The following is a 64,830-nucleotide window of genomic DNA, read 5'->3' on the forward strand; positions in this document are numbered from 1 at the left end:
TAATATATTAGTATAAGCTTTACCGGAAGGCATACGTTCATGTCTATACATGGATATCTTTTTAATATATTGGCATATGTATTCTAATTAACAACCAGAAGGTATAGGTCTACCAATTACAACATCATACAATTAAATACCATGTATCATTTCATACAGGCTAAGTTTCATTTGAGAAAACGGGAGATAAAGATACATTAAAAGGTACTCCAACACTTATGATAAAACGTTTTTTTCTGAGAAATATTATTATATAGCTCTTATTACAAATAGTTTTAAGCGCTGCATACACTCTTAAAAATGCGTGGTCGGATTTTGCGCGGTCAAAATTTTTTGACCCCGTTTCCTGGTTGTTCGATCGTTGAGCCTTCTTCAGTTTTAAAATTTAACCACATGAAACGTGGTCAAAATGACCCCGCAAAAATCGGTCGTTATAATGCAAATGACTCAATAATGTCAATTTTCAAAATATAACAAGATATCATGAAATAATGCCGTTGATTGATTCGGTGATTAAGGTAAAAAAATACTGATTCAGTAATTAAGGGAAGAAATATCAGTCAGAATGACAACTTTTTTTGGAATTACTTTTTTCCTACATATTGCGCAAGCACCGCTATGGTAACAAGCCCATGTTTTCCCGCCCGCGCCCGCTGGCGTGGTACTCAGCTAGCTGAGCTGCATGATCAACGCAGCGCAGCTGGCTGAGCTGCGCTCTAGCTCTGGCGCAGCGCGCGCAGGAATATCAATTTTGTCACGAAGTACCTGAGTCATGGAGACGTTACTTGTGGAATGGGGTTTCGAGAATCATATTCAGAAGTTTAAAGGTGAGTGAATCTCTCTGTTATTTTGTTTATGCCTATTTAGGAAAGTAGTCATCAGTATTTTTGTCCTCTTACAATTCTTTTAATATCGTTTATTAGCAGGATTGCGTGTATATTTATTGATTTTGCTGCGTCGATTCTACGCCAGATGTGCACATCTGAATGAGATATGAACTTATGTACAGTGGGGTGTACAGTGATATTACGGCTCGGCCTACAATTGACAAGCTTTTCCTGTTGTATCTTCTAATGATTAACCTCATTTTAATCCTCATATCCTAGAGAGTAATTGTGCCGAAAAATCTCGTATAAATTAAATCTGAACAAGAACAATGTAATTTTAACAAGAAAAGGTGACGGTGATAACGTGCCCTTGCCTTGTGCGCGCACACGTTCACTTTGCCTTCACTGCAGTTAGGCCTAACTTTTAAAGATTTTTTGCATGTAGCCTAACGTTAGGCCTAACGTTAGATCTTATCATCTAGGCCTAGATCTAATGACATAATAAGTGGCATTATCGAGGCATGTAAATAAAAATTCATAAAGTGGACGTTTTTCAGTTTCACCTGTTTTTCCTCATTTTTTTTATAACAGATACCTAACGTTAGTCTAACGTTAGGCCTAACTAGGCCTAGAATCTAGATGATAGATCTAAGTTACACATCACTAAAATTGATTTGAAAGAGACATGATGAATGATGAAGATTGTGTGTTCATTTTGTTTGTGATTTTTAAATCGCACTGCACTGCGCAGACAGGGGGCATCAAACCATACGGTTAGGCTAGCCCTGGGGCGATGCCATATACTATTACTAGTTTTTTGTCTCACCTGCATAGCAGAGTGAGACTATAGGCGCCGCTTTTCCGACGGCGGCGGCGTCAACACCAAATCTTAACCTGAGGTTAAGTTTTTGAAATGACAGCATAACTTAGAAAGTATATGGTCCTAGTTCATGAAACTTGGCCATAAGGTCAATCAAGTATTACTGAACATCCTGCCTGAGTTTCATGTCACATGACCATGGTCAATGGTCATTTATGGTCAATGAACTTAGACCATGTTGGGGGAATCAACATCAAAATCTTAACCTAAGGTTAAGTTTTTGAAATGTCATCATAACTTGGAAAATATATGGACCTAGTTCATAAAACTTATACATAAGGTTAATCAAGTATCACTGAACATCCTGCATGAGTTTCACGTCACATGACCAAGGCCAATGGTCATTTAGGGTCAATGAACTTTGGCCGAATTGGGGGTATCTGTAGTTTTACCATCATAACTTTAAAAGTTTATGGATCTGATTCATGAAACTTGGACATAATAGTAATCAAGTATTACTGAACATCCTGCATGAGTTTCACGTTACATGACTAAGGTCAAAGGTCATTTAGGGTCAATGAACTTTGGCTGAATTGGGGTATTTGTTGAATTACCGCCATAACTTTGATAGTGTGTTGGTCTAGTTCATAAAACTTGGACATAAGAGTATTCAAGTATCACTGAACATTTTGTGCGCATTTTAGGTCACATGACCAAGGTCAAAGGTCAATGAACTTTGGCAATAATGGGGGTATCTGTTTAATTACCATTATAACTTGGAAAGTTGTTGGATCTTACTCTTGAAACTTGGACATAAGAGTAATCAAGTATCACCGAACATCCTGTGTGAGTTTCAGGTCACATGATCAAGGTCAAAGGTCATGTAAGGACAATGAACTTTGGCCACGTTGGGGGTATTTGTTGAATTACCATCATATCTCTATAAGTGTATTGGTCTAGTTTATAAAACATGGAAATAAGAGTAACCAAGTATCACTGAACATCTTGTGCGAGTTATAGTGCTGCTATACGCTGCTATATTGAATTGCGTGATGCAGGTGAGACGGCCAGAGGCATTCATCTTGTCATGAATTAGATCTAGGCCTATACTATAGGCCTAAGTGTTTTTGTGTGCATGTGAATTGGGTCGCTGAGTGTTGCTGAGAGTGTGTGTGTGTGTGTGTGTATGGTTGGACCTACCCCTTATCGACCGCCTAAACTTTTAAGCATCATATCCGAGAAAATATTCATCAGTTTTATATAATTTTGGTCTCACTTGTGCAGAAAATAAGGTAGATTACAATCACATGTTCAGATCGAGGATTCGTATCCTATGCGTGTGAATATATCGGCGACGAACAAATGCGACAATTTTCATTGTGCGCTTTTGTACCCCACTTTTTTAACCGACCACCCGTCATACCCTGACTTTACCCAATGTTCTTGTTGGGCTGGCGAGATATTCCGACCCTTGCAATACAGTTCTAAGATGTCAAAACATCGCTTGGTTGTTACACTACTTCCCCGATGAGCTTACGGCAGATGAAGCGAAGGCTGACGACGGTTTTTTGCTCTAAAGTCTTCTATTATCGGATTTCTTGAACGGACCGTGGTAGAATCGACTGATTTTTAGAAATTTCTATTTCCTACCTTTTTGTCACTCTTTTCCCCCCTGTAATCGATTCTTGTCGTTCCTGTGGATACTGCGTTTATTCCCACATGCGTAACATTTGTAATGCACAATAGAGCTATTTCGCGCAAGGTGGTCGGTTTAAAAAAGGGTGGTCGATATGTGGTGGACCTACCATACACAGGGGGAAAATAAATTGTTTTTCCCCAAAGCCATTTCTCATTCTCTTCAAGCATGTCAAGATTTCATCATGCAGGGGAGGGGCGGTATTCTGGAAATTGTTTTATCTAATCCTGCTAAAATAAAATTGGTATTCTGAAATTGAAAATTGTTGTAGAATAAGTGCTCCAAATATCAGACATTCTGGGGTTTTGGGATTCATACAATGAAAAATTATTGTTTTATTTAATAATTAGTCTAGAGTGGGCCTAAGTGCTCCAAATATCGGACAGTTAAGAGTGTTTTGATTCATACAATAAATATTTACTGTTATATTTAATAAGTTAACTTTTCTTGTGAACAAAATACTGGAAATTAATTTTATGTAAAAATTATTTCATGAAAAAAATGGTAAATGGTAAATTTTAATGATATTAAAAAAGCTTAGTTTGCTCTAATTAATATCGGACGGGAGCTCTAAATATCGGACATCACAAGCTCACACACGCAGCAAAAAATACTCTAGCGACGATCAATTTCGACCGCCGTTCTCGCATTGATAACTAAAAAATGAGGTAGTAAATTATTTCAAACTAACTTTCAATGGTGGCAAAATATCCTGATTCTTCATATTTTGGTATTAAAAAAACGCATTTGAGACGATAAATATGAAAATTTAACGTCAAATCGGACCCTATTCCGATGCGTCGCGGCAGACATTTTTTGCTCGCAAATTGGACTCGATCAGGCTCAATTGTTTCTCTAAATCATTTTGCTTTCATTCTCGGTAGTCTTCTCTCCTTCCCTTTTTAATTTTATTCTTGTACCAAATACTTGCCTGTTTTGCAGCAAATATGCCAGAACTTCTTCAATTTCAGCTTTAGTTTTTTTTTGTGTCTGGCTTCCTTGGCTTCGCCATGACTTGTATTGCATATACTGTACACACAATCTACTTCCGGGATTGGTGTGTATGGTACATGCACATGTTCATGCATACATGTACGTGTCGAATAATAAAGGAATTTATGCAAAGTTTCCATTTCCCACCCAATTTTGATTCCTTTTGCTTTATAAATTTGTATAATTGATCATTTTGGGGGGGGATTCAAAACTTCCACACAGAATTTTGAAACTCATGAATGTGTTTATTTTTGCACATTTTGGACAAATCACAAAAATTTATTTTTCTTTCTCACTTATTGACCGATTTTATTTTTCTTCCATATGAGAGACAGATATGAAGTACATTGAACCTCTGCACTGAATTTTGAAATTTCGTTTTGGAAATTATTTTTTATGCAAAATTAATAATTGCATGAATTGCTTTGCCGGATGCCAGATAAGCACCACATGATTGATGTGCTAGTTCATATTCAAGAACAATTTTTAATATATTAATCTATTTCATTGCAACTCATCAATTTGATCGTTACTCATTAGCATGTAGTTCTCATTCTCATTGCTCATGCACACTTGCTGTCTTCATCTGTTTCACTATCTTTCAGTTTGATCCCCTTCCTTAGTCCATTTCCTCCATAAAGTCAACCTTGCCTAACTCAAATCTACAGGGACTGAAAAAAACCCACTTCAACTTATGCAATCTTGTTGTCACATCCTTGAACAAGTCAACTTAAAGAGTTTCATTAACTTGTCATCTCGTATTGTCCAAAATAAGTTGACTTGCTGAATGCAGAGTTGCAACAACTCGTCTTCTCGTTATTTTAACTTGTCTTTTCGTCTTACCTCATCCAGTTGGCTCTTAATTATAAGCTTCCGTAATAAAATGTAGTAAATGGACAAAATATTGTAAGTTCTGTGAAATTTGTGAGTCAAAACTTTAGTCTAGGTTGTGAAGTTTACTTCATGCATGTCTTTTATTTAAATGAATATGGCTCTATTTTGCAGAATGGATGATTACAAAGAAAAGTATCGTATACTGTTAATTTTCAAATGTTAATTTTATTCTTCTGTCCACTTTTCCCATTTCAGATAATGGCATAGATAATGAGGCATTTGATTTGCTCGACCAGGATGAGGGGATTATGGGAGAGCTGTTTCCTCTATTCGGTGACCGTGTGAAGTTCAAGTATCGCTATAAAATTTACAAGGCAAATTTGCAGGTATCTATTGAGCCGGAAGGACATTGACAATTTTTAGTAGCGAGTTCAAAGGAATAAAGTAGAACTTGAAGTTTGATGATGCCTGTGCATGGTTATGATGTAAACTTGTTTTCAGTTGCGAAATATACATGTAAGTGGGATCATTTTTGCTGATCATGGGATTACTTTGCTTTGTTTGCAACCAAGTGGTAACTGGAGGCAGCACCCAGCTTGTTCAGCATTTTAGACTAGTGCATCTTCTTATAGCAGGTGCACAATTTAATTGTAGGCCAGTACCATGCAATCAGGAGGGATGCTACCGTACATTTAAATACACGTGGTCTTTGAAAAGACATTTAAAATCTGTACATAGCACTCTTTTTGATGATCATTATTATGAAGAAAATAATGAATATTTCGGAGAAGAGAGCAATGAACCAGAATCAGATGATGAGTTAGAACAGCAATTTTTGCCGGAGAATGGAGATATAGATGTGAAACAGCTTTTGAAAGAAAAGTGTGTTCAAGTTGTTTGCAATTTGCGGTCATCTAGTAGTATTACAGCAAGCACTGTAAATTTAGTAACGCGACTCACCACAGACATATTCAAAGATGTTATGGAATACATTGGAAATAAAACCAAAATTGCAGTTTCTAGAGCAGGAATTGATCCACAAACTCAGCCCCTGGTGAAGAGTCTCCTTGATGATCTTAAGGAATTTGAAATGCCTTTCAAAGATGTCGATACTGACTATAAATTCATGAAATACATGGAAAATACAGAGAAATTTGTTCAACCAATTTCCATTCCACTTGGCATAGAATTTGTTCAAACGACAAATTCAGTGACTGGGGAAGTGCAACAGAAACCCATAAACAAAACATTTGAGTATATCCCTATCGGCGATGTGTTGAAACTGGTGCTGGAAAGGCCTGGTGTACTTGAAGCAATTTTTGAACATCACAATGCTCAATGCAGAAATCAGCTTTTAGTCGATTTCCAAGATGGAGACTACTGTAAAAGTCAGGAGTTCTTTACCAAACACACAATAAAAATTCTTCTCTACACAGACGATGTAGAGGTAACTAACCCTCTAGGAGGTAAAGCTGGCACACATAAGTTGGGATGCATCTATTATACTGTAAAGAGTTTACCCTCAAAATTCTTGTCGAGTTTGAAACAGTGTTTTGTATTGGCACTCTACAAAGTAGCTGATGCCAAGAATTATGGAATAGATGCCATACTACAGAGGGTTGTACAGGAGATAAAAGTTCTTGAAGAAGAAGGGCCCCATGTCATGAGCAGTGCTTATACAGGCAGACTTCGCATTGCAGTTGCTCAAGTGGTGGGTGACAATCTTGGTGTGAACAGCATATTGGGATTTACTGAATCCTTTTCAGCGAATTATCCATGTCGTCACTGCAAAGTGTCAAAAGATGTATTGAGGAACCAGTGTGTAGCAGACAAGGCTCTTGAGAGAAATCTTCAAAACTACAATGAAGATGTTGCACAAAATAACTTACGTGAGACTGGAATTCGGAAAACATCTATTTTGAATGAGTTACAAACATTTCATGTCACTTGGAATTATGCTCCAGACATAATGCATGACATGTTGGAAGGTGTATGCATGTGGGAACTGAAGCTAGTGATTAAGCATCTTGTTACTTCTGGAACATTTACTCTTGCAAAACTCAATGAGAGAATAACAAGTTTTGATTATGGATTCCAAGATGCATCAAATAAACCAAATTGTATAAATGATGCTGACATCCAGAAACCATTCAACGCTGCTGGTCAAAATGCCTCTCAGAGTTGGTGCCTCATGCGCCATTTTTGCCTGATGATGGGTGATCTAGTGGAGGTGGACAATGAATACTGGGAGGTAATTGTTCTCTTATTACAGTGCATGGACATGATATTTTCTCCAGGTATAACAAGGGAAGACACATACTTCTTAAAGCATCTAATAAGAGACCACCATGAATTGTATCTCCAAGTCTTTGAGGAGCACCTTAGACCAAAACACCACTTCATGGTTCATTACCCTAATGCTATCAGGTTTGTTGGACCATTGCGTCAGTTCTGGACATTCAGGTTTGAAGCCAAACATAATTTCTTGAAACAACTAGCTCATCTGAATTGCAACTTCAAAAACATTGCCAAATCTCTAGCAAAGAGGCATCAGTTTCAACTTTGCCAGAATATGATCACAGAGCGACAATTAGGCAGTTCATCTTTGGAAGTTGGCCCCGGATCAAGTGTCCTGCTTGTCAGTCTAGATAATGCAGAAGTCATATCTCAGGCATTGGGTGGATATCCTCTCTATGATGATCTTTTCCTTGCCAAGTGGATAAGACTGTTTGGAATCACATACAGGAAGGGAATGATCGTAGCTATAGGGAAGACGGATGTTGATCTGGAGCCCCTCTTTGGGAAGATCATACAGGTGGTTATTTTGGAAGAATCACGTGTGAAACTGGTAGTACAAAGGTGGGAAAATGAAGGATTTTCTCGGCACTTACATGCATATGTAGTAACTCCAGGTGATCCCACAGAAGTCATTGCCATGGGCATAGATGATCTGGTTGACTTCAATCCACTCCACGCTACTAAAGCATACATGCAAGATGATATGTGGTATATCTGCCCACGCTACAAAATTGCCTGAAGGATAAAAATTCCTCATGTTTTGAATTGACAATCAATATGGACAGAAGGTTTTATCATCCAGTGCTCTGACTAGAAGTGTGATGATCCCATTCTCTTCATTGTATGCCTACTCCATGTTCCACTAAGTGCCACAGTAAAGTGTGTCTGGAAGGCCATGCCTTGCACTTATTCAGCCCATGATTTACATCACGCAAAGGTAAAGCACAAATTTGTAATATTGCTATGCATGATAAATGAAAATATTTGTTAAAGTGCCAGTATAAAATTTGAGGAAAAATAATTTCTTTAAAAAAATTGCTTAAATACAAGTTATTAATGCAACACTCATGATTTTTTTTTTCAATGTCTTTTTGACAGACAATTTAAATCCTCAAATTTGTTGTTGTGACTTACCCCCAGAATAATGTATTTTAGACAATTCCAAAATAGACAAGGCTTGTATTGCGTGACACTGGGAACCCATAATTTTGTCTCTTTCTAGGTCATTCCCTTTTACATGTACACAAACTTTGTGTTTCATTTTCTTTATTTAGAAAAAAAAAATTCAAAATTTTTGTTATAATTGTACAATGTAAAGTATAAATGAAAATTAACTGTAGAGTTAACACTTGTCAACACTCAACGCTTTCTAACACTTACTAACACTGTTAATTTTGTTTCAAGTGTTAGCATTATAGATAGTGTCAGTGTTGGGTTTATTTTGAAGAATATGAATATTCCTCTAAATGAACACATCATCAATACTTTATGGCATTAATTATGCCAACACTTGAAACATAGTAAACGCATGTATAAGCAGAGTGTTAACAAGCGTTAACTGTTCAGTTATTTTGACTGATATTGTAGGGCCTACATTGTACTAACTGTACCTTACATGTATATTTGATATCAATTTTTCGTTTTTTAAATTATCTGAAGACTAGTAATTTAAAGCTAAATCCAAACTGATATGGGAAATTCTTGACTTCTCGATTTGACATCACAAACACAAATGCAATGTACATAGGATATGCATTTCTGTATATATAACAGCATGGTCATTGGTTAGGAGATTTTATTATATTAGGAATGGCATTGAATTTCGTATAAATTTGTATAAAAAATGAAGTTTCAGTCAGGTTCTATCCAATCTAGTACTCAAGCTTATCTTTTTTGTTATTTTGATATCAGGTGACGATGATGGATACTGACTCTGATATGGAACCTGATAAACCTTCAAGAAAACGTAAACATTGCACTGTAAGTTGTCAGAATATCCTCAGAATTGTTAATTTGCACAGTGATCAACTTCACGAGTGATATGCTTTTCAATTTTCAAATTTCAAAAATAAAATCTCAATTCATTTCCATATGTAAATATCACCTTACCTTTTCATGAAATGACCGATGTGCATAAAATTAAAGGTACATTAAATCATAAAATTCCCCCCCCCCCGGTCAATGGCTATTCATCCTTCAAAATACATGTGTACATTAGCCCAGGCTATATATATGTATGGGTAAAATTGATATAGCTATGTCTATATATATTCTAAACTGTTCAAGTTTAAATTCTTTCACAAGCAAAGTTTGTGTGCTGCAGAATAAAAAATAATCAATTTTAACTTTTGAAGTGTAATACAGTACAAATACAATGCAATACAAACAAAAATAAAAGTGTGTAGAAATTTACTGCTCTATGCTGACTCATAACAAAATTGAAGTGTTTTTTTATTATTGTGGAGGGAATCTGAGTACAAAATATCATCTGACCATGACTTAATTAAATGCATATAGTATAATTTTGCCACTTAATAATTAAAAGAAGATATAGACCTTAATTTGCCAGAATTCCTCTCAAAATACATTTGTGCAAGACTTTGCTACATGTGAGCTATAAACTTAGCTTGAGTCATACTTGCATAGGTCAAACCATTTTTTAATCGTTTAGGAAAAACACGTGCTACACCATGTAGTTACTTCGCATAAGTCGAATTTTGCCAAAGTCGAAGTGATTAGCTCGGTAGAGAACACAAAGTTAACTCGTTCTTTACGGCAAGCTGCACATCAAGTACTGAGGCATATATGAACAAATGGCTCTATTGTGAGTTCTGTGGTAAGTGAAATTTGTTGCAGGTCAACTTGTGATGTACTTCTAAAATAAAGGAAGATGCCTTTTTTTCAAACACAGGTTGAGACACACACAGCGGATGAGCTCAAGTCAGCGAATGGTCTTGGGGCATCTCCATCATCATCAAATGTACAGGAAGGGTCCTCTCAAAGGAAGAAACATAATTTGGTATGTCTATAATTGTGTGTTGTATAGGGAAACTACATGTATGCATTTCAAAATGTTAACCCAAGCAACATCCTACAAGCTTTGAAAGTTAATGTGTTTAATAATGAAATTTGTTTGTATTAGAGTCATCACTTTTAAACATGGATGACAATTTTAGCTGATTTGTACAACAGGAAATAGTTTAAACTAATAAAATAAAATCTTTTATGTTTTTCAATAAATGATAAACATATTAATGCATTTTCCATGTCCTGTATATCAGCATGATGATTTGTTTCAAGATTTTGTTATATCAGGAATATTCAAGACATTAATTTCATGTAAGTTTGTAATAAACATTGAAAGTTTCAGTCAGGTTCTATGCAAGCTAGTACTCAAGCTTATCTTTTTTGTTATTTTGATATCAGGTGACGATGATGGATACTGACTCTGATATGGAACCTGATAAACCTTCAAGAAAACGTAAACATTGCACTGTAAGTTGTCAGAATATCCTCAGAATTGTTATTTTGCTCAGTGACTAACTTCACGAGTGATGTGCTGTTCAATTTTGTCTCAAAATGATGAATTGATAATAATAGGGCTTCTTATAAACTGAACATTGTACATGTATATAAATTCTGATACTTATGGTGCTAAGTATTATTCCCCCGGCTATTCCCGGGTACCCATATGAGCACACATGGCAAACAAGGAATAACTTTCTGCCACCTGATTATAATTTGAGAATCTGATCCGCTAAGCCACGAAGCTCCTACTCAATATTTTAAACCTTTGCATTTCAGCAACAATTTAAATTTTGATGCCATAATATCAAGTTCATTTTTCTTGAAATTTTTACATCTTTAGTATGTAATATCAAATATGGAACAATTTTCAGGTAATAAGATTGAGGTCAAAGGTCATTTCAGGTCAATGAACTTGGATAAAACGTATGCTAATATTAAATTTTTGAAATTTCATCGTAATTTCAAAAGTATATATGTTCATTATGTAATATAGACATACATGGTCAGTGACTCTTTTCTCAAGACATGTGCTTTTAAGAAAATGGTGAGATACATGTATGTCCATGTCACAAAGTCAAGAATGCTTCCATAATGAGTTGTGTTAATTACTGAACAATGATTAATTGCAGGACGTAGCAGATATTCTGAGGAGAGATCAAGATGGAGAACGTATCATCAAAGAACTGACGAGTGGAAAGGTATCCCTCAAGACTAGATGCAAGATGGTCCGCATTCTGGTTTCAGATCTCATAGTAAATCACGGCACACAGTAAGTTGCATTTTTTTTTTGTAATTGTCACTACTGGCACCAATCAAATCAAAGAAGAATAATCCCAAAGAGGTATTACAGTTTTTTTTTCTAATTTCAACCAATTGTTGGAATTGTATTAAATTCTGTCTTTACCCAAAATTATTTTTGGATATGTGAAAGAGGAGGTGCAATTCAATATTCCATTCTACCAACATGGAGAAGGAAAAAAAGTGGGTCAATAAGTAAAGACATAAATCATATTTAATATTTTAGAATAAAACAATAATCAAGTCGGAAAGAAAAAGACTAAACTTTCTTTAGTTCTCAGGATCCAAATCTGTTCACAGATCAAAAACTATTTTTTACTCAAAGATGCACTTTAAATTATTCATCTTGTTTCCGAAATTATTAAATGGCTTTTTTTTAATCTTGAATGCAAAGTTGAATTCAATCAAATTTATACGGTAAAAGCACATTTACCCAAATACTTATTGAAACAATTGTATGGCTCATAGGTGTAAATATCAGAACTATAACTTTCTCTGCCAGCCATATCATGCATGGGTAATATCAGATCAACCTACAGTAATTTAAATGTAAGAGTGAACTAAGTTTGGATTTGGCTCATTTCATATTAAGCCCTTCTACAGATGTAAAAATTGGACTGGCATGGTCAATAGTGACTCAGTTTCCCACGTTACGAGATCAAGAGGGGGAAGGATACGTAAGTATTTTATTATTTATTTATGAGATCAGCATGGTTTGCTTTTGGGCAATCGGTAATGAAATTCCATGTTCTATGTATTTTTTTGTCATTTGATAAAGAAATAACTGATTTCTCCTTTCTGGCCTGGGATATATTGATTTATATATATATATATATATATATATATATATGTATATATATATATATAGAGAGAGAGAGAGAGAGGTTGGCTGCCAAGTTTCATTGAATGGAAGTCAGCTCACCCTGATTTCCAATCGAAGAAGTAGTTGCACAGATTAGATTTGGACAATTTTATTGAATTACCAACAAATATTCAAATGCCACATGCTAAATATTTAAACCAGTGTTTAATCCTTTTTTTTTTCTTTTTTTCTTTTTTTTCTGTTTGGAAGAAAATTGTATCATTGCCCAACAGGTGTAGTTGTAATTTTCAAAGTTTTCTCTATTCTATTTGTTTTATTGTTGTAGTTATATTTTGCTGACCTATAGCATATAAGTCTGACCTGCTGGAATGGGTAGCAGTTAGGCCTACATTCCTAATTAAATCTTTAATTACATTTCAGAAATGCCAGACTTGAGGCTGGCTCTGAATAGCATTTAACAAAACAAAAGAAAAGCTATATAAGGCTAGGGCCAAATCCGGCTACTGTGAAAATTAGAATTTATTTGGAAAATTGTAATGTAGTTGAATGCAATTAGGAACGCAATTGCTACCTATCCCAGCTGACCTGCATGCCAATTTGCCAACTTCGTGACCTGTAATTATGCTTATTACAAGTACCAACTATAACATGCAGCACTGTTAAGGTTATAGGGCTGGCAATTTATATACTTTGCTTGAAATTGGAGAACCACTTTTATTTCAAGTTTATGATTATAAAGGAAAAAAAAAAGTTGTATAATATCAATGTATTGGCTTCCAGTACATGATTCCCTTCCCCCCCTCCACTTTGTTTAGGAGGCCTTTTTTACTAAAAGTAGGGATAGGCATTCAGCTACAGGCTATATTGAGGAACGCCTTAGAAATGTGAGAAAAAGAATGCCCAAACAAGCCAGCACCATGAAGGATCAACCCACAGATCAAGGAAGCGGTGAACCTCCCGCTGAAGACAAGGGTAAGAATAAGATTGAAACATGTATTAAGTATTCAAAAACTATACATGCCCTAAATGATTCGTTTGCATGTCGTTTTCCCCACATTGCTCTCAAATAGATTTGCCAGAATTCAGCAAATCTATGAACCATCTATGATCTGTTCCTTCACCTCACTCTTATCTTATGTAAACAACATAAGCTTAACAACCACCACTGGTGAAGAGGGGATCGAGGTACTGTTCCACTGAGCTGCATTGCATCCAGTGCTACCACACTTGGGGATCTCCCCATTGCATGGACTGGAACTATTCCCCCCCCCCCCCCTCTCGATCTCTCTAGCATGTACTAGAAAACCATATTTTCTTTATTTTGAATGGACTTTTTCCCCTTCAAAATTCAAAGTGGATGTCCATTCCTTCCTTTATCATAATACATCAACTTATTAAAATCTTAGGTATTTAGTTTATTCTTAACGATTTGTCACAGGCAGAGATCTGTATCATGGTCTTACATAATACAACAGCTGACATTGTCATGTTAAACCTTGGGTTGACTCTGAGGCTTGCCACAGAGGATTAAATTCTAGCCTGATAGGAAATAAATGTTGGGAAAAGAGATCGCAATCCTATCAAACGAGAGGTTTGAATATCGGGTGCATAACCCACTTGGTCCATATGAAAGTTGGGATCGGTGAATCCACATGTATAAGCTTTGTACACCTAGGATTTATACACATTGACTTATTTTCACTACAACATAAGGCTGCATGAATATAGGCTTCACAACTTATCAATCAACAATTGGGGGGGGGAGTGAAGAAACGTATGGTTTAGTCTTTAGAGGTCACGGTCAACATAATCCACGATAGTATGATTATTTGTGAATCCTTGTCCCTCCCCATTATTTTTAAAATTAACAAGCTTGTAGAGTCTGATCTTTGTTTATTTTCTTTCATGTCAGATTCAACCATTTCAGAAGACGAAGCTGCTGAAATGTGTCGCTGGCTTCAGCACAACGTGCAGCCAGTGAAAACCGTACAAGACTATATGGCAGCAACATCCCAGAAACGTATCAGGGACATCCGTTTGGAAAAAACATCACTTGTGACAATCTTCAAGACGTGGCCCCGGTTGCTCGACAGCCCTGCAGGAGTATGTTTTGTTTGATTTTTCCATCTAATCTACAACAACATGTATAAGTGTTCTGATATTTACACTATGGGGAAATAAGCCCACCGCACACTATATGATCGACTGCGATCCGATTTTGTAAATTAATCCCAATAGCATTGAATGTAGGCATATAAACAAATGAAATCTACCCGATTCAGGTTCTGAACAATAATATGAATACTCAGCATAGGAATTTGGTGTGATGTCTACCTTATGTCTAGAATAAGAGCAAAATCAGTTTCAAATCGTAGACAATCGCATGACTGCTCTGACGTCACTACGATTTGGAACCGATTTGGCCTTTCCTCTGACTAGAATACTAGTGATAGGCCATAATTTTGATTTCACTATCTATATCGCTATTCAGAACCTCAATTCAACATATTTTCTGTGTTTAACTGTTTCTATCTAATGCTATTACACTTTCTTCCAAAATCAGATCGCAGACCGATCGGAGAGTGTGTGGTGGGCTTAGGTATGCTAAAGATAAGATGTTCAAAATGTCAGATCATGAGCCCTTTTCATATAGCTTATTATCAATAAAAAATGCAAAATTGGGTTTTTTGCTTGAGATTTACTGGGTAAATTTTTAATTATATATAAAAAAATTATGTTTTTCATAGATTTACCTGCAAATATGTAACGGGGTCTGTAGAATATAATTTTCAATGAAAAAAAAATATTATTTCAATATGAAATGCTGATGATTTGAAAGTACATGTGTATTATAAATGCTGCACACATGTTCCAATTTAACCATCACAGGAACCAGAAAAAAAAGTAAGTCATGTACAGTTTGGAGCGCATTCTCAACCGAGTCATGGGTCCCAGATGACGATATGAATGTTAACTCTGCACAATGAAATGTAATTTGAAAATGAAATTTCAGTGAAAATTGTAAAGAAAACATTTTCATGTACATGTATAGCCAATTGATTTAGTATAGAATGAAAACCATCACCTTCCCATGTGGGGAAATTTGGCATCTCTTCAGACATTTTGTTTTTACCTTCCCTTTTACCTATTATTTATACTATAGATAGGACTTTGTTTGGAAAAGGAGTGGCTGAAAGCCTGTCTATGAAATGGACAGAAGAAATGGCGAAAAAGATCAAACAGTATGCCCAGATGCAAAGAAGCAGCCCATTACTGGAGGAGCTTTGTGCAGGCATCGACACTGGTAAATAGTCCTGATTTTTTTTTGTCTTTCTAAAAGTCCTAGTCAAGACTTTTCGCACCATATGAAATGTATGAAGACTGCCTCTACGCAAACTAGGCCTGTGCCATGTAAAATTTCAAGAAAGAAGCCTCCCTTTAAAAAAAAGGTAATATTTTCTTCTCTAAGATATCCCCCATGTTTAATACCTCAGTCAATTTACGCTACTGCGCCTGTGCGGTGGTCGTAGAATTAAAAATCGAGTGATTCCTGCAGTTGCCGTAAAACTTTTATGGTGGGTTATACTATAGTGTATTTTAATCACTACAGTCGCTGTATATAGAAAATAAGACGATAGATGTGTTGCCAATTCCTCATTATAATCTCCTTGCTTTAACAGGTAGTGTAATTGTGCCCCTTAGTAGTCTCAGATTTACCGTACGGCCAGGGTTCTCACCAGGATTTTCATTAACCATGGTGGAAATGTAATGTTCAGCATGTAGGAAAAATTTGCGCATGGTGGATTTACACATGGTGTTGTTTTACTTTGGTACATTTAGTGCACACAAAGAGTGTTAAAAAGCACTTTTATTCTAAAATGTACACATGGTGGCATAAGTGGTTCTGAAATTTACGCATGGTGGCCCTGCCATGTGTAAAGGCCCTGGCGAGAACCATGCATACGGCCATCCTTGGGCAGCCTTGAAATATCCTTTGTAAAAACAAAAAGTATGAGGGCCGCAAGGATGCCCTAGAGTGACTACGCATCTCACTTGAAAAAGGCTGTAGGGCAGCCAAAGTTTTTCTGTCTCCATGAATTAAAAATATACTGCGGCAAATGTGACTGTGAGGGGAAAAGGTCATAGAAATACTGCAGTGGCCGTAGAATTTCTACTGACCATAGAATTGTAAGGCTATGCGGCCACCTTAGCAGAATGTGACTGATCTATCAAGGTAAATGAAAATGCATACATACTTATATCACATTTCAGGTAATCCACAGAGTGCACTGCACCTACTGCCACTGTTCCTGCCACCAGGAAGAACAACAAACAAACATGGAAAATGTCGCATATCAAGTAGTGAGGAGGCTTTGAGGTCTTTCATAGATGTCCAACCAGTAAGTTAATAGCAATAGTGTTGGTTACAGCCTTGCACTGATTTTGAGTTTACAGTTACGGCCTCCTCCCCCTTTATATTGTTGAAGGCGTATTATTGTCACGTTTCATGGAGACTGACACAATTAAGTGCTTAGTCCTAAGAAGCCCCTCCCCCACCCCGGGGGGGGGGGGCTAGGTGCAAGGTAAAATTGTCAAGGGTAAATATGTCAAGTGGTTTTATTTAGGGTTACCTCTGACATTTTTACATTGTACCGGGCCATAATGCCCCCTCCCTTACCTCCCCCCCCCCCGACAAATCTTCCACCGCTCCATGTTTGCTTTACCCGAAGATGTAGCTCTATTACAAGTATTGCCAGTGCCTACACAGTATATGGTCAGCAAATGATAATCCACTCCCAATGAAAGCTGACGCCCTAGCGACTTAAGGGTTTATTTTTAAGTTCCATAGCTATTTAGTAACTTTAGAGTCGATGTCTGCATCGAAAATTAGTTGGTAATTTGCACTACCTGCTATGGGAGATTTGATCAATACTTTCATTATTGCACAATTGGACAGGTCCAGTGTTAAAACCTCAGCAAGATCATTTCTGCTTCTTGCGCTGAATGTGCGGTTTAGTTAAACTCCCATAATAACTGCATGGGCTTGTTGATCTAGCTGCAATTTGTCGTCTCCTTTTCTTGCCTTTAATTTTCTGTATTTACCATGATTTTCCTCATGCAGATTGGAACGAACTTGCCCTCCTATCTTGGTGAGGTGCTAGAGGCAGGGGATCGCCCACAGCCCTACGTTCTCATTCTTGGAGGAAGACTCCAACCATCTGAAAGTTTTGTGGTAATTGAAGGACATTCAATCAAGACACAGTCTGTACTTGCTGCCGTTGATGTGTGCTTCAAAGCATTGTATACTCTGGACATTAACTACCAGCGACAATGTGCAACTTCCTGGGAATTCCTCCAGAAGTATGTGTACGGCATCAAGGATGGAAAGGGAAAAGAGATGACCTCTCCAGGGGTTCGCAGCCTGAGGGCCTTTCTGGACAATGTTCCATCATGTTGAAAGTGAGGACTAACAGCTGTTAGTTTATACATTCCTCACAATACCAGTCACCAATGTAATTTCAATTTAATGTTCGAAAATGTATTCAAATGTCATGAGTAAATATATAAAACTCACTAGAATTTTGATACTGTGGTCATGTTTTGAAATCTGCAAGATAGCTCATCGGTCCGAATGGGCCATATTAGTTTATCATCGATGGGCTTATAAAACCTTGTGTCTAAGAAAGCCAAATGTTCAGGAAAGTAAAAAAAAATACATGGCTGCCAAAGCACTATGAGCAATGGGATTGCCTTCCCTTTGACAAGCCACATTGGCTTCATTTTTGGAGTAAGAGAGCTGGGATTTGGTCAGGACATCACTTAAAGGGGAATCCAACCCAAATAAAAACCTGTTTTTATAAGGGCAAGAAAATCAGACAAGTTGATTGGTGAAAGTTTGAACAATATTGGACAAACAACAAGAAAGTTATGAATTTTCAAAAGTTGTAAACATTGGTAATCACTATACCCATGGAGATTTCAAATTGGCCACATATGGGATGTCATAGTGATGTAAGGCAAGGACTACTCTTCCATGTACTCCAATACATATTTTGGCTAAAATGTCATTTTTCTCAAAAGTTCTATTTCAAATTATATTTTTCTTTCATGAGGAGATAAAACAATATACTACCTGGGTTATATTTAGATTACTTCTCCAAGGGAATGGGTACTTAGGAGAAAACCACAAATCCCTGATAATAAAGTACATGACCTATGTGAAAGTTGTCCTTGCCCCTTGTCATTATTTACTTACCCAGTTGCCAATTTGAAATCTACACAGCATCAGTGATCTCAATTTTAAAGCAGCTATAACTTTCTTATTGCTTGTCCGATTTCTTTCAAACTTTTACAATTCTGTTTAATTTATTTTTCTCCTTCCCTACACAACATTTTATTACCAAGGCTGGATTCCCCTTTAAATGTTTATCTCAAGATTAATACAGAAAAATAAATTTGAGATACAAGGTTTTATTAGCCCACCGACACCCACCGACGTTTTGCTGTGGCATGGCATCCGTCGTCTGGCATCTGTCGTCCTTATGATTTGATTAATACATGTACGGTATTTCTAAGTGCTGCACACATATACTGATTGAACCATCCCAGGATGTGTCTTTCATACATAGCAGCTGTTGTATATAAACTGGGCATATTCCAAACAGATGATGATGTTACCTAGATTTCATTTGCAACTTCGAAATATAAGTTTGTTTTTTTTTGAAAGAGGAATTTCATATATTATGACCTTATTTTGTTCATAGATTGTGAATAATTTGAAGATCCAAATGAAAATATGTTTTATATTATTTGAAAATCTAAATACTCGTCTTTAAAGGGAGTGTCAGCCTTTTTAAAATGCACAAATTTAAAGTTGTTGAATACATTATGCAGGATAAAATCCAATTATTTGAAAGCTCATCTGATATAGAAAGAAAAATAAATCAGTGCCTTTTTAAAAGGCAGAAATTATTTCTTGCATTTTGTCCATATTCAACAATTTTACTATCTTCACTTTAAGATTTGGACGACTTTTGCAGAAGTTTTGCTGGATAAAATGTTTGCATATTTAGCAAATTGATATTAGTGTTCAATGATAAGATTATAACTTTTTGAAAGGTGAATGGTCATTTAGTGTTCCTGAGATATTTTAAAAAGTTCAATGTTTGGATACAATACTGTACATAAAAGAGAATTGTGTCAGTGATGATTCATTTTCAAATTTTTAAGTTTGCATTACTTTCTCTAGGAGTGTATAGAAATGCACTAAAACTGAATGTTTATTATACATTACCCTAAACCCCCATGCTCTCCCCAGGCTTTCTTTGGCCAATGAAAGATTTTTAACTGAACATTGTCCTTTGTCATATAAAAAAGATATACCTGTCCCCTGATTTCACAGTAACAATAGGGAACTATTACCTCCTCGAAATTGCATTTCAAATACTGAGTTTCACACATTTTGTATGTTCCCGACAACGAAGCTCATCATCTGGTATATTGTATGGGTTAGTCAAAGTACTGAGAGAACATACATGTAGCTTCAATTTGCCACAAAAACTCTGTTGAGCCTGAAGATAAATTGTGTGCATCAAAAATTATCGGCTGTCTGATTTGTAGTGTAGTATGAAATAGGCAAATTTATTCTACCGTTTTCACTAAACATATCGTTTTATCCCTTATAATCGCTTATCATTTGTTTACGTGAAGATGTTCATCTCTTGGAGAACGTAACTGATTGTTCCTCCATCACATGATCGTGTTTATCCAATCACCGATTGGTATTCGACCTGCACATGTGATATAACACTGTTGCACATCTCTCGGAATTAGTTCAGTTATTACAATAGAATTTAGTTTTATGCCTTGAATTTAATCATTGATAATGCATTCTGGAATTAATCCAATTATACTGGAATTGAATTTTGTGTCTCCAATGTAATGTTTATACTAGGTGCGAAAAAAATCGACACTTTGGTTTGTTGATAACTCGTAACTTATAGACTGAGATTTTCAAAGTGTAAAATTGAAGGACGTAAACTTTATTTGGACCAAGTTTTGTGAGATATTCTTCATTGATATTCTGAAAATAATGCTCTGAATTTTTAAGTCGGTTCTACCTTTTTGAAAAATTGAGAGCACAAATTCTGTGTGTTTCAGTAATTAATTCAGAACACAACAATTGTCATTGTGTATGGCAAATTCTTCCTGCCTTTTGCTTTCCTGTGTCATAAATGATTCATGACTCTTGGCTAAAAGGATGCTCTGGAATTTCAGCTGCATTAAGCATTGCACAATGGTCATTGTTGTGCCTTTAATTACTAATACACAGATTTTTTGGCAATGATTTTTCACAAAATGAAAATCTAATTAAATATTCAGCACATTATTTTAGGAATATTACTGAAGCAATCGTCACAAAAGTTATTCCAAATAAATTTTCATCCTTCAATTATACCCTTTGAGAATCTCAGTCCGAAATGTGTTATAACTTTTGAGTTATTAACAAACAAAAGTGTCAAATGTTTTTTTTGGTTTTTTTTTAACCTAGTATATAATCATTCTGTATTTTATATTGTGCCATTGTCAGATTGAAAACACACAAGAAGTGAGAAAATGTACTTTTCAATTGAATTAGAATATGCGTTATGTTGCTCTGCCATGGTGGAAATTTTTTATTTAATTCAATTCAATTTTTATTCAATGAAAAGAATTTTGTAAAATAAAAGATTCCAGTTACATCACATTTAAGTGTGCAAAGTTTGTTGTAATGTGGACTGTCCTTAAGATGGCGTCACACAGTCCCGATGTTGACACCCGATGGGCACACGTTTATGAAATTTTCAGAATCTAGCTATCAGGAAAGTGCTCCAGAAGGCTGAAAAACACTCTTAAGAGGTCGTACGATGTCTTTAACACTCCCAAGTGAATGTGACATTCTCCATAATCATGTGTGAATCGGGAATCAAAATCGGGAGTATGTGACGCCTGCATTAAGAAATGACCACGTGGCTTGGTCGGAAGAAATGACCATGTTGTGTGGTCGGATGAAATGATCATTAGTATGCGGGGTCAATTTATGCAGAAATTACCAGGCAATCGTGGTTAGATTTTGACCACATTCGGGGTCGAAATGCAACCACGCTATGTGGTTATTTTAGGTGACCCCGCATGACGGGGTCAATATGACCACACATGGGGTTTGTGCATAGTTGATCCCGCTTGCGGGGTCATTTGTAACCCCGTTTGAGGTTATTTTTGACCACGCATTTTTAAGAGTGTACTATTTCCCGACTTCCATGTCCGTTTCTCAATAAATTGGCAATGTTTTGTATGACTCAGGGTACCGTCTCCCTGAATATACATTTTACATTTATAATAATAATAAGCATTAATTTATATAGCGCAGCTTTTATATGGATATATTCAGCTGCGCTTGTTCAGAGCTCTTTTTACTTATGTCTACACAGCATATTTTCTTAACTAAAGAGATATGTTTTTAATTTTGATTTGAAGAGAGCCAAGGATGGAGAGCTTCTTATATAAATTGGCAGGCTATTCCATAGTTTGGGGGCAGCAAGTGCAAATGCACGATCACCAAGTGTGACTTTTGTTTTGTGAAATGGGATCTGAAACAATAATTTATCTGTGGAACTTCGCAGGCTTCGACTGTGTGATTGGGTTTTAAGTTTGAGTAATTCTGTAATGTAATGCAGAGCTGCCAACATTGGTATGATAGAATCCAGAAGATTTCGCGGAGGTATGATTTTGTGAGGGAGCGCGCGGCGAAATGTCCCACGGACGGGAGTTTTGGGTAGCAAAACTCATTAAGAAACAACATTTGATAGTATCCGACAGCTGTCTAAACGACCAAAACTTTTGGCACATAGATTAAATGCACATTAGAGAGATTTCATGAAATGATGAATTGTCTGTCATTGACTAAAAAAATAAGTTCAAGCCTGATTTCAGGCAAGTCAGTAGAACATAAAATGATTCACAAAAGAATGCATTTAACAAGAAAATACCTTTATTGTCCAGAGGGGGAAAGGGCTGCAGTAGTGGAAGATGAGCTTGCCTGGCCCTGTAAAGACTTATATGTGGCCTGTTTAAAGTCTGAGGGCCGAGGGATTCCTGTGAAAATTGCCTTTTTGTAGCAAGCACGCACAGCCAGCCAGCGCCAAGCTAGCTCACTCACGAAAGAGAAAATGTTCGAATCCGATCAACCCAAGTAAAAGTAAGCAAAAAAAATCTCCACTTTGCTTCTGTTCTTCAGGATTGTCAATAAAATTATTCCTAAAAGTCAGGGTGTAATTATAATAGTAACCCATCGTTGATCCACAGTTTCAGCTCGAATAAAGCGCACACAAGCTTCCGAAAAATACATCGGACTTCCCTTCTCGCATAGCCTCCTGCCGCGGCGCAGTCTGCCGGAGACCAGGCAGTGCTGCGCCGGGGCGCGTCGGGGGCCCGGGGCATAGGCATGGAGTGCCGCTAAAGTGTTTCCATCACGCACATGCACATTGCAGAACCAGAAGAAAAAAAATTGCTTGTTAGACTAATTCACCAGTCGTTCGGTAAAATTATCTTCATTTACATTGGAAATCAATGTACGATTATACAAAAACTGGTAAAAGTAACTGGGTAAAATGAAAATGTGATAAGGAGTTTCCACGTGGGTGTAAAGGGAGTTGAACATGCTAGACTCGTAAAACAGTCGTTTGTATGAATTTTACAATTTAACAGCTAAAAATCACAATTATCCGGGAGATTTTGGCATGGGGTCGGGAGAACGGGAGATTGGATCGAAATCCAGTATTCTCCCGCAGGATCCGGGAGACTTGGAAGCTCTGAAATGTGGGGCTTGACCGATTAATGATTTATATACAATTAACATAATTTTGAATGAAATTCTTTGACGTACAGGCAACCAGTGGAGTTCTCTCAGAAGAGGTGTAGTGGAACTGAACTTTGGGACACGGTAGATAAGTCTTGCACATGAATTTTGGACTCTTTGTAGCTTAGAAATGAGACTATCAGGCATTCCAAAACAACAAACCATTACAGTAATCAAGCTTACTTGTAATCACAGCATGCGCCACCAGTTTGATACTTTCTTGATCAAAGTATTTGCGAATGCGCCGAAGGTTATAGAGGAGATAATATGTTGATTTGCATACATTCGTGACCTGGGTTTCCATATTGAGGTTTGTATCAAAATAAACTCCTAAATTCCTTGCAGTATCAGATGGTTTGACATTGGATACTCCAATTTTTATACAGTTGATATTAATTTTAGAGATCTGCTGTGAGGTGCCGATGAGCAAAAATTCACTTTTGCTATCATTTAATTTCAGATTATTGTTGAGCATCCAGCTACGAACGAAACAGATACATTGTTCCAGCCTTGAAACACTTGTGTCTGCAGAGGTAGAAGATGGCCTAAAAGATATATACAATTGTGTGTCGTCAGCATAACAATGACAGGAAACTTCAGGAAAATTATTCTGAGTGCTATTAATAAGGCTACTTGTGTATAAAGCAAAAAGCAATGGACCGAGTCGTGAGCCCTGGGGCACGCCAAAGGGTACTGGGAAAGAATCTGAGATAGTACCATCAATAACAACTTTTTGATGCCGATCAGACAAGTATGACTTGATCCAGTTGAGAGCAAAACCATTGATACCGAAACAGTTATGCAAAATTTCCATAAGTCTGGTGTGGTCTATAGTATCAAATGCGCTACTTAAGTCTAGTAATACTAGAAGAGTGACTTTCTGATTGTCCATTGCCATCAGAATATCACTCTTAATCCTAAGTAGCGCAGTTTCTGTACTATGATATTGTCTATATGCGGATTGGTTGGATGGAAGAAGTGAATTGCTATTGAGGAACTGTAAGATTTGTTGAGTGGCTGCACCTTCAACCAATTTTGAAATATATTGTAAGTTGCTTACAGGTCTTAGATTACAGAATTCAGGATCTAGACCTGGCTTTTTCAAGAGAGGTGAAACTAGGGCTACTTTCCATTCATTAGGAAAATGACCTGTAGACAGTGAGACATTGATCATAGACGTAAAAACAGGAAGTATAACATCAATATGTTGCATAATAATATTTGTTGGAAGTGGATCAGCAGAGCAAGACTTCTTAGTGAGCTTCATTACAAGTTGCCTTACTTCTCGTTCTGATAAAAGTTTAAATTTATCAAACCTAATATTTTCGGGTGCTGGAGATAGACCAGATGAATCAGTATCAATACCATCAATCAAATTTATATTGGATTGAATATCACTGTGAATACTAAGAACTTTATCATGAAAGAATTTTCCTATGTCATTCACAAATGTCATCCTATCAATGTTGCATGGCACTACTGGATGTTTGTTTGAGACATTCAGCAGAGATTTAACAACGGTGAACAAGCCTTTGACGTCATCCTTGTTACGTGCTATCAAGTCTTTGTGATAGGTTTTGTGAGCAGCATTTAAAACATATAATGCTGTGTTACGAGTTTTCTTATACTCGTTCAGACATTGATCGGTTCTTGTTCTGTGCCATTTCTTCTCTGCTTTACGTCTCTGCCTTTTTGCTTCTCGGACCTCGTCTGTATACCATGGCACATGAGGGCGAGTAACTACTCGCTTCATAACCAAGGGAGCATGCTTATCTAAGAGGTTCCTGAGTGTGATATCATACAAGTTTGCTAATTCAGAAATATCTTGTGATACATGTAAATTTCTACATAGCATACTATCTGCAAGCTCTTTGTTAAACACTGTAGTGTTAATACGGGAGTATTTACGATACGACACAATCTTGTCAGTCAAAAATGGTTTACATGTGTTGAGATGGCACATGACTGGAATATGATCTGAAATAAGATATTTACATGGCCATGGCTGACCAACAATTACATTGTCAGATTGGCGACAAATAAGGAGGTCAAGCGTGTGACCTTGAGAATGAGTACTAAAATTTACAAACTGAGCACAACAGAATGATTCAAGAAGATTTTTAAATGACTTTGATTCTGGTGAGTTTACATCAACTTGGATGTTAAAATCACCAGTTATTAAGAGTGGAACATTGGACAGTAGGTGATCTTGGATGTATTTGTTAAATTGAGAAAGAAACGATGCAACAGACACCGGATGAGACTCTGAATATGGGGCTCTGTACACATTAATCAATTTAAGATGAAATAATTTGCATACAATATCATACTCGGCAAACTCAAATGATTCCTTCTGACCAGCGGCAACCTGACAAGCATCGATAGGATTTTTGAAGAGAAGACCTGTACCCCCGCCACGGCGACCAGTCCTTGGTTGATGGAGAAACCGATATCCAGCGGGAACAAACTCTTGCAGTACTGCAGAGTCGTTCTCAGTCAACCAAGTCTCCGTGAGCGTAACTAAATCAGCTTTACTTTCGTTGACAAAGTCATTGATCGCAATTGTTTTGTTACGAACAGAGCGCACATTGATGGATCAAAGTTGAAGACAGTCTAATTGTGATGAAGTTCTGCTTGATGTTTGCTTTGCATGTTGAAGACTATTCCTTTTCCTTCCTCCTCGAGTTCCCCGCCTGATTTTCCTGTGCAACGTCTTCTGAATTCCATATGATGTGATTGCTTGGCATACATGATGTGGAAGAGGTGCGACAAAATCTCTCCGTAGACAGAGTTCAGTTGGAGTGTACTTGAAGACAGCATCGGGATGATCATGAAGACGTCTTGTAGCATGTAGAGTGTCATCGTGTAGCTTGTCTGGGCCGGGGTTAGGCTGGACATCGCCGGCATGAAGCAGTTCCAACTGAAAGGAGGCATTGCTGCCCACTGGGCAATATGTTACCGATTACCAATATTACCGGATATTACCGGTAATAACACCCCAAAATTTGACTAAGACCAAATATTACCTTTATTACCATGTTATTACCCAAGTGATACTACCTGTTACTGTTATCACCCCCATGAAACCGACATTTTACCTATTTACAACAGGGTGATGAGGGGTAATATGGGTAATGTTGAAAGGCTTCGATTGGTAATAACCTTGGAAACTTGAGTTATAACAGTAATATCTTACAGCAATCCCAGTGAATTTTTCAAGTCCAAAAAGTTACTGTTATCACCCCGATGAAACCGACATTTTACCGAGTTACAACAGGGTGATGAGGGGTAATATGGGTAATGTTGAATGGATTCGATTGGTTATAAAATTGCGAACTTGAGTAATAACAGTAATCTTACAGCAATCCCAGTGAATTTTTCGAGTCCAAAAATTACTGTTATCACCCCGATGAAACCGACATTTTACCGAGTTACAACAGGGTGATGAGCGGTAATATGGGTAATGTTCGATTGGTTATAACATTGCGAATTTGAGTAATAACAGTAATCTTAAAGCAATCCCAGCGAATTTTTCAAGTCCAAAAAATTACTGTTATCACCCCGATGAAACCGACATTTTCCGAGTTACAACAGGGTGATGAGGGGTAATATGGGTAATGTTGAATGGTTTCGATTGGTTATAACATTGCGAATTTGAGTAATAACAGTAATCTTACAGCAATCCCAGTGAATTTTTCAAGTCCAAAAAATTACTGTTATCACCCCGATGAAACCGACATTTTACCGAGTTACAACAGGGTGATGAGGAGTAATATGGATAATGTTGAATAGTTTCAATTGGTTATAACATTGCGAATTGGAGTAATAACAGTAATCTTACAACAATCCCAGGGAATTTTTCAAGTCCAAAAAATTACCGTTATCACCCCGATGAAACCGACATTTTACCGAGTTACAACAGGGTGATGAGGGGTAATATGGGTAATGTTGAATGGCTTCGATTGGTTATAACCTTGGAAACTTGAGTAATAAGAGTAATTCCAACTATTTTTCTAAAAACTGTTATCACCCTCATGAAACCGACATTTTACCGAGTTACAACAGGGTGATGAGGGGTAATATGGGTAATTGTTGAATGGCTTCGATTCGGGTATAACATTTGCAAACTTGAGTAATAACAGTAATCCCAACTATTTTTTTTAAAAACTGTTATCACCCTCATGAAACCGACATTTTACCGAGTTACAACAGGGTGATGAGGGGTAATATGGGTAATGTTGAACGGCTCTGATTGGTTATAACATTGCGAACTTGAGTAATAACAGTAATCTTACAGCAATCCCAGTGAATTTTTCGAGTCCAAAAATTACTGTTATCACCCCGATGAAACCGACATTTTACCGAGTTACAACAGGGTGATGAGGGGTAATATGGGTAATGTTGAATGGTTTCGATTGGTTATAACATTGCGAACTTGAGTAATAACAGATATCTTACAGCAATCCCAGCGAATTTTTCAAGTCCAAAAAATCACTGTTATCACCCCGATGAAACCGACATTTTACCGAGTTACAACAGGGTGATGAGGGGATATGGGTAATGTTGAATGGTTTCGATTGGTTATAACATTGCGAACTTGAGTAATAACAGTAATCTTACAGCAATCCTATAGTGAATTTTTCAAGTCCAAAAAATTACTGTTATCACCCCGATGAAACCGACATTTTACCGAGTTACAACAGGGTGATGAGGAATAATATGGGTAATGTTGAATGGTTTCAATTGGTTATAACATTGCGAATTGGAGTAATAACAGTAATCTTACAACAATCCCAGGGAATTTTTCAAGTCCAAAAAATTAATGTTATCACCCCGATGAAACCGACATTTTACCGAGTTACAACACGGTGATGAGGGGTAATATGGGTAATGTTGAATGGCTTCGATTGGTTATAACATTTGCAAACTTGAGTAATAACAGCAATCTTACAGCAATCCCAGCGAATTTTTCAAGTCCAAAAAATTACTGTTATCACCACGATGAAACCGACATTTTACCGAGTTACAACAGGGTGATGAGGGGATATGGGTAATGTTGAATGGTTTTGATTGGTTATAACATTGTGAAATTGAGTAATAACAGTAATCTTAGAGCAATCCTACACTCTAAATTACAGGGATTTAAAATTTAAATCTTAAGCCGGATTTGAATGAAATTAAATCGATAAAGATTGATTTTTAATCTTAAAAGATTGCTAAACTGGTTCTTAATCTGAGTTTCAAATATATTGATTTCAATCCCAAAAGATTAAAAAAAGTTTAGAAAATTAACGGCAAATTGACCAATCACGGTGATAAGATTTTGTCACATGACATGTGACATGCGAGCGCGGGAATATTTTTCGATCTGCGATCTGCTACCGTCGGCGTTTGAAAATGGCTGACATCATGCTGAAGGCGTTTTTAGAGGAAACGCTAGGTCCAAAGGCAGGGGATACAGAGAGATTACTAGAGGGTAAGTACATTTTGTATTATCTAGGCTATCTGTATTGGAATAACTAATTTTATGACAGCAGAAAGAGTGTTTTCACAAGTAGGGAACAGTCCCGGAACGGTCTAACTTTTGTACCGGTAACTAACGCCTGCGATCACGACGCGTCGTGATCAAGCTCAAGCTAGCTGTAATGGTGCTGGTCCCGATCTGCTACCTTAAAAATTTGACTTGAAAAAGAGCAAGAAATATGTTTGCATTCATGTAATCATTACTCTCATGCTAAACCTGATATTCTAAAGAGTAAGCATTCCAAAGTCTTATGAAAATTTGAGCAAGAACATTGTTATTTTAACAGAAAAGACGCCCGTGTCATTCTAAAATTGCAGGCCAGTTCCGAGACAAGCCACAAGGCACAAGGCCAGGGCGCTGCGCAGTCATAATGGGCACTCTTACCGAGTACTATAGTCCTACCATCATACTAGATTCATACATGTAACAGTTACATGTACGCCTTGCTTAGACAGCCGTTAAGTCCAGGGTGAGGTGGGTGGAACTAAGGCCATGGGATAAAGTATGATGGTTGCCCCTAACTTGTTACTGTTAGCTAGAAAAATGTTTGTATTCCTGTAAATTCTAATGAATAATCATGCTAAAATCTCATGAAAATTGGAGCAAGAACACTGCCATCATGCATCGCGTGCGCTGACGTCGCTTCTTTTTAGCTCCGTTTTTTTGCTTATTTTTCCGTTTTAATTTTGCTAAGTTTTAATTAATTTCTAGTTCAAATGGGTTGCGGACCCTTTTAGAAACTGTAGATTACCACATTTTTATATATTTCACTCGCCAAAGGTGAAATTCTAGCGCCAAAATATTTTACATTTCTCACACGTATTGTGCCACACCTCAGACGAGGCGCTCGCGCACCACTCCCCACTACTGTCGGGGTGGCTTTTCCTAGTGGTTTGTGTGTTGATTGGGAGTTTTTCCCAGCGTTGGTTATAACGTAGGCCTATTACGGTCTGGATTTTTATATCGGTTTTCTACATTTTTAAGGTGTACATTTATATTATATCGGTCTTCAGTGTGGTGATATTGTTTTTTGGAATTGGAGTGATTTTACTGGATATTTTAGAGTGTTTGTGTATTGGAATGTCCTTGTAAAGTTGTGGAATTTGTGGTATTTGGGTGTGTCTGGCAAATGTTGGCGGCCATTTTTAAACTTTTAAATCAGCATTCACTCCACGTTTATCTTGACTTTTTTGCATTGCCTGGCATCTTCATCTGCTCTGCATTCTGTGCATTGCTTGCATATTCTCTATCAACATGAGCTACCTCAAGTCTTCATCATGTTCTTTCCTTGTGGCAACCTTCATATGCATTGGTTTACGCCTTTTTTCGACAAGTCCCTCAGTGGTGTTGGATGTTTTGGACAACCAGCTTTTATTGGACCACTGGACTGCTCCTCTTGCTAGCCATTCTCTCAAGTTCGACTGCTGCCCGGTGAGTCTGTTCCATGTTTCCATTCATAGTAATCAATATCTTGGTATGAAATTCGTATTACGACAAGCAAATTTTAAATCTGGCTTGTCTTTGCTATTGATGTTAGCTGGAGATATCAATCCAAATCCTGGACCTGCTTTAGATTCTGGTCCAAAGGATACTGGCATGAAAAACAAATCAAAATACAAGACTAAATATCCTTGTCAAATATGCAATAAAGCTGCCAAATGGGGCCAAGATTGTATTCAATGTGATTCTTGTAATGGTTGGTTTCATAAAGTCTGTTTGGGCATGAGTCAGGAGGTTTTTGATGCCCTTGCTAAACATGACTCTTATTCTTGGATTTGTTGTGACTGTGGAGCACCAAACTTTCATTCTTCCTTATTTATGGATGTGAGTGATATTCAAACTGATAATAGCTTTGAGATACTGAATGATTGTGATCTTGTATTGTCAAACAACGATTTACATATTGGACAACCTATCCAAACATCTAGTCCTAAATGTAAAAAAGTAAAATTTGAATTAAATGAACAGGTTAAAGCTAAACCTAAACCTAAACCTAAACCTAAATCTAAACCAAAACCAAAGACTCGTAACCTTAAGATCCTAAATGTGAACTGTCAAAGTGTACGAGCCAAGTTAGCAGGATTCCAGTGCCTCATTAATGATGAGGATGCTGATATCATTGTGGGAACTGAGTCGTGGCTCCATTCTGGTATTGTCTCTGGTGAAATTTTCCCATCAAATTACAATGTTTTTCGTAATGATAGAGATAGTGATAGTGATAATCTATCAAAAATCAATTGTAACTGGGGACTTACCCAAAGAGTGGCTTAATGCCAATGTCTCCCCTATATTAAAAAAGGGTGACAGGAAACTTCCACAAAATTACAGACCTGTCTCTTTGACTTGTATTTTATGCAAACAACTCGAACACATAATTTATACTAATATTATGCAACATTTTGATAAACACTCAATACTCTGTGAAAATCAACATGGATTTAGAAGAGGTAGGTCTTGTGAAACTCAATTAGCTGGATTAGTAAATGACCTAGCACAGACACTCAATGATCGTGGCCGAACTGATGTCTGTATTATGGACTTCAGTAAGGCGTTCGATACTGTACCGCACAAGAGACTCTTATTGAAAATCGATAACCTTGGTATTAGAGGGAAAACCAAAGCCTGGATTGATACTTTTCTTACTAATCGAAACCAGAGAGTTATACTGGATGGTCAAACCTCCATTGATGCTTTGGTGACCTCTGGGGTCCCGCAGGGCACAGTCCTCGGCCCTCTCCTGTTTCTTGCATATATAAACGATCTACCAGACCAAATTAATGCCAGGGTAAGGATGTTTGCCGACGATGTTATATTGTACAGAAATATTTCCTCAACTGAAGACTGTGATCTTCTTCAAAGTGACATTAACAAATTGTGTGAATGGCAAAATATCTGGCAAATGCAATTTAACACATCAAAGTGTTTTATTATGCATGTTACACACAAGAAGAAAATCACTCCCTATAAATACCATCTAGGGAACTCTGAACTGGGCATCGTTGACAGCTATCCTTATCTAGGTGTTCATTTGTCAAATAATTTGTCTTGGACTAATCATATTAATACAACCGTAAACAAAGCAAACAGTATACTTGGATTGTTGAAACGTAATCTATGGAATTGTTCAACTCAAACTAAAGATATCGCCTACAAGACTCTTGTGCGGCCTAGGCTGGAATATTGTTGCTCTGTGTGGGATCCCCACCAGAAAAATCTTCAAGATAAACTTGAAAAAACTCAAAGAAGAGCAGCACGATTTGTATCTAACAAATATCAACGCACAAGTAGTGTTACTGAAATGATGAGTATTCTAAAATGGGATACTCTCCAAGACAGGAGAACAAGTAGCCGGCTCATATTTTTGTTTAAAGAAATACACAATATAACTCCATGTAATATAAATCAAATCACTTCAAAAGCATCCTCCAGGCCAACAACTAGAATAACCAGACAGTCTCATGACTTAAACTTCAATATAATCAGAGCAAATAAGGATTGCTACAAATATTCCCTCTACCCTCGTACAATTGTAGAGTGGAATTTACTTTCTCCCACCACTAAAAATGCACCTGATCTAGCTGCATTTAAGAAACAGCTAAGCAAAAACATGTTAAAGCTAACTAAAAGAAGTATATAGCGGCAGCGATTGCATGAATGGCCTGCACGTTTATAGCCTCTTGAGGCGTTCAAGTGCAGTATTTACAAGACAAGACAAGACAAGTTAGAATTGTTATTTTAACAAGAATTAAAAGACGGCCATGACCTGTGTTGTTTTAACATTAAAGAGTGGATTAGTGCCCATGTCTGCGAACTCGCGTAACTGCGCAATTCAAATAGGTCTAGGTTTAGATCTAGACCTAGCTCTAGAACAATTAAAACATCACATTCACATGCAATATCAATTTTTAGTCTATCTAGATCTAGTCTACAAAGACTATTTGATGCAAAAATGACGCAAAAATATTGAGAAAAGTCCTGATATCATTTGAGCAGTTTAATTTGCAAGCCCTGAACTGCATGTAAAATGATATTTAGAATCTAGACTATTGCATGTTTTGTTGTAGACTAGATAGGTCTAGGTCTACTCTTACATTAGACTCTCTAGATCTAACGCAGGTACGCATCTTCGCAGACATGGGCGCTGTGCATTAATGGGCACTCCTGCCAAACATTCCTGTAATGATTATGAATTATCAAATATTGAAGGAGTTACGGAAAGCTACGCACTTCTCGCCGCGACTCGTGTCATAAATTGTAATATTTCAGATCTTCTGGACCCAGTCCTACTCCTAGATCTAGGTCTAGACTCTAGTCTGGAGTGCCCGTGATTTGACTAAAAATTATAATTTCACACACAAGAACACTAAATTATATAACACACAGGAATCAAAACATTGCTCACACACAAAAAGTCACTGACCACATCCAAATTCAGTATTAAAACTCCCAAAATATATTTAAAAAGCTGATTTTCATTATCAAAATTGCGATTTCGGCTCAATATTTTCAAAGGTCTTAAAAATGGGGTCACTTAAAACCAGCTATAATTTTGTTGTTTGTTGCAAGCCACGAAGGTGATGGTATGGCTGGAAAAAAAAATCAAACGAACACCCGAGACTCTCCAAATGCGATCATTGTCCTAATCAAAGCATTGTTGTAGTTTATAAACACACGTGCTTAATAATATATTGTATGCACAGGGAAAATTAATTATTTCCTTCTGAGAAAAATGGAAATTTATGGAATATTTTGTACACAAAATGAGAGCTGCTCGCATGTGACATCACAGAGTTGCCAGTTTGCGTTTGATCGATTGCAACTTTTAAAAATCATAATTTTTTTTTATCCTTCATCGATTTCTTGTCAAACCTTCACTGATCTATTTTTCTCATTTTTCTGCTTTTGTTAAAACCAACTTGATATCAGGGTCGACTTCCCCTTTAAAAGAGTTATCACAGAATTATTTAGAATTTTGAAAATAAATCTATATTTTCAATATATTTTTGTTTCAGAGAACTTTGGCAACACTTCCCAAAGGAGACACACATTCTGTCATAATCGCTTCACTTTGATAGTCCCGTCCCATTTGTGATACGGATCAGATTCTGGACCCAAAAATACGCATTTGGCGTTTTAGAATTACATTGCATTACAGTATTCAGGAAATGTGATGTTTGAATTAGATCATGGAATTGTTATGCTTGAAATGTGGAAGACTTATTCATGCTGATACAGTGAGAGAGTATGCTCGTCATTTACGTATGTCCCATGCCGTCTTTGGGAATGGAGAGACACTTGTTTGTGGTCAAAATGGTTGTATGCGAACATTCACCCTCATGAACTCACTGTTACGCCACATACGTCGACACCATGCCCACATGCCAGTTGCACATAATGACCCTTTACATGGTGACTTTGTTCATGAAGAGGATGATGATGAAGGAGAGGATGACCAAGCAAACTATGATGAGGATGTAGAAGATGCTGAACATGTTTATGAACCGGAAGATTTCAATCTAGGTTCATTGAAGAAGCTGGCTATGAATTTGGTCATAAAATTAAGGTCTTCAACATCAACCACATACTCTACCATTCAAAGTGTCATCACTTGTACGAAAAACATGTTTCAAGAAACACTTTCATCTCTACGGCAAAGAATGATAACTGTAATGCAACATCATGGAATCGACACCAACTCACCTGATGTACAGGAGCTTAATCATCAATTTCAAGAGCTTGAAAATCCTTATATGGGTATTGAAACACCAGGTCAGCAGATGAAATACATGATTGAAAACTTAATGTTGGTTCCTCCAGTTGAGCGGGCATTGGGAACAAGAATTGATCACAAGTTGGACAGAAAAACTGGCCAAACAAACCAAGTAGTTGTCACAGAGACATTCCAGTACCTCCCTATGCTAGAAGTTCTCAAACTTGTACTGAAACCAGATGTAAGAGCCCTCATTGACTCAGAAATTAAATCACCAGAAGGCATCTTAAGGGGATATATGGATGGCACACAATATCATCAGCATGAAGTGTTGCATAATCACCCACATGCTCTTAGAATTGTACTCTACTATGACGATGTGGAAGTCGTTAACCCTCTAGGGAGCAAAAAGGGCCTCCACAAATTGGGCCTGTTTTATTACAGCATTCAAAATTTCCCACCATGTTACAATTCCACTATGAACAGTATATTTCTTCTAGCAGTATGTTATAGCTCAGACGTGAAGAAATATGGCTTCAATGCTATTTTGCGACCATTTCTTGATGAAATGAAAAGACTTGAAAGTGAAAATGGCGTAGAGATCCTCATTAATGATAACATGATAGAGGTTCATGGTACTTTGGTCTCATTTGTTGGGGACTCACTTGCAGCACATGATATTTTGGGTTTTCTAAGCCCATCAGCAAGAAAGCTGTGCAGGTTGTGCAAAGCGACTCGAGAAGAAGCCCAAACTAAGTTTTCAGAAGAGGACTTTCAACTGCGTGAAATGGATGAACATGATGAAATAGCTCAGCGTGCTGCCAACAGGGGACGTGGTGATCCAGATAGTGGCATAAGAAATGAATGCCCATTGAATAGGTTGAGTTCTTTCCACTGTGTGAATAATTTTAACTTTGATGTTATGCATGACCTACTTGAGGGAGTGTGTCAGTATGAGATTAAACTCATACTTAACCAACTTCTCTTTGTTGATCACTTCTTAACATTGGGTGAACTTAATCACCGCTTATCATCTTTTCATTATGCTTTCAACGATAAGAAAAACAAGCCAACTTGCCTTTCAATGGAACGAATAAGGAATGCACAAGACCACAAATTGGGTGAAAAGGCCTCCCAAATGTGGTGTCTAACTAGGATGTTGCCTCTGCTGATTGGGGATCTTATTCCTCAGGACAACATGCACTATGAACTACTACTGTTGCTGTTACAGTGCTTGGATATAAGTTATTCACCAGTAGTTTCTATACCTCAGACTGTAATACTGAAATACCTGATTTGCGATCATCACAGTCATTTCAAGCTCGTTTTTCCTGAAAGCCGAATGATAAACAAGCACCATCACATGGTGCACTACCCGATGTGCATGAGAATGTGTGGACCACTAGTACTTTCACAATGTCTACGGTTTGAAATTAAGCACAATTTCGGCAAGAGATTGGCTGCAATTAATTGTAATTTCAAAAACATTTGCAAAAGCATCGCTGCCAAGCACCAGGTGATTCAGTGTGCTGTTTGGATGGGAAAAGGTCTAAGAGAAGATTTTGAAGGCATTAATGGAAGTGTTGTTACAGTTTCATCATTGGAAGGAAGTCAGTGTATCATTGAAAGCCTTCACCTTCATGAGGACACTGAAATCTTTTCAGCCAGTAAAGTTACAGTGTATGGAATCGAGTACATTCCTAACCTCTACTTGGCAACAGCCATTGATGATGATGAACCACAGTTTAGTCGAATAGTGGTTATTTTGGTCCCAGGGACAACAGCAGGAGACATCAAATTTGTTGTTAGAAAGTGTTGGAATAGAGGGTTTTTCCGCCATTTCCATGCCTTCTGTGTCCAAGAAATGGAGATGTTTGAGTACAGTTTGGTGACGCTTGATGACCTTATTGATCATGTGCCTTTGACTGCATTATCATCCTACGAGAACAACAGTTCAAGAGTGTACCTGTGCCCTCGACATAGTCTAATACAACATAGGTACATATGAATTCAATGATGTGATTATACATGTATGCTCCTGCCCCATTAATGAATTTTGAGTTTTGTATTAATATAACTTTTTAGGGGGGGGCCTCGCAAACCAAAGTTGGCATGCACACGAAAATGTGCACAAAGAGAACATTAGACCTCATCTATGAAAAAAAAAATAAAAAAGGCTTTTGGACATTTTCAAGTTGTTCATGTCTATGAATTTCTTACATGTACATGTATAGTTCATCATCTAGATCAATTTTCAGTTTGAATAAATTATAAATCAAGAGGGAGACCTGACTGGCTTACAACCAAACTTTACATGTATATCTCACTTAATTAGCTTTTTCTTTCATACACAAAATAATCAAAATAAATTCATATTTTTGTTCGGGTTGGTCTTTGGTCATGAACGATCACATGCATAATTGCATGTACTTCTATCAAATGATGTCTGATTTTAAAAATGTAGTGTTCAAAGAAAATAAAAACTTTAAAGAAAAGGGTGAAATTGCACCGCTGAAAACGTGGAGGATTACTCATCAAAATTTGCCTATTGCCCCCCCCCCCTCCCCTGCACATTTTTGGTTAATACATGTACATAAAATATGTACATTGTACATGTATAGTATTTCCTAAATTTCACTTGTGCATCTTTCCTTTTTCCCCGTATAGAGAATGATGTTGACCTAGAGGTTCTACGCACAATGTCAGAGGGGGATCTTGAGAAACTCGGAATATCGTTTGGGTTGAGACGAAAATTGACTCTGGCAATTAGTAAGTCACAAAAACAACTGGAGAGTACCACTGATGGAGTCGTTATGCATGTAAGTATTTTCTTTTGTAGTCCGATTATGTACTTTAAATAAATGTATGTCGGAATATGAAATGCTATAAATGAAGAATGTGTTATTTTTTTGTAAAGATGGATGATTTAGATTAGCTTCAGTTGCCTTTAATGCTGTCATGTATTGATGTCAAGTGCGGTTGTGTAAAGGTTGAGCTAGAAGTTGGTTAAATTTTGATTGTCTTTATTGCATTATACTACATGTAGGTGTAAAAAAAAATTAAAAATTGACACTTATGATATCTAATAACTCAAAAGTGAACTGTTATCAAGCTCAAATTTTTTTGTTTTTTTGTCTTGGTTTCTCAACAAGTGAAAAACTCATATAATATTCCAACATCATTTTATCAAGTTTTATTTGAAGGAATGTCATGAATGAATGTCAATCCATAGTAATTTTTTTTTTCTGTGATTAATTTGTATTTGTATTTTTTTTTAATTTTTTATTTTTTCATTTTTACCCATAGGATGTTCCAGCAACTTCTGATAGCCCAGTTCCCAAAAAATTGAAAAGTGTAATGGTAAGCTGTATTCCCTAATGCTATTTACAAGATTTAGTTATGTCTTCAAATTTGAAATAAAACAATGAAAAAATTAACTCGGTATGATGGTGAAAATTTCCTTGTTTAAATTTATTGGTACCCATTCCAGGTCAGTTATCCCAATTTGAAAACACTCATTTGTTTGGTACAAAAGAAAAATCGAAATAGTTTTCAACTGAATTAAAGTTTTTGGCATTTTAACATAAATAGAATGGAACTAAAACTGCTTGAGCTAAATGTACTTTGATATTAGCTAATAAGACCATATTTTATCCCTAAATGTACTGAAATAAGTTTGTTTCTTTTTTGGCCATGAATAATGCCACTTGAAAAAATATAATGGAATGCTTACATGATGTTTTAAATTTGTACAGTATCTGTAATATGATAAAATCATACTTTTAGTTCAGATAATAATTGTCAATATATCATCAATGAATTAACACACGGCGTTACTTTTACAGAATCTCAAAGAAGCAATGAATAATTCATCTGAAGGACGAGAGCTAGTGAAGCATCTTGATGGTGGTTCTACATTGTCTACCAAGCAAAGGAAGGCACTAGTGAAGATGGCTGTTGGACATCTTGTGGACCTACATGGCTTGTAAGTAGTGAACACTCGATGTAAATTACACATAAACTGCCCATGAAAACTACATTGAATGAATTTCCTTACTGTTGTTAATACTTTTTACATGCAGCTTTATATACGACCTCAAAGGTAAAAAGGCTAGGCTATTTTGGTGAACTCTCAGTGGGGGGAGGGGGAATCTTTGCCTTGGATTGACCACAACTGGTCATGTAGAAAAAGCATCCAATAATGAATAAGCCTGTTAAAGTTCATACCCTTATCTCAAATGGTTTTTGAACAAATTATAGGCTAATTTGGGCCACTCATAGCATGGTACCTGATGGTCAAGACTTCCTAAATTTATATCAAAATATGTGTATTACTCTAAGCGCTAAAGTCATGAAAATGAGATAGAGATGTTTGGAAAAGTTTGTTTTGCAAATTTTCGAAATTCCAGACCACAAGACTGTCCATGTCAAACTCATCTTACTACCATATGTCCATAAACAGTCAATGGCTGCTTGTATAATTTTTCTTTTTTCTTTCTTTTAAACATTCATGAAGGTGGCCACCAACTAAACAGAAGACCTTGTTGGCTAAAGAGATAGTTAGTACATGGCCTTCAACCAAAGATACCACACCTGGAATGGAAGGGCATGTAAGTAAACATTGAATGTTAACATATAGAAAAAATTGAAATGGTGACATACATGTTCATGTGCATGCTTGTACTTAGTTCATATGGTTTAATGAAATATGTATTAAGAGAACAATGTGCCAAATATTTTTTGTTATATAGATGATTTTATATTGTAAATATTAAAAAAAAAATACACAAACTATGAATTTTAGTAGGCTTCATGGGAGTATTTCTTCAAGAATTTTTAGTGTAACTCCAGTTAGATCGAATGCACTATCTGGATATGAATGAAAAACAAGTCAGAGAAAATCTTGGAGCCAGGAGGGATTCGAACCTGCAACATCTGCTATCCGGGCAGCGACTACACCACCAGGCCATCTCTGGTCCATGGAATAGACACGATGAATTAGAATCAAATATCCTGAGTCTCTTAATTCTGATTTATTAATATCCATGGTCCCCAGTAGGACAATATGAATCCTACTAACATTCATAACCTATTGTCCTACTGGGGACCCTGAATATTAATAAGTCAAAATTAAGAGATTCAGAGATATTTGATTCTAATTCATCGTGTTTATTCCACAAACCAGAGATGGCCTGGTGGTATAGTCGCTGCCCAGATAGCAGATTCAAATCCCTCCTGGTTCTTCTTAAAAAACACAAAATATGTAATTGAATCTCTAAACATTCAAACTCATCATTTAAGTTAAAAATACCAGGATTTCTGTATGTGACGTTCTTATCAGGTGAACACTCTGCAATATGCCCTATGTACAGTAACCAGCATTGGATGCTCTTGTGATTCACTTGTAAAGACCCTAGGTTTATTTCTTCCATGTGGGTGTGACCTTCTTTTAGTGATTTTTTAATCTAAAATGCTATGAGTCAGACAGAACACATGAGCAGAATAAGCAAAATTCACTTACAAATTTGAATTTATTACTGTTGTTCATGAATGATATCTGTTTAGCTAACTATACAGGTATTTATTCTCAAACAAAAAAACAAAAAAATGTATTTTTAAAAATTAATTTTGGTGTGTTGCTATTACATCCTAATACTGGAAGTTCTTTTTTTTTTTCTTCTTCTTCTTCAATGAAGGAACATTTCTTCTCACATGATGGGTCTGGATTCATCCAGTACAGACTAAAAAATGTGAGAACATCTCAAAATGAAAGAATGAAGACTCCAAAAAAGAAGTCTGAGAAAGAAATGAATGAAACCTCAGCAGATGAAGCAGATGAAGCAGCCACTGATGCATTCCAACAGCAGGATATCCAGCAAAAGGTAATGGATAACTAAAAGATGTATGTGATGTTTCATGAGAATTGTATCAGAGATACTTGTGGATCATGTTTATCAAGAGATGGGTGTTAAATTGGTTTAAGAAGTCTATAAGAAGAGTAATCATTTTTGTGTATTTGGTTTTGAACCTGTAAGTATGGGAAGCCACTAAAACAGCATACTTCCTCTTATACCCTCTCTCCTTTCTTTCTTCCCCTCCTTCTCATTGTTTTTCACTTTTGCATGTGCTTACTGCCATGTTTCCATTCCGTTCATCATCTCCTTATAGAGCACTTTACAAGTTATAAGTAACTGACCAAAAATCTTGCTGTGTATTACCCTGGTCATTGGATTCAATCTCGATTCTGCATTAACAGTTCAGGGTTCAGTTTGTCTGCCATTCTCCCTTTATTTGTGTCTGTCTGCATTGTAGGTGAGTGTGTCATTTGAAATGTGGACTATTTGTGGTTGAGGCTGTCATTTTTCAAAGAGGGTCCCAAATATGGGGATTAACCTGGACAATGATTTTATGATCTCAGGATATGCACATTTCCTGACCATCTTACAGATTACTGACATTGATTTAGGAATTACATGCACTTTATGAGGAAAAAGCATTTTATGGTTTCTTTTCATTGTTTTATAACCCTTCTAGGAGCATGTCACATTTTCATTTGCAGTATCTTATTCTTGTTTCAGATTGATTGGATGAAGTTTTCACCACCTCATCGTGGAAATATGTCTATGCACATGGAGTATTTCGAGGACACGCACAAGTACAGACGGCACATCATTATGGATAGTGGTAATCCTATCACTATTACAGAAGTGTTGACTTTGTTTCCGAGATATCAAGACATTCCACAGTTGGTAAGTTATTTGTGTTATGAAATTATCATGTCATTACTCTCACATCATTGATACTTTTGAATTTCTTTTATTTTTTAGAGGTGGTCAGGAAAGAAATTTGGGCTAAATTGTATCCCCCGAACAGAGTTTTTAGTGTGGGTGGGGTCATCGTTGCCATGGTAACATTTTTTGTGGAAATATTTTATAACCTGTAACTTTTGCTGTTTTTTGCCCAACTGTCATGATATTTGGTAAACAGGACCGATATAACATGGAGTTGTCAAAAATGGAATTTTCAGAAGTGCCACGCCAAAGCGTTACCATGGCAACCACACATTTTCTTGTGAGCGCTCTACCGGCTGCAGTTCTTCTCGGATTATCTTCAAATTTGGCGTGAAGGTGCATTATGATAAAGGGAAGACACCTATCAATTTTGGTGTGGTGGTAGGACAGTTTTGGGGATACATGTGCTTGGACGGGTACCCCGAGTGCTCTAGTTAATTTGCAAATTTAGAACCAAAATATTATTACCCAAATCATCGGGAGCAATAGAAATATAATTGTGATGACTACTGCGCCTTATAATTTGAAAGTGTCTGCACTTTTGGGGCAATTATGCTTTCATTACATCTATGTGTATAGATTAAATCTGTGGGTGATGAAGTGATAATAAAATACTGGCTTGAGTTACTCTTAAGGGATATGGAATATATTGCCCTTGAAATGATATTGTACTTGCCTTCTCTTGATTGTAGCTCTGTCAAAAATGTCTGATATCCCCCTAAAGTCCATCCAATATTATGTAAGTATTTTAATTGTTTTTGATAAAATTATTTTGTCATCCATTTGCATTGTTTCCCCAGATTGGAATAGATTTCTCCATGATGCACAAAGCTGAATCGGAAAAGTTCATTACCCAATGGTCAACCTTGAGAGAGAAAATCATACTCCTGGGCCAGAAAGAATATCATAGCGTCAAGCAAGTGATAGAGCGTTACCAGGATACGGACAGTAGGTTCATGATTTTACTTCATTTCTTGAATTTGAATCAACTCATGGTTTTAAGACCTCATGCATCGTTGAACTTATCATAGGTCCCTGGAAGTTCTTGGAAATATTTTCAAAAGTTTTATTTTCAGAATTTATTCATTCCAGAGTAAATAGTAATTCATGCACAGTAATGTTGTATTTTTCACTGAATTTATCCTTCATAATTTTATTGTGAGCGCAAAGCGCGAGCCGAAAATTTTAGAGCTCCCAAAGGAAGCAAATTATGCATCATAATGAACCTGAATACCAAATTGATGATCGACAAAGGTATTGATTTACATTTTACATGTTTAATGAAATGTTTTTTGGTATAAAAACACGGAAAAAGAGCATGAAATTTTGTCATGGAAATTTTTTTTTTTTTTTTTTTTGGGGGGGGGGCTGCAGCCCCCCCCCCCCACTCAAGCTCCCCCACCGGTACGCCAGTGGCAGCATGGATTTTTTTTTTCTATTCAAATGGTGACATGTGATCAATAGATCACCTTGTTAAATTCTCCTAAGGTATAAAGGTCTTAAAAATATTCTACTTTATTCATTTTTATTTATTCATGTTTCAGGAGATCTTTGTGCACTTCTGGTTGTTCTCTATGTGCTCCATCGGCCTGTGACAAAATCGAAGGTCAACTGTAGCAGGTCTGCTGCAGTGCAGTACCTGATACAGCATGTGCCAGTGAGTAATTGTTGGTTTCCTTTCGATTCTGAAAATTTTGCACTACTACATTATTAGACATGGTTCTTGGATATATGATCTACATGTAGATGATTATGTCATACATATCTTAGCCTCTCTCATAGTAATAGCCACACTAAGGTCAAGAGTCATTTGTGAGTTGTGATAAGGTAAATTTACCTTTTTGTGGGTCTTGGTAACTGTCCCTTTGTGCTATACATGTAACTATACAATCATTATTGTAGACTGAAATGCCACCCACACTAAAATACACACACCCTGAAAAAAAAATCCTCTTTCAAAATGCTGATATCTTTGAATTAAAGGTAATCTTGAGTATTGGTAATGTAAAAAAATATTGTCCCACAGAATCACAAGAAATTTACACTGAATGTTCGGAACTATAAATAAATGACAACTGCCAAGTTATTTTGAAAGAAAATGTATAACAGCTGAGTAATGAGCAAATGAAGACAATTTTGACGTCCCGTCAAAATGAGCTTGCCTCGCTCAGCTATGCAGCGACCACGTGCAAAGCATATGTGGACATATGTGGACATATTTAACCACTTTCATTCCGATTTATTTTTCATTACCACAACTCAAGATTATCTTTAAGCAGGATGCAGGATAATGTTGTCATTAACATCTACATATATATGTTTTCAAATTCTAATTACAGCAAGGAACAAACATGGAGGAAGCTATAAACAAGATCAAGAAGGAATACAGGCAGCCCCTCATAGTAGCCCTCGGAAAGGAGACTGGACAGAAGCAGTACTTCTTGTGCCTGGACAGCATTCCTGTGAGCGCCGGGGCAACAATAGTGGAAGCTTTTGACAAGTTATTCAAATGTTTTTTCATCTTTGGCGTTACCTATCCTGACATTCTCTCCCATTTCTACGATTATTTTGCGGCGTTTGTCTACGAAATTTGGCCAACGCAGAGGGTTAAGCCTACTGTGCGTTCATTTGCATGTGCCATTAAGTCCTCTTAATTTACTCTTAGTCCAAGAGCATTAAGTCAAAATAGGCCCAAACCTGGACATTTCTCATAACAAACTGATTTTCCTGATGATTTTCAGGATAGGTCTAGGAATATGTGTATAAAAAAGTCTTGACAAAACTCTATCTATAGCGATCCTTAAGTATTTACTTGTGTTGTTGTGTATCATAATACATTATTAAGTATATAGTGAAAAGTGAGTATAATTGACATAAAATGGACAATATTCCTTGAAGTTTGGTCTCATCCATGCTATATGGCTATCATATTCCTATATAATCATCAATCCTGGATTTAGTCGGTAATATAGGAGTAAAATACCTTGACTTGCCCCATAACAATGTGAATTTTTCCAATATTTTTAAAGCTACAATCTCAACATCATTCATGTGTGATTAGACTTGTCAAATGGGACTGAACATACTTATCATTCTCAACCATGCTTTTTCAATTTTTCTCGGCATATTATGTGTTGTGCAATCGTTTTGGGAATACAATTCTAAGAATTAATAATGCGTTTATTTGTACCATGACTTAACAAGGTCCAATTACTGCATAGTAATAGTGTGCTGAATAGCACAGAGACAGAAAATAGGCCTAATCATGGTCATGGATATATGGGCCAACATATATCCATGTATAGTAAAATTGATGTTATATATTCATAATCGTATAAAGCTATGCCTCTATAGTGTTCTTTAACAGAGGAATAATGAAGAGAAACCATCTGAATCTAACGTGGAGAAGGTTTACGGTACACCATGTGGGTAGTCCTGAAAAGGACTGTTGGGAGGATAAGATGAATAGAGAAAATAGTGAGAATAATATAGGAAGAGAGGGCGAAGGTGAGAAGGAAGAGAGGAAAGGGAGATATTCTTTCGTGAGAATTGGTGAGTCCTAAAAAGGATCGTAAACCAGATGAGAAGAGTAGGAGAGTAGAGTCTTGGCGGCGATGAGTAGAAGCGATGAAGACTCATCTCTTCATCGCGTCTACTCATCGCCGCCAAGACTCTACTCTCCTACTCTTCTCATCTGGTTTACAGCCCTTTTTAGGACTCACCAATTCTCACGAAAGAATATCTCCCTTTCCTCTCTTCCTTCTCACCTTCGCCCTCTCTTCCTATATTATTCTCACTATTTTCTCTATTCATCTTATCCTCCCAACAGTCCTTTTCAGGACTACCCACATGGTGTACCGTAAACCTTCTCCACGTTATCTCAACCACCATGCAAACCTTCAAAGAACATCTGAATCTAGTTTACACTTCCATTCATTCAGTGTAAATAGAACATGACAGACGGGATTTTATCATTCTGTGTCTGATATGAACCAAAAACATGTACATTATAAGGACATTTAGCCAGTTTGGACTACAATATTAAACTTCGGAAATTCTTTGTGTATGATAAATACACTGCTTTTGAATTAAATCGTATTCTAAGACTAAAAGTAACCAAAAAATTAATGGTCAATAATAATGTAATATGTGGAGTGCATAACCGGGCAATACCAAGTTCTTCCTGTCTGATGGACTTGTACCTGTATACATTATAGAAACAATGGGCTTCCTAGAATTTCTGTCATAAAGACAAGAAAATCCCTTCCCTAAAGAACTCCTTATAATTTCCAAAATAATAATTATTTTCGGATTACATCTACCAAAAGGTGATTCCTGTGGTTATCAGGGAATTGTTTTAACATTTGAATTATTTTCTCAAAGGCTGACTGAGCACAGCTTTTGAAGACAAAATGACCCAGTATCAAAAGTCACAAAATCAAGAGGGATAACTACCTTCCAACAGTTGTGTGAAAAACCATTAACTCATTTATTTTGTACTCGGTTCATGCCCAGTCAACTCATAGCTTTGATGAATAAGCCTGATGTGAATTCCAAAAGAAATTGATGACTACCTTTCTCACACAGAGGATGGAGTCACATGACTTTGTGGATATTGATATTGGTTCATTTTGTCTTCAATTGGTGATCAGTCAGCCATTGAGTAATGAATACGTCCAATCTGTACGCAACCGTAGGATAAATTGTTACCTTAGAAATTAAAAGGAGTTATTGAGTGTTTAATAATATCATGCGAGATTAAAGGCCGTACAGGACACTATCGGGTTATATTGAATACTTGAATCTACTTCAGTCTCTACCCCTTGAAGCATACGTCTATTGCTACATTGCAAGATACTTTCTGTGTTTGTCTAGTTAGTTTGGTAGCAAAGTCATTCCAACTTTGACAAATAGCATTATATTTGTCAGCAATTTGGGGTTCCATTTTAGTATAATGGGGGGGGGGGGCGGCTGTATATTGATTTTTTTTTTTTGTATTAATGAATTCTCAAATCTCTCAATGAAGACTTAATTGAATTCCTTGTGCATCGAAACATATATTTAGATGCCTTATTTTTTAGATCATCTTGTAAAATTATAATATATTTGAAAAATGGTGGCCATTTTGGAAGCCATTTTGGGCGCCATCTTGTTTTGGGCATTTTGAGAGCTTTCAGTAATGATTTCATCTGATTCCTTGTGCCATTAAACATATGTTTAGACACTTCATTTGTATTTCCAGCATGACTACCTGCTAAAATATTGATAAAAATTGAAAATGGCAGCCATTTTGGACGCCATCTTGGATTTCGGAAAAGCGACACTTGGGATTTTCGGGGACTTTTAGTATCGGTATGTTATTCTACACATATTTCTAAACCTATCCTGAAAGAATTCACCTTGTTATGAAAAATGTCCAGGTTGAAGCTAATACTCTTGGCCTATATATAGATCTTACAGTCCAGTCCAGTCCAGCATAAATGACTTTACCATCATTTCTTTAGAATAGCTACCAGAACATACTAAAAGTTTGAGAAAATTAGAGGGAATTAAAGCCGTAAAATTTGCATGATATGCAAATTAGCATCTTCCGTATGAGAAAATTCTTTTCCCTATAGATTTCCATGAAAGTGCCACATGAAAACAATGATGATTATATTCATGTTTCCATTGACCACATTTTTAGCTTTATAACATGAAAAGTATTTGCCCAATATTCAAATTAACATCAGCGAACAAAGGAAATTCATATTTTTCATATATTTGCATATGTATACCATATTGAAATAATTCAAGTGTAAAAAAAATATGCGAATAAACATGATGGGAACATTTTGAGATATTCAAATAAGCTTCCTTCATTGAAATTCTTATTTTCTCTGTAAAATTGCATTTATTATTTGATTAGAACAAATAATTCGTCTTATCTAATGTTTTGATTCATTTTTTGGGGTTGAATATGCAAATAGGCTTCCAGCAATAGAAATGAACAAATTCATATTTTCATCATAATTTGGATTATTATCTTTGATTTGGATCTCAGTTACCTATTAAATGTGTTAAAGCCAGTGTATTCAATGTCTGTGAAAATGATAGACATATTTTCGAACCAATAGTGTGATCCTTATTTGCATATTATGCAAATTTTACTGCTTTCCACTACTTCGATTTTCCTAAACTTTTATAGTATGTTGTTCTGGTAGCTATTTTAAGTAAATGGTGGTGAAATCGTTTCGGTTGCGATTTGTTTTGGGTTATTTCATATTTTGACTAGACCAATATGAATTGAGGTATATGCAAATAATTTAGTTTTTGTTGAGCCACCGAGGTGGATCGAAACTAAGGGATCCTTGGCGGCGTCCGTCCGTCCGTTATTTGGGGATCAAAGGTCAAATGAGGTCTTGAATAACTGCAACCATTTTTTTTCTCTCTCTCTATTCATACAAGTAAGCTATTCTTGGTATTTCACTATTAATCAGAATCAATTTACTAGAATGATTGCGAGACACATGGCTATTGCCTTGTTCTGTTTCCAAAACCGAAAAAAGAAAACCTAGAATATTGATTTTAAAAGATTGTCTGTATTGTGAATAACAGTAGAAAAATTGTTGTTGGTAACTTGTTAACTATGCTTGAAATTGTCAGGAATACAAGTTGAAAACAGGAAATTGGAAAACAAACCATTATTTTGGGTATAATAACTTTTTTTCTCAGTGTGCATTGTCGCAGTCATTGTTATTAAATCTTATGACCACAATATGAGCATGGTCTTATTTAATTCACCGATCTCAGGCAGGGTAGGTTCAACTGCCTAATTCCCTTCCAGTGTACAGTCTGTGCAAAGTGGGTTTTCAACATAGCCTATACATGTACGTGATGGTCAGTTATAACAGCCTATAAACGTTCTTGATGGTCAGTGATAAAAGCAACCAACAAAAATGTATAAGTGTGCTTAATTTTCTAGTTTGCAGAAGCGTTATTCTGTATGTGGATGTTTAATTCTCTATTTTGCAAAAAAAGAAAAAGAAAGAAGAATATTCCAATACATGTATGGGTCACTTTCGACAGAGGTCAAAAGGTCATTGAACTTTCCATGAAAAGCATTGCTGCTTTAAAATGCTTTAAAATGTTAAAGTGTTCCGTCTTTTTGCAGTGTTGTATTAGAAATGGTAACTGTTTTGCCTCTGTATACTTATTCGTAATATTTCTGCCAATGTATACTAGTAAATCTAAACATGTGTCTGGTTACTTCTTTAGGTCTCTATTTACCATGATATTTCATGTATATACATTGTACAATTTTTCAAGCTATTCATCTCTTTAAAGCTCAATTCAAGTTTTGGGAAACAGAATTTTTTTTTTTGTATTTTGCTTCCATTTTACAATAATATGGAAGATTTTCTCAATAAACCCCAGTGAACAAAAGGATTTGCCACCAAATATATTCTAAGACTGAATTTGATCAGCAATAGCACTGAGAAATCATTTCGATCTGGGCCAGTGCCTTTTACTACTTAGCGCTGACCACACGCAAAACAAATGATCGAGCTGCATGCCCGCTATTTGCACCGGACCGCAGTGATTTGCCTTGCCCACAGCACTGGCTGAATAGCTTACCAATAGTAGCCTCGGTTTCATCAAACCCATCAGATATTAACACTAAATTCGTTGGCAATCATGCATAGACCATAACAATATTTGGCACAGGTATATTTATATATAAATGGAATAATATGAGGACATATATGATAGAATTAGAAACTAGAATTGAGCTTTAACCCTTATCTGACTTGGGGAGGAGGGTCATTTTGACCCCCCCCCCCCCGTACAAAATCCACGACTGTCGTAATGTCTCGCATTTTTTAAGACCAAGTTTGCCAAAGATATGTTGTGCAAATTGTGTATTTTTCATTTATAAACGTTTTGTTATGTATATTTTTGAGCTTCAATGATATTAATAAATCAAACTTACCAAACTTTGATTTTGGAGTGTTCAGTATTCAATTTCATTGCTTCAGCATATCTAGAATGGAGATACTTTGATTTAAATCTCTATGAGGATTTTAAAAAAAGAAGTCCCGAAAAGGATTGTTTTTCAATCTTTATCAGGGTTAATTTTAATCTAGAAAGATTTATAATTTAAATCTTTTGAACTTATTTTTTAATCCTTTACAGATTAAAACTTTTTAATCCTAGCGAAGAGTAATTATCAATCCACATCGATTGGTCCCTACCTACAGTACATGAAAGATTTAAAAATAAATCCTATAGATTTAAATTTAAATCCCTGTAATTTAGAGTGTATAGTGAATTTTTCAAGTCCAGAAAATGACTGTTATCACCCCGATGAAACCGACATTTTACCGAGTTACAACAGGGTGATGAGGGGTAATATGGGTAATGTTGAATGGTTTCGATTGGTTATAACATTGCGAACTTTAGTAATAACAGTAATCTTACAGCAATCCTATAGTGAATTTTTCAAGTCCAAAAAATTACTGTTATCACCCCGATGAAACCGACATTTTACCGAGTTACAACAGGGTGATGAGGAATAATATGGGTAATGTTGAATGGTTTCAATTGGTTATAACATTGCGCATTGGAGTAATAACAGTAATCTTACAACAATCCCAGGGAATTTTTCAAGTCCAAAAAATTAATGTTATCACCCCGATGAAACCGACATTTTACCGAGTTACAACAGGGTGATGAGGGGTAATATGGGTAATGTTGAATGGCTTCGATTGGTTATAACATTTGCAAACTTGAGTAATAACAGCAATCTTACAGCAATCCCAGCGAATTTTTCAAGTCCAAAAAATTACTGTTATCACCCCGATGAAACCGACATTTTACCGAGTTACAACAGGGTGATGAGGGGATATGGGTAATGTTGAATGGTTTTGATTGGTTATAACATTGTGAAATTGAGTAATAACAGTAATCTTAGAGCAATCCTATAGTGAATTTTTCAAGTCCTAAAAATTACTGTTATCACCCCGATGAAACCGACATTTTACCGAGTTACAACTGGGTGATGAGGAGTAATATGGGTAATGTTGAATGGTTTCAATTGGTTATAACATTGCGAATTGGAGTAATAACAGTAATCTTACAACAATCCCAGGGAATTTTTCAAGTCCAAAAAATTACCGTTATCACCCCGATGAAACCGACATTTTACCGAGTTACAACAGGGTGATGAGGGGTAATATGGGTAATGTTGAATGGCTTCGATTGGTTATAACATTTGCAAACTTGAGTAATAACAGCAATCTTACAGCAATCCCAGCGAATTTTTCAAGTCCAAAAAATTACTGTTATCACCCCGATGAAACCGACATTTTACCGAGTTACAACAGGGTGATGAGGGGATATGGGTAATGTTGAATGGTTTTGATTGGTTATAACATTGTGAAATTGAGTAATAACAGTAATCTTAGAGCAATCCTATAGTGAATTTTTCAAGTTCAGAAAATGACTGTTATCACCCCGATGAAACCGACATTTTACCGAGTTACAACAGGGTGATGAGGAGTAATATGGGTAATGTTGAATGGTTTCAATTGGTTATAACATTGCGAATTGGAGTAATAACAGTAATCTTACAACAATCCCAGGGAATTTTTAAAGTCCAAAAAATTACCGTTATCACCCCCGATGAAACCGACATTTTACCGAGTTACAACAGGGTGATGACGGGTAATATGGGTAATGTTGAATGGCTTCGATTCGGGTATAACATTTGCAAACTTGAGTAATAACAGTAATCCCAACTATTTAAAAAAAAAACTGTTATCACCCTCATGAAACCGACATTTTACCGAGTTACAACAGGGTGATGAGGGGTAATATGGGTAATGTTGAACGGCTCTGATTGGTTATAACATTGCGAACTTGAGTAATAACAGTAATCTTAGAGCAATCCCAGTGAATTTTTCAAGTCCAAAAAATTACTGTTATCACCCCGATGAACCCGACATTTTACCGAGTTACAACAGGGTGATGAGGGGTAATATGGGTAATGTTGAACGGCTCTGATTGGTTATAACATTGCGAACTTGAGTAATAACAGTAATCTTACAGCAATCCCAGTGAATTTTACAAGTACAAAAAAATTACTGTTATCACCCCGATGAAACCGACATTTTACCGAGTTACAACAGGGTGATGAGGGGTAATATGGGTAATGTTGAATGGTTTCGATTGGTTATAACATTGCGAACTTGAGTAATAACAGTAATCTTACAGCAATCACAGTGAATTTTTCAAGTCCAAAAAATTACTGTTATCACCCCGATGAAACCGACATTTTACCGAGTTACAACAGGGTGATGAGGGGTAATATGGGTAATGTTGAATGGCTTCGATTGGTTATAACATTTGCAAACTTGCATTTATACAGCAATCCCAGATGAATTTTTCAAGTCCAAAAAGTTATACTGTTATCACCCCGATGAAACCGACATTTTACCGAGTTACAACAGGGTGATGAGGGGTAATATGGGTAATGTTGAATGGTTTCGATTGGTTATAACATTGCGAACTTGAGTAATAACAGTAATCTTACAGCAATCCCAGTGAATTTTTCAAGTCCAAAAAATTACTGTTATCACCCCGATGAAACCGACATTTTACCGAGTTACAACAGGGTGATGAGGGGGTAATATGGGTAATGTTGAATGGTTTCGATTGGTTATAACATTGTGAGCTTGAGTAATAACAGTAATCTTACAGCAATCCCAGTGAATTTTTCAAGTCCTAAAAATTACTGTTATCACCCCGACGAAACCGATATTTTACCGAGTTACAACAGGGTGATGAGGGGTAATATGGGTAATGTTGAATGGTTTCAATTGGTTATAACATTGCGAATTGGAGTAATAACAGTAATCTTACAACAATCCCAGGGAATTTTTCAAGTCCAAAAAATTACCGTTATCACCCCGATGAAACCGACATTTTACCGAGTTACAACAGGGTGATGAGGGGTAATATTGGTAATGTTGAATGGTTTCGATTGGTTATAACATTGCGAATTGGAGTAATAACAGTAAACTTACAACAATCCCAGTGAATTTTTCAAGTCCAAAAAGTTACTGTTATCACCCCGATGAAACCGACATTTTACCAAGTTACAACAGGGTGATGAGGGGTAATATGGGTAATGTTGAATGGCTTCGATTGGTTATAACATTTGCAAACTTGCATTTATACAGCAATCCCAGATGAATTTTTCAAGTCCAAAAAGTTATACTGTTATCACCCCGATGAAACCGACATTTTACCGAGTTACAACAGGGTGATGAGGGGTAATATGGGTAATGTTCAATGGTTTCGATTGGTTATAACATTGCGAACTTGAGTAATAACAGTAATCTTACAGCAATCCCAGTGAATTTTTCAAGTCCAAAAAATTACTGTTATCACCCCGATGAAACCGACATTTTACCGAGTTACAACAGGGTGATGAGGGGTAATATGGGTAATGTTGAATGGCTTCGATTGGTTATAACATTTGCAAACTTGCATTTATACAGCAATCCCAGATGAATTTTTCAAGTCCAAAAAGTTATACTGTTATCACCCCGATGAAACCGACATTTTACCGAGTTACAACAGGGTGATGAGGGGTAATATGGGTAATGTTGAATGGTTTCGATTGGTTATAACATTGCGAACTTGAGTAATAACAGTAATCTTACAGCAATCCCAGTGAATTTTTCAAGTCCTAAAAATTACTGTTATCACCCCGACGAAACCGATATTTTACCGAGTTACAACAGGGTGATGAGGGGTAATATGGGTAATGTTGAATGGTTTCGATTGGTTATAACATTTGCAAACTTGAGTATACAGCAATCCCAGATGAATTTTTCAAGTCCAAAAAATTATACTGTTATCACCCCGATGAAACCGACATTTTACCGAGTTACAACAGGGTGATGAGGGGTAATATGCAATGTTGAATGGTTTCGATTGGTTATAACATTGCGAACTTGAGTAATAACAGTAATCTTACAGCAATCCCAGTGAATTTTTCAAGTCCAAAAAATTACTGTTATCACCCCGATGAAACCGACATTTTACCGAGTTACAACAGGGTGATGAGGGGTAATATGGTTAATGTTGAATGGTTTCGATTGGTTATAACATTGCGAACTTGAGTAATAACAGTAAACTTACAACAATCCCAGTTAATTTTTCAAGTCCAAAAAGTTACTGTTATCACCCCGATGAAACCGACATTTTACCGAGTTACAACAGGGTGATGAGGGGTAATATGGGTAATGTTGGATGGATTTGATTAGTTATAACATTGTGAGCTTGAGTAATAACAGTAATCCCAGCGAAATGTTCCAAGTCAAACATATATTACTCTCATCACCCTGATGAAACCGACATTTTACCGAGTTACAACAGGGTGATGAGGGGTAATATGGGTAATGTTGGATGGCTTCGATTGGTTATAACCCGGGGTAATACCATTGCAAACTTGAGTAATAACAGTAATCTCTCACAGCAATCGCAGTGTAGCAACTCTGCTACGCTTTCGTTTTTGGTTCATTCAAAAATAAATTCATTATTCAATTCTCAGCAAAATTTTCCCCATTATTATCATTCACTGGAAAGTTCCATGCTCAAAGTTTGTTAACCTTAAATTCTGGTTTAGACCGGTTCACGGTCATGTCTAGACAGTTGCAATAATTTCAATAGCCAGCGGGGTATCTAGGGAAAACGGCGCCAGGGGCAAGCGCGAAAATTGCGCCCCTAATATCTGAAAAAGTGTTTAATCCCAACCCCATCCTCATCCCGGTAGCCTTACTTTTAAACAAACAGTCCACATAATCAAGTACTCGAATTAATTCTTTAGAGGCGATTTAAGTGTAAATTTAAATTTGTACGAAATTTAGCGAGCGAGCGTAGCGAGCGAGCCGAAAATTGCTATTTTCAGCTTAGCCTAAACATGAAATTCTTGTCAAATTTAGGTTATTAAATCTTACACGTCTAAAAAAGATACAGTGACAACTGTATAGTGTTACGATACTGCAACAAATAACAAGGAAGATTTTAGTTGAATTTCCTTTTATATAGGAAATACAAATATATTTACAAATTATGTACTTAAACAAAATTAAAACAAAATATCTTACAACAATCTCTTGAAGTCAGTTCTGGTGTAATTCCAAATGTATGATCCAAATAATAGTGTCCCAGTTGGCTGGCGAAAACTCTGTTTACAAAGATGGCGATGATGAAACTGATGTTGAAGCACGATGAATAATGAGAGTCACTGTAACGAGTTGAAATGTCCGTGAAGACGATGTTGACGATGATTAACAGTCAATTTCAGGGTTGAAAAGCGTTCATTAATCAGGTTGATGATCTCGATGAGAACTGAGAATTCCTCTCTCAAAATAACTGCAAACAGTTCATTGATGGCGGGTAAATAATTCCACAGAAGATAAATATTCAATGTGGAAATAAACTCTGCTCTGACATAAAGTCTGGCGCGAAACTCTGAGTTCTGATCTGATGTGATGAAGTGATCTAATATGATGTGATGTGATGATGTCCTTGAAGAAACCACCAGTTATATTTATATACACATTTCAGTTATTCTAGATCATTCACTAATCTAGAAGTTTCTATATAGTATTCACTATTATGGAACATTCTAGTATTGTCTTTACAAAACATTTTCCTTTCTTTCTGGAAAATTCTACATTTCTAAAACATTCTTAAATGACCTCAGTGAAATGTCAGCAGTGTCAACAAAATAGCTAAGCCTATTGTTATTTCCACTACCAATACAAGTCTATTGTAAATTAATCTCTATTCAGTCTGTATTGTCTCTCTTGGGACATTCAAGGGATAACAAAGAGTATTCAAAGATTAGTCATGTGTAACACAGCTGTACTATAGATCTTTCTGGAACATTCTTAATCATTCCAAAATATCCTTAAAGAGGAAATAACTAAATAAATGAATGTAATTGCTCGTACAATTCTTCTTATATGTAACAATAGACAAAGATTTATACCAACAGACTGTGGACTTGAAAAGGTATTCGAGGGGTTGGCACCCTATTTTAATCGGACCGGCGTTTGATTCAGATGAACGAAAGAAATTCCTGCCGGCTGCGCCGTGTGACATCTTGCTTGTATCTTGTATAAAATGACATATGTGAACAATAATAAGAATTGTCATTTTTGTCAGCGTCATCGTTATGTTTTGTTTTCATCTTGTTTGATTTGTTTTCGGCGCCCCCCCCCCCCCCCCAATAAAAAGATGAGACATACGGGCAAGTTTTTTTTTTTATTTGCTTTCTTCTTTTTGAATGTGCAACAATAAAACTATGATCAACGATAAACAATGTATTTTTTCATTCTTGTCCATGTCATAATTTTTCATCATTTGTAACATTGGGTTTTCTGCGCCCCCCCCCCCCCCCCCGCCTGTATGTTCGAAGCCGTTGGCGACATCTTTTGATCGGATCGGTGATTCAGAAAGAAAGAAATTGTTGCCGCTGCGCTGTATAACGTATTAAGTTTTCTTTTTTAAAAATAAAAATGCGTGACATTCAATGAATATTGCAATATTTGCCCATGTCATCATCATGTTTTCTCATTATTATTGCCAACCACCCCCCCCCCCCCTTCCCCAATCCGGGAAAATACAATCTGGTCGACGTTTTTTTTTTTTTTTTTTTTCCTTTTCGTTTTTGGCGCCCCCAAGGAGTGGCGCCCGGGGCACGTGCCCCCCTTGCCCCCCCCCCCCCCTAGATACGCCACTGTCAATAGAACACACGCTACTTTTAGTTATTCATGCTTTTAGCAATAAGCCAATCAGTGTAGTTTTTAAAGCGTATTCATGTTATGCGCATAAGTTCCACCAATCGTGATCCGAATTTTATTACACGTCATGCGACATTTTCGCGCCATTGGATCACTCCCGCATACCTTCGGTCGCGTCGAGCAACATCTCCGGCCAGCTAGCTAGCTAGGGGGTAGCTCCCGACATCATACCGCGGTCGAGTCGACGCATTTTCTGTGCCACCACTCGGGGCCTGCTCTCTGTTAGTTTTTACCCTGCTGATTTCATCGTGCGAATGCATCGAGGACTGATCGTCTTTCCCCCAACTTATCTAAGGTAAGAACATTGTGATTTCCACATTCGTAAGTACATGTACTAATTAAGTGTAATTAATTTGGGCAATTTTTTGGATGCTTGGCATGTCACATACCTAGATCTATGTCACGTAGCCGTAGGCCTGACGTTAGGCCTAGATTCTAGGCTACAAAAAGGCATCTGCATCGATCGACTGCGTGCTGTGAAGCGAGCCAGCTAGCTAGTGCATGCCATATGTGCATGCATGCACCATATAGGCTAAATTGGCCAAATTGATATCGCTTTCAAGAAAATAAAAAAAATCGATCTTATCCGTCAACATCCTTGCAGACATAAATTATTACTTTGCTATTTTGAAAATATACATGTATGAACTACTTCCCTGCACAAAGATTTCTCAGGGAAAACTGCATTTCATTGACATTGCCGCATCCCTAGTTTATTATAATATGGTGACAATTTGCATTTAGGCCTAGGCCTAGGCCTACGAATGTTGGACCCGGGACCGGGTGTTGGACTGCTCTGGGGAGCATAACTAGGTCTATAAAACGTCTGGCTGCTATAGCACTGAAATAAATAACGTCAACACAAATCCATGAGTAATCTAGTCAGACTTTCAAGCATCAAATCATTTTACAAAATTCACTGGAATGGAATTTACTCAAAATTTACACCGGATCCGAGATATAAAAAATTGTAAAACACAATTTCTACTCGCCAAAGGTGCTGGAAATTAAAGAAAAAATTTGCAAGTGACGGGTCCCCTGAGGCTGGACTGAGCCTGAGGACTAGCCTTGTCTCTTCATTGTGTATTGTGTTGTCGTGGGTGCCGAGTCTCCATGACCATGAATGCTGTGCCCCTTGTTAGTAGGCCTAGGCCTACCCCAGGTTTGTACACATGATGCAGTGCATCCTATGGCGAGGTCAAATACACAGTCTGTTAAGTGTTAGGCCTAGACTCTATGTGTAGATCTGTAGGCCTAGACTGGGCCTACTTCAGGCCCTCGGGGGGGGGGTATAAACGCTTGGTCTAAGACTAAGGCCAGTCTTGGACTTGGTCTAATTTCCAGATAGGTTACCTTCATTCAGCCTTTAGGCTAAACCCTTTTGGCCCAGGTATTATTCATTTTGTCTAATTTGCGCATGGTCTATGGCCTTAGGCAAGAATTAAGATCACTTGGTCTAATCACCAATAGTACATTCCATCTTTGTTTTTTGTCACTGTAGCCGTGTAGGCCTAATTGGTGTAGAGCTACTACCGGTTCGTCTAATGTCAGTTTGTCTAATTCCTGCAGTAAGTTTGAAACTAAAACTTTGGTCTAGGCCTACAGCCTAACAGTTAGGCCTAGGCCTACAGGCATTTCATCTAGGGCCTACACTGTATTCCACTTGGTCTCATTGGTTAGACTGTTTGGTCTAAATCATGGCATTTATATGGTCTAATGTGCTGTTATTATTGCCATGGTAACCTTTTTTTAAATGAAATAGTAAAGATTTCTTGGCGCTGTAGTGGCTTTTGTTCTTGTCTGATCATCTTGTGCTTTGGCATGAAGGTGCAGTATTATAAAAGGAAAAAGCCTATCGTTTTTTAGTGTGGGTGAAGTTATCGTTGCCATGGTAACCATGTATATATAAGAAATAATTAAGATTTATTGTGAGCACTGTAGTGGCTGTTGTACGATCATCTTCTACTTTGGCATGAAGGTGCATGATGGTCAGACTCTGACTATGGTTTTTGGTGTGGGTGGAGTCCCCGTTGCCATGGTAACCATATTATTTAAAGGAGTGATGATTTTCTAGGAAATTGCCATTCTACACAGCATTTCAATAAATTTTTTTTAATCGAAATGGGGGATGGGTCGCGGGTTCGGGGGATACATGTACTCGGACAGGTCCCCTTTGAAAGGACATTTCCATACATGAGAAGTTCAAAATTTTGGGTGAAATGGCATCATTTCAAACTAAAAAGAGGGGACATCGATCGAGATGGAGGCATTGTGGCAAATAGAGGAGGAATTGCGCGCGGCAAATCGCCTCATGCTGGCCGGATAATTTGAGGCCTGGTACTCAAAAATAAAAAATAATAATAATAAATAAGGAAAGAAGAAGGCGGGCGGTGACGACATTCGGTAACTATGGGCTTCACAGCCAGAAAAAAAAAAAAACCGGTTCCCAACTATTACAAGAACACCAAGGATTATGAAAATAACAAAGCTGCACAAGCAATGTTACCAATTATGGAAGATTAACTTATGTTTCAAACAAGCAGGCAAGGGAAACTAAAGTGAAAACTCCAGTGTGTGCTTCTTTCATGCATAATTGTTACAGTGATAGATATAAATTCAGTTTATTGGCTCGATCACCGAGATTGATTAAAATTATTTTTAGCGCCATCTACAGGGCTTCTAATTTGCTGTGAGGAAATGGCACCACTTTTGATTTTCAGTGGATGAAATCTGTTTGATTTGAAGACATCCTTTGTCATACATGTATGCATATATGCTAAATGCTTGTAAGAAGGCAGAAAGGAGATATGTACATGGGACACAATGTAATGAAAGTTGTATGCTGTAATGATGAAATACTCTATGATTAATTTGATAAGCACATAAGTCACTGTACATTACATAATTGATACAACGCTTACTGGTAGTGAAGACAGTGTCGGTATGCATACCAAATGTCATTGTTATGTAATGTTAATTGTAGCACGCGAGTGAAACGTATGCATGAATGTAAACAATGATTTGCCTAGTTTGAGTTAATGGACAAGGATGGGTAATTTGAGTGCATAATATGAGAAAGTTGGCACCTACATGTAATTTGGAACCGCTGTTGATATAAGGTTAGGTTACTGTATACGCCATATATTTCGCGGGGGTTTTATTTTCGCGAATTTCGCGAATTATTGAAGGGTCGCGAATTTAACATCACGCTTAAATATTGTCATTATATACAATGGAATAATGTTTGCCAGAAAGCCCAGAATTATAATAAATCAAAGACAATAACAATGAAAACTACTGGTATTTGGTAAGTTTAAATTCGTCAGAAATGTGAATTTGATGGTGGTCAAATTGAGAATCTCCCGATCGCGAATTTAACAACTCGCGAAACAGACTGGCATCGATGTCCCATTCGGGAAAATTTATGTGCGCGAAATATATGGCGTATACAGTATAAGATACATGATGTAAATATGAACAGTCATGATTTAGAAGGAAACAAAGGACTGACTGACATGCAGTTAACTTAAATTATGCATGGTTAGAATGGTATTTAGTTTACATGTGCATACAAGTTGATATGCGTGATTATGAAAGGATTAGAGCTTGTAATGTGCATATTATTGCTAAGAGTCACTAGGTTTTGTGTATGTTTAAGTAATCATGAATAGTTGATTTATTATCTGTTCAATCTGTTTGCTTTGTACAGTTTTTATGAAACAATTTGAAGCAAAAAGCAAAGACCAATCAAATTCAGAGATGCTTCAGCTACAATAATTTATAACTCAAAATGGTACATGTAGATGTTTATTGTATAAAAGACAAACAAATTTAGAGCATAAGGCAATCTTGAGGTAGGCAAGGATGAGTTCCATGCACACCCCCATGAATTATTATGAACATATAAAAACGTATGGTGGGGCACGTAGGGAAGTCTTTTAAAAAAAACCCCACTATATCTGTCATCTTGGGTGGGAAAAAAATGCCCTCATCCTCCTTTTTTTCAAAAAGTTAAGATGGGAAGTTGTTGTGTTTTTTTTTTAACTTTAATTGCCTTACATGAATTATTTACGTAACATTATCGATATGCCAGTCGGTGCTAATGAAAATATACTTTTCAGACATGAACCAAAGTGATGTGCAATGTTTGTTAAGTCTGCTACAAGTTTCATGAGGGTTTATTTTTAGTAACATATGCGGAAAATGTGCTTCACAGGCAGTTTCAATTTGTCTTTCTGTAATGTTTGTAAAACCCGACAGTTGTGGGAGTATAGCAGACGTACAAATATAGGGAAGCATATTGTGCCCATTGGCATGACCGGATGATGCCCATGATAGCTGTATGTATGTAAATACTTTCTCATGAATTTTACATTGCATTCTTAATTGTCTTCAATTTTCCTCACATTTTTAGGTTCCTTGGTGGAGGTGTGCTGTGGTTTTCCTGTGTTCAGCTATGTCTGTTCTTGGTATGTATGATTACCCTTATTAACCCGCACAGAACTATTTTGGCAAAATTAGACAAAAAGCTGTAATGGATGAGGATGAATGTATCCGGAAGGAAAAGCGGCGTGAACAGAAAGCAAAATGGGCCCAGAAGAAAAGAGAGTCACTGAGAATACTTTCTGTCCTACAAGAAGTTACGAGAAGGCCAATCTGTGCTGATGCCCTTGGAAACAGTGCTCCCGGCCCATCAAATCCTGTGAATTGCACTCCCAGCCCATCAGATCTTGTCAATGTGTCTAGGCCAGAAATCCCTGATGAAGAGAGCAGTACTTGTCATGCCGTGGAGGTTGATGAAGAAACTGTGACCGAGGATGAATTACTTGAGAGTCAGTTGCATGAAGTCTTTAGAGACTCTTCCCCTGGTCCAGCAGACAGAGATCATAATTACGTTCCTGAAACATTAAGTCCTGATGGTAATGCATATAACTACAACAGCACTTCTGATGAAGATGGTGATAATGAAGAGGGTGATGATGTCACCGCAAACCATAACAGTGATATTTGCACTTCCCCAAACCATGGTTACGATACTCCCGGTCCCGCAAGCCCCGGGTATGACACTTCTGGTGCGGCAAGCCCTGGGTACAGTGCTCACGATGGCAGTTCTGATGAAGATGCTGATGACAGTCATGTCGTGTACGTCGAGGTTGATGTCGATGAAGAAATGACTGAGGCCGAGTTCTTCAAGAGGTCATTGCGTGAATTGTTTGGGAGAACATCACTTTCACGGACTGAGCAGCAGTACATACTTGGGCTTTTCAACCGTGCTGGTGTCCAGGGTTTGCCAAAGGATCCGCGCATTCTACTTTGCACACCAGGCTCTGTCAACATAAATCCATCCTACTGTGGTGTAAAGTATCACTGGTTTGGTATTGATGACCAGTTAACACATGCTCTTGACTATTTGGTTCGCCCACTTCGTCCTGATGAAGAGATCAAACTCATGATTGGTGTCGATGGTGTACAGATTTTTGATTCGTCAAACATCACCTCATGGCCAGTACTGGTGTCAGTAGAGAATGACCAATCACTGTACAAAATTTTTCCATTATGTGCAACAATGGGTGACAAGCCAAGCTGTGCGTCCTACTTGAACCAGTCTGTCGATGAGTTGTCTCGTCTACTAAGCAATGGCTTTGTTTACAGGGGCAACCACCACCAAGTGTGTCTAATGTGCATAGTATGCGATGCACCAGCCCGAGCCTTCATGAAAAGCATTATGGGACACATGGCTGCACATTCTTGTGAGCGCTGCCGAGACAAAGCAATCAAAGTGGATGGTAGGATGGTGTTCTACATGACTGAGAATTTCGACCTACAGAGTGACGACACATTCCGCAGGAAGGACTACACAGAACATCATAATTCTCGCTGCATGGACAGCCCATGGCTGAATATTCCAGGCTTCGACATGATACATGGGTTTCCTTTGGATTACATGCACATGGTCTGTCTTGGTGTGGTTAAGCGGCTAACAGATTTCTGGATGAACAGGCAATTTCATCGGACAGCCTTTCATCTAGACCAGGTTGCAGTGGCTGAAATTAACAGGAAATTGATGAGGATGTAGGTGACAATGCCATTCAACTTTGCCCGCAAACCAAGGTCTTTGGAAAAGATTGGTAGATATAAGGCTACTGAGTATACAGGATACTTCTGCTGTACACTGGCCCATTTGCCTTCAAAGGTGTCCTGAGGCCTGTTTACTACAATCATTTTCTTCTCTTGTCAGTGGCCATCGGTCTGTTAGTAAGTGAGAGGACAGCTCATCTGCAAATAGATTATGCGAGGGAGTTGTTAACTCTGTTTGTAAAGAAAGCTTTTAAACTCTATGGCGATATATTTGTTGTATACAATGTACACCATCTCCTACATTTGGGAGACGTCGTTGAAAAGCATGGTTGTTTGGAAAACTGCTCAGCTTTTAAGTTTGAAAACTTTCTCGGCCAGCTGAAGAAGAAGGTTAAGCCTGGTCACAAACATCTCGTGCAACTGGCAAAGAGGCTTAGGGAAAACCACATCAAATCTAATACCTGGAAACAAGAAAAACTCTGTGTTACAGCCCCGAACAATGTACATCTGACTGCTACTGGTGAAATCGTTGAACTCGCCGAGAAGGCTGATGATGGAACCTACATCTACCGTCGATACACGCGGATACGGCCTGCTGTTGCTGCCCCAGTGGACACCACCTTGGTGGGATTCCTTGAGTGCCCCAATGGGAACTTGTTCCTCTCATTCCCTACAGACATGGGTGACACCAAGATAGTTGCTAAAGTATGGAAGCACACAGTTCCAGGGGACAACCGAGTGTGGTTTATGGTTCTTAACCACTGCTCTGCTTTCGCACAGAACACTTAGCTGGATATCAACTGGATTAACTCTTGACCCCAGATGCCTTCAATTATTAAATATAGTGTCTTTGTTTTGAGGCTAAATGTATAAACATGGAGGATCAAATGAGGTCATACATATAAACAGGTTTGTTAAAGGATTTTCTGCTCTTTTTATAGTACTTCCACATTTTTGAAGTGTGCCCTTAATCCTAACCCAATTATGGCCCCCCTCGACGTTTCACACAATATCTCCATGATGCCAAAAGCAATTGACATGACGCTGCCTATTTCTTTTCAAGCCTCGCGCAACTTTTGAGACCAAATTTGCGACGCCCAGGTACGCAGTTCCGGAGTTACGTAACATTATGTAAGAGCATGTCAGACCCAAAATTGCTTAGGATGGGATTTTATGTACAAATCTAATGTAAATTCTGTTTCTAGCCCAAATTTAAATGTATCATTATTTTTACGTTTACCGGTGAGAATCAATTACTTTTATATGAGTTTTATGATCAGAATAATGTTGCCGACAATTTTCTATGAAAAAACAATAAAAAACAAAAAGTCAGAACAAAGAAATAGATACAAAATTTAGAAAACAATAAAAAACGAAAAAAAATGATACCAAATTTTTTTCTTATCTATATTTGATCGTGGTCCCAAAAAAGTCTCTACATAAAAAAAAGGGCTTTATTTAACCCATTCATGACAGCAAGTATTTCAAGCCTTATTTGATCAGCTTTTCTTCTTCAAATTGGCAACACCAGTATTTTTATTTTACTGCTATATTTTTCTTATAAAATGTCATGTATCTGAAATGAATATATATTGACAGAAAATACGTTTACAATTTAAAAAGTTGCCAATTTGCATGGAAAAGCAGTGATTTTAAACTTTCCATCATGTTGCCAATTTAAGGATTTTAGTGCTTATTTTCCTTTGAAAAAATTTCAGCATCAAACTACAAATACTGATGCAATCAAAATGGGCACATTACGTGTAGAATTTTTTTCTCTTTCTGCTCATGTGTTTGGTATAATTTATAGGGCTCTGCATCAAAAGTTATTGGGCCAAACCACAAAAAGTGGGATTCTGTCACGAATGGGTTAACAAGTTATAGCTAAATTCTAATTTTATGCATAAATTAGCATGATTAATTCATATGAAATAAAATATGATTTAGTGAAATTTAACTTTGCAGCATTGTAGATTACGTCATTCTCTAACAGCGTGCACATTTTTGTCGCGATCGAGCGATCCACGCCCCCTCCCGTCCTGTTTTCGTTCTCGCGATAACTTGAGAACCGATCGACGGATCATCTTCTAACTTGGCCCATGTATGCATGTGAGAGGGGCAATGAACTGATTAGATTTGGGGTTTGTAGGTCAAAGTTCAAGGTCACAGCATTCAATAAAATACATAAAAGAATGGCTTGTTCTCTGCCGTTACTTCAGACCCGATTGACGTACATGTATTGACTTCAGAATTGGTTCAAGTACGCATATGGGAGGAACAATGATCTGATAAAATTTTGGGTTAATATAGTCAATGTTCAAGGTCACAGAATGCAAGAAAACATGAAAACGA

General features: G+C 37.0%; 4 protein-coding genes and 1 long non-coding RNA gene across 5 annotated transcripts; all 5 read left to right on the forward strand.

Annotated features, from left to right (window-relative positions):
* Nucleotides 1–6,152: 6,152 nt before the first annotated feature.
* LOC129284158 (uncharacterized) lies at nucleotides 6,153–8,207 on the forward strand. Its single transcript, XM_054919617.2, has one exon. It carries the CDS (start codon nucleotides 6,153–6,155, stop codon nucleotides 8,205–8,207), a length of 2,055 nt encoding a protein of 684 aa, XP_054775592.2.
* A 1,170-nt stretch (nucleotides 8,208–9,377) lies between these two features.
* LOC135158106 (uncharacterized) lies at nucleotides 9,378–10,964 on the forward strand. The gene is made up of 3 exons (XR_010296892.1): nucleotides 9,378–9,448; nucleotides 10,380–10,487; nucleotides 10,895–10,964. It is a non-coding gene; the product is annotated as an uncharacterized LOC135158106 (long non-coding RNA).
* Nucleotides 10,965–11,495: 531 nt separating this feature from the next.
* LOC135158103 (uncharacterized) lies at nucleotides 11,496–18,075 on the forward strand. Its single transcript, XM_064115388.1, has 8 exons — nucleotides 11,496–11,540; nucleotides 11,626–11,765; nucleotides 12,387–12,471; nucleotides 13,433–13,589; nucleotides 14,530–14,652; nucleotides 15,781–15,921; nucleotides 16,890–17,017; nucleotides 17,740–18,075. The coding sequence occupies exons 1-8, from the start codon at nucleotides 11,496–11,498 to the stop codon at nucleotides 18,073–18,075; spliced, it is 1,155 nt and encodes a 384-aa protein (XP_063971458.1).
* Nucleotides 18,076–28,911: 10,836 nt separating this feature from the next.
* On the forward strand, nucleotides 28,912–44,719 carry LOC129266805 (uncharacterized). The gene is made up of 9 exons (XM_054904599.2): nucleotides 28,912–28,990; nucleotides 37,416–37,567; nucleotides 38,055–38,108; nucleotides 38,594–38,733; nucleotides 39,265–39,358; nucleotides 41,327–41,497; nucleotides 42,340–42,487; nucleotides 43,084–43,196; nucleotides 43,879–44,719. Exons 1-9 carry the CDS (start codon nucleotides 28,912–28,914, stop codon nucleotides 44,191–44,193), a joined length of 1,266 nt encoding a protein of 421 aa, XP_054760574.1. The 3' UTR covers nucleotides 44,194–44,719.
* On the forward strand, nucleotides 34,225–36,756 carry LOC129267686 (uncharacterized). The gene is made up of 2 exons (XM_064115393.1): nucleotides 34,225–35,627; nucleotides 36,246–36,756. Exons 1-2 carry the CDS (start codon nucleotides 34,225–34,227, stop codon nucleotides 36,754–36,756), a joined length of 1,914 nt encoding a protein of 637 aa, XP_063971463.1.
* Nucleotides 44,720–64,830: the final 20,111 nt, after the last annotated feature.

This window comes from Lytechinus pictus, unplaced genomic scaffold (genome assembly GCF_037042905.1).
Source record: "Lytechinus pictus isolate F3 Inbred unplaced genomic scaffold, Lp3.0 scaffold_31, whole genome shotgun sequence".
Taxonomy (NCBI): Eukaryota; Metazoa; Echinodermata; class Echinoidea; order Temnopleuroida; family Toxopneustidae; genus Lytechinus; species Lytechinus pictus.

Coding starts and splice junctions, on each gene's coding strand:
- LOC129284158 (XM_054919617.2), top strand. CDS start 6,153: ATGGAATACATTGGAAATAAAACCAAAATTGCAGTTTCTAGAGCAGGA.
- LOC135158103 (XM_064115388.1), top strand. CDS start 11,496: ATGGTCAGTGACTCTTTTCTCAAGACATGTGCTTTTAAGAAAATG. Junction 12,472..13,432: donor ATCAAGAGGGGGAAGGATAC/GTAAGTATTTTA, acceptor CACTTTGTTTAG/GAGGCCTTTTTTACTAAAAG. Junction 13,590..14,529: donor ACCTCCCGCTGAAGACAAGG/GTAAGAATAAGA, acceptor CTTTCATGTCAG/ATTCAACCATTTCAGAAGAC.
- LOC129266805 (XM_054904599.2), top strand. CDS start 28,912: ATGGCTGACATCATGCTGAAGGCGTTTTTAGAGGAAACGCTAGGTCCA. Junction 38,109..38,593: donor AAAAATTGAAAAGTGTAATG/GTAAGCTGTATT, acceptor TTACTTTTACAG/AATCTCAAAGAAGCAATGAA. Junction 39,359..41,326: donor CACCTGGAATGGAAGGGCAT/GTAAGTAAACAT, acceptor TTCTTGTTTCAG/ATTGATTGGATGAAGTTTTC.
- LOC129267686 (XM_064115393.1), top strand. CDS start 34,225: ATGGAATTGTTATGCTTGAAATGTGGAAGACTTATTCATGCTGATACA. Junction 35,628..36,245: donor AATGAATGCCCATTGAATAG/GTTGAGTTCTTT, acceptor CATTTGCAAAAG/CATCGCTGCCAAGCACCAGG.